The 72,089-nt window shown below is 45.5% G+C and overlaps 1 protein-coding gene across 1 annotated transcript; it reads right to left on the reverse strand.

The window, feature by feature from the left end:
- Positions 1–17,288: 17,288 nt before the first annotated feature.
- Positions 17,289–40,363, reverse strand: SP7 (Sp7 transcription factor). Its single transcript, XM_073546200.1, has 2 exons — positions 40,265–40,363; positions 17,289–21,052 (listed from the first exon to the last, which is right to left on the reverse strand). The coding sequence occupies exons 1-2, from the start codon at positions 40,283–40,285 to the stop codon at positions 19,790–19,792; spliced, it is 1,284 nt and encodes a 427-aa protein (XP_073402301.1). The 5' UTR covers positions 40,286–40,363; the 3' UTR covers positions 17,289–19,789.
- Positions 40,364–72,089: the final 31,726 nt, after the last annotated feature.

Raw genomic sequence — 72,089 nt, forward strand, 5'->3', positions numbered from 1 at the left:
TAAGTGTGGAGGACAGGATCTGCCCAGACCTCCAAAGATGTAGAGGCTAAAGAAATCAGTGCACCAATCTATAGAAGTCCAGGAAATATCCTTATTTAATGCCAATAGATGAAAAGGACAGTAAATTCTCCTCTGATCGCTAAAGGTATAACATTTTGAGCTATTCTTAATATATAGTTGAATTGGTCACAGATACTTTTGTGTTATACAGAGCTCCATATCTGCTAAATAGTCATAATGTTAAAGGGGTTATTTGGTACATTTTTTTTAGTGATGGCGTTAAGAACTTATCAATAGGTATTTGCTAACCACCTGCTTTTTGACAATCTGCTCCGCCTCAGAGCGATCATGGACCGCGATTATTTTTCTCCTCCTGCTGGTGTTACTGTAACAAGGTGGCATGGCGTGGTAGTCATGACCAAGTATATTAAAGCAACAGTCCATAAGCACCCTGGCCCCTTGCACATGAAAAAGACAGGTATGGTCCCAATCCTACAGCATAGTCAGTTACCTTCTTTCCACACTCACTGCAGCCACTGGGGATGAGGATCCAGGAAAACACCCCAGGCACAGTTCTGATCCAACAGGGAAAACTTTACTGTACATGAAACAATTGGGTCGCCCTCCCAGGGCTGTGGGGTACTCGTTACCGGGCCGGTGTCAGTGGGATGTGTCACAGCAGCGGTGACCCGGTCTGTGGCCCTGGGCGCCCAAGTAATGGGGGATGTAGTAATGAAGTGGAATAGTTTGTGACGCCACCTGTGGTGTTTGGCAAGCAAGATGTTAAGCCAATGCTGCGTGCAGATAATCTGGGGCTGATGGTGTGTTGCAGCATAGATGGTGTAGCTCCCCACAGGTGAAGCTGTGACCCCAGGGCAGTGTATGGGCGCAGGCGGTGTGAGGAATGTTGGTACCCAGATGTAGCAGTGCTGACGGTGTTGGCGCACAAATGAATGGAAGACACCAGGGCTTGCAGTTCCAAAGCTTTACTCACAGTTCGTGGTACCCACTGGTGCCTGCCTCCGTACCGTGTCCTCCGGGGTAGAGACTCAATCAACCTCCCGGGCAAGTCAGGATTCTCCTCTCCAACGCCCCGCCAACATGTACCTTTCCTGAACGACTCCTCTATTGCACCTTTTAGTGTGAAGAGCTCCAGTACCGTGGTACTCTGAAGTTCCTCCTGTCAGATGTTCCTAACAACTCTACTTGTATGACAGACAGCTGTAGCCTCTCTCGGGGACTCCTCTCTATTCAGTTGCTGTTGTGCCTCAAGTCTTGGATGGGAGTAGTGCATTTACAGCCAACTACTCCACCGGTGTCTGCTGCAGAACAATAAGTGTCCATACAACCTCGGGGACCGGGCCCCGGCCTTGCGCTGAGAATCTATAGGCAGGGTTCCTCTTCCAACCCACAACTCCTCTCTGTTGTTCTACTCCTTCATTCCGCGCTGTTCCTTTTCTCTCTTATGGAAGTTTAGGTTGCAGTTCTACATCTTTCTCCTTCTGTTCCTTTCCCGTGCCAGTTGGCTCAGGTCACTGAGGCAGCTGCAGCACTCCTTCCTCCATGCCTTCTTCCAGGGATCCGTCCTCGGTCTCTCCTGACTGACTGACCCTCTGTCCGACTAACCTCCAGACTGATCTGACCCCTAATTCTAAACTTTCCCACTCTTTTATATCCAACTCCACCCACCTCCCAGCACATCTCGTGTTACGAAGCAAGGAACCACGAAAGGTGCTCTGCTACCCTCTAAGCATGAAGCCGCAATGTGGTCAGTGCTGAACTATCCTGTGTGTGGTACGCAGGTGTTGGAGCGTGGAAAGGAGTTCCCAACTTACCTAGGTGGTGGGGCACTACACCTTAGGAGAAGTTCTTGCATGGTCAGCATACTAATTGGACATGTCACCCATTGAGCATGTTTGGGATGCTCTGGATCATTACCTCTGCTCTGCCACTATCCAGCAACTTTGCACAGCCATTGAAGAGGAGTGGAGCAACATTCCACCAGCACAATCAACACCCTGATCAACTCTAAGTGAAGGGGATGTGTTGCACTGCGTGTGGCAAATGGTGGTCACACCAGATACTGACTGGTTTTCTGAAACCTCTCCCTGGACCTCATCAATGCTGTAAGGGTATGTGCACATGTTGCGGATTTTGATGCATTTCCGCAGCGTTTTTGGATGCATGGAAATACATCAAATCCGCAGTGTAGAGTGCACACAATGTTAATCAATAGGAAATCCAAAAACGCTGTGCACATGCTGCGGAAAAAAATGTGCGGATTCACAGCGTTTTATTTTCCACAGCATGTCAATTCTTTGCGCGGATCTGCAGCGTTTTTGCACCCATTGACTTGCATTGAGTCAGGCACAGCCACAGCAAAACCGCAGATGTAAAAAAGATCTGCGGTTTTGCTGCGGATGTGGGTGTGAGAAACACTGCGTACCGGGAGGAGGGAAGTGTGTGTGCGGTGACTGTGTGTGTGTCTGTGTGCGGGCCGGGGTCTGCGTGTAGTGTGTGTGCCGGTGTCTGCGTGAATTTGTGTGTGGGTCTGCGGGGCTGTGTGCGGTGTCGGCGGGGGGTCTCGGGGGCTGTGTGCGGGGTCAGCGGGGCTGTGTACGGTGTCGACGGGGGTCTGCGGGGTCGTGTGCGGTGTCGGCAGGGGTCTGCGGGGCTGCGTGTGTGTGCATCAGTGTGTGTGCATGCATCATCCAATGGGACAACTAGTCCCATCCGGCTATGTCTGCCACAGTGACACATTACCCAATGATGGGACAGTAGTAGTCCCATCATCCTGCTAATGTGTTTCTGGCTATAAAATATAGGAGGACCCCACGTAATTTTTTTGGGGGGTCCCCCTATTTTAATAGCCAGTAAAGGCTATGCAGACAGCTGCGGGCTGATATTCATAGCCTGGGAAGGGGCAATGGGTATTACCACCTTCCCAGGCTACAAACATTGGCCCCCGGCCATCGGCTTTCCCTCTCTGATGCAGAAAATTGTGCGGGAGCCCACACCATTTTTTTCCCCATTTTTTCTTTTCAAAATTAAACATATTGTTAATTAATAAACATTATTATTTATTTATCTATCTATCTATATCTATCCATAGATATATCAAAATATATCTTGCAAGTGAGTATGAGCCCTAAAACTGCACATTGTAAAATGATCTGTTTTTGTGACCAGTCTAGGGCATATCTGTGCAATAAGCATTCTGTCTAATTGGTATAGATGAAATGAAGTGAGGGCTGTGCTGATGGGTGTAAAAAAATGAGAGAGGTGCTGTGCTGATGGGGGAATAAAATGAGATGAGGAGCTGTGGTGATGAGGGGGAATATTAATAGGGGCAGGTCACTAGTAGCAACAACATTTACAGGGCTAGGCCATGACCCTCTTACATACCCCCTTCCTAAAATCATTGTCGTCCCTGGCAATGTTAACATTTCTACACATTTTTTCTTTACTCAGATACTTCATACAAGAAAAACAATAAAGTGCATTTTTAATAAGAGGTAGAAAACTTGTAAAACAACGTCCACACATCAAAAATCTTCTTTTCTAAAAAAAGGTGCCTTCCCCCTTCCTTTGAGGGGAGCACAGCGTTTGTCCACGCTTCATTTCGAACAAACGGCAGAGACCAATTTTCCAGGAGTAGTCCTGCTACAGGGGCGCAACAGACGCCGTACAAAAACAATTTTCAGCAGGTCCCGTGGACCGGCTTCAACTCTCCATAGGAGCGTTGCAGGGTTCCCTACCCTGGGGAACACGGAACAGTCCCTGAGAGGTGCAAACGTGCACTAGAAGGGAAAAGTGTTGTGAGTTAATTCTCTGGTTCGGGAGGTGGTGCGGCTGGTTTGATCTGTGGAGATCTGCCACCTGAGAATGAGGATGACGATTGGATCTCAGGATTTTCAGATTGGATTTAAGACAGCCGACGCCCTATTCAGTTGCTGGTGATTCCTTCTGGCTTGTCAGCTCTTGGTTTTCAGCTCTGTTCCAGTCATCTAAAGCTAAGTTTTTCTGCTAATGTTCACACTTGATTTTGTTGGTCTATTCAGTTTCTTGTGTGGTCTGCCAGCCCCGGCTGGGGGCTGAGCTGAATTTCCACTCTTATTTATCAGTATTTTGCCAATTGGCTTTTTGTCCCTTACTAGTTCGGTCTCTTTTTGCTCTGTCTCAGAATATTCCAGAGTGCTGATATAGTGGGAGAAGTCTAGTGACTTCAGGGTTAATTTTGCTATCAGAAGTGTTGGACATTATTTTTGTAGGGTTTTTTGCAGGTTGCAGACAGTGACTTGCCTTTTCTTTCCTGTCTAGTTAGTTTGGGCCCCATCATTTGCTCAGCCTATTTTCCTGCCTGTGTTTGTGCCTTCATCTTTTTTCACCGTCAATACATGTGTGGGGGCTATCTATTCCTTTGGGGTCTGCTCTGGGGCAGTTAGTTTTCCCTTTTCTTGCTTTAGGCTTATGAAGTCCTCCGGCCGTGACGAGGCGTCTAGGAACATCGTAGGCACGCTCCACGGCTACTGCTAGTTGTCTGGTAAGATCAGGGATCTGCAATCTGCATAGTTACCAACTTCTATGGTTTTCTGTGGCTTAGCTTGTTTTGTTTTTTTTCTCCTCGGTGACCCATTCATAACAGAAAAGGGCCAAGGAGAGTTCAGCGGCGCGCATCCTGCACCGTATCTTCGCTGGAGGCCTGCGCCCTAACGCGGGCTGAAGTGGACTCTGCAGACGTAGAGTCTCCAAACTGAGGATCAGGGGCAGAGGCATCCTCAGTTGCCTCTGCACGTGGGTCCGCATCTTCTCTGGAGGGTTCGCTTTCTTCAGGGCACAAAATGACTGCCATGGCGTAGTAGCCTCAGGGGCAGTACTCTTTAAAGAAGGAGACCCAATCTGTCACTTGCAGGGCTCTTCCATGCTTGACGGAAGCGGCATTAACATAGACCTTGTTGCAGGTGTTGGCCTCCTCAATAAAACCGTAGCCAAGCTCAACGTTGGTGTTCACTAGCTGGCCTGTTGTGAATTCTCTTACTTCTGGGTCAGGGCTCCCTCTGGTGGTTACTATGGGTAGTGGAGCTGGCCGGATTGATAGAGGTCTGCCACCTGATGATGACGATTGGAGATCTGGGGTTACTGATTGGAGTATTTAAGTCAGCAGGCTTCCTTCAATCCCTGCTGATTAGTTTTCCTGTGCATTCTGAGGTCTATGTCTCCTGCCCTGATCCTGCATTTTTCAGTTAAGTTGTTCATTTGTTAATCCTTTGCATCTAATCTGGTTTTGCCTCTTTCTGCTTGTTGTGAGGGTTCAGCGTTCTCCCTGCTGGGGGCTGTGCTGGATCCCGCTCCATATGTTACAGCTTGTGTCAGTTTGTTCAATCCACTGTTATATTAGTCTCTTTTGCTTTGCTGCCAGTTCATACCAGAGTGCTGATATAGTGGGGGCGAGGTCGTGAGACCTCAGTATTTTTTGGTACATCAGTCTTGTTGGATTTTTTGGGGTTTTTGCATGATTGCAGACAGTGTCTTTCTTTTCCTATCCTATCTAGTCAGTTCGGGCCCCATCATTTGCTCAGTCTATTTTCTGCCTGCGTTTGTGTTTCATCTTGTCTCACTGACAATATATGTTTGGGGGCTAGCTATTTCTTTGGGGTTCTACTACGGGGCAGTTTAGATTTCACCTTTCTTGCTTTAGGCCTAGTTAGTTCTCCGGCTGTGTCGAGGCGTCTAGGGCATCGTAGGTACGCTCCACGGCTACTGTTAGTTGTGTTGTTAGGATTAGGGGTCTGCAATCTGCTAAGTTACCAACCTTTCTGGTTTCCTGGTGGCCTAGCCTATTCCTGCCTTCCTCCTCGGTGACCTGTTCATAACACTGGCCATAGGCGCGACGGGCAGGCATTGCGGCATCTCCGTTCTGATGGAGGAGCTCCCATATTTCCCGCTCTTTGGCCTTTTTCTGCGCAATAACATCTGAGATCCACACAGACGGGTACACAGATGACAGGGGCCCGGTGGTTTCTGGGGATGCCTGGTGGGAGTGCAGGGGCTCGGTGACGCGGACCTTGGGCCTGGTGTTGGTACAGGGTGACAGCGCAGGGGCTACACGGTCCGCCGCCGGCTGGGGTTGAGATTCACTTACCTTCATTGATTTGGCTACTCCGCTCAGGCTGGCTCTCAGCTCCCTCTGGAACTGGAGCATGCGGGAGGCCGGGGTCTCGCCGTCACTACCGGAACTAGCTTCTGGGGTGCGCGGGGGGTCTTCTTCCTGCTGTCCAGCAGGAACAACTTCCGGGCTCACTGGTCTCTCGGGGTGAGTAACCGGCGCTTCATCCCTCCTTGTCTCCAGCATGGCCTGTGCTGTGGGCGGACGCAACTCCGGTCTGTCATCTGGCTCCGGTTCAGCAGTCCAGCTGTCATGGGTTCCATCTCCTGCTGCGGGTTTTTGCCTCGAGTGAGTGCCTGGTACTCCTTCATCTGTTCCCAGTTGCGGGTAAGATGTCTGGCCACTCCGTTCGCCCGATGCCTCTGCACTGATACATCGTGTCCGACGTCCTATGTTTTACTGACGCCAGATAGCTGCACTCAGCACTTTCTGCAGGGCCAGTGCAATTCCAGGGTCGGGCTCTTTCCAGCCTCTCCACCCATTTTTGGGCAATAGGTGGGAAAGGGCGAAAGTCTGTCTGCACATACCACTCCTTCCAGGGGCAGACCCGACATTGTTGACAGCTCATGTTTGGCACCATCCAGACAGTGTCACGTCCAAGAAGCGCACCTTGTTGACACGGACACTCCTTTTTGGTGCCACAGCTCTCCATCTTGGGGGTTGTCATCTTGGAGTCCACAGATTCACTTTCCAGTTCTCCTTTAGTCAAATCCGGTATCTTAGTCACGTTCACTTTCCCATTGCCACAGTCTTCAAGTTGTACTCTACAGGGCACTGCCAACACTTTCACTTTTTCTTCTTTCTTCACCGCCGCTGCGGTTTCACACCATATGGGGCAGTGAGATCCTGCCGACTACGCCACTTGTAATAATATGGTCGCGGGGTAAACACATCAGCACACTCCGTACTCACTATGCTGACAGCTGCTTCTTCCCTGGTGTGTCCCACATTCTTCTTGGAGTTCACAGGACTGGAGGCAGAGCCTAGGATAACTTCAAACAGTAAAGATTGATTTTCTTCAGGACACAGCACATCCAATACATCTTTAGCACACTTGACAAGGTACCAGCAATACATCTTCTTCAGCTTTCCATAGCTTCTTCAGCTACACCAGAATGGACCACAAAGTCACTACGGGACGAGGAGCCCCGTGAAAACGGCACTTCGACATATCTCTCTGGAACCGACTTCAGTCCAGACACGGAAATACTCATTTACTAGGTTGTCCACCCTCTTTTGGTTAGCCTGTCCGAGCACGCGCCGGTGGCTCACTCGACTATTTCTTCAGCACCCTGACTTTTGCTGATGCTTCCTCAGTGACTTCCTCACTGGCTTCTTTACCACGTTGCTGCAGATACCATACTCCACTTCACACGTTTGTGTGGCAGCTAAATAGCTCAGGCACAGGAACATCTGAGCAGCACCAGGGGTTATACCCAAATGACTATATCCAGGAAAGACTCTAGCTAGTTCCCAGCTACCACTCCTACCATTAACCTCTAAAGTGTCCTACAACTGTGCTCTATTATGCAGTGTACTCAGTGCCCCCATCTAGTGTCCTTTCTACTAACTGCACTGTCCCTAACATATATCATACACAGATACGTACATACGTCACAATAATATATACAGGACACATACAAATATGGCAATCATACACAGGTCACTAGTAGCAACAACATTTACAGGGCTAGGACCTGACCCTCTTACATAATTATGGGGGTCTGTGGTGGTGCCCATACTATATATTGGGGTTGTGTGAGGGCATAGTGTGAAAAGGGGCACAGAATGGACATAGATTGGCATAGTGTGCAATGGAGGTACGTAGGGGTTAGCATGGCAGGGGGACAGTGTGGTGATATAGAGAGTGTAATGAAAAATTAGAGAGGGAACAGCCATGGTATAGGCCTTGGTTCATAAAGGCAGATAGTGTGGCGATTATACTGCAGCTAATAATGGTAGACTGGCCATATAACATGGGAGGCTTATTTACGGTCATAATATTAATACTGTCAGATATTTTTATACAGATGGCATTTGTGGAGAAACTGGGGTCAGTGAATGCTCTTGTCCTGAGACCGCATGGACCAGGACTCATCCCACTGAACGGCCACTCTCCTTTCCCATGGGCAGAATACTACTCAGACAACACATGAGGGTAAAACAGTGTGGAAATAATTTATTTAGCCACCAACAGCCACTAACAGATAGAACAGTCCCAGCATAGTACCCAAGATGGTCCAAAATTACAGAGTCTAACCTTCCGTTGACTCATCATTTGGGGCTTCTTGGGCCAACTACCCCCACCTTTGGCACCCCGCATTTGGTGAGCACCAACAGAGAGGCGATAACGACAAGCTTAGTAAGCCGATAGTCCAAAGCAGACATATGGATGACACACTGATGGTAAAACAGATCCATGGATGACACACTGATGGTAAAACAGATCCACGGATGACACACTGATGGTAAAACAGATCCACGGATGACACACTGATGGTAAAAACGGACCCACAAGTAGCACACTGATGGTAAAAACGGACACAAGAATGACAGAATGATGGTAAAAACAGACACACGGATGACACACTGATGGTAAAAACAGACCTATGGATGACAAAGTCATGGTAAAAATGGACACACGGATGACACACTGATGCTAAATATGGACCCACGAATAACACATTGATGGTAATAACGGACACATGGATGTCACAGTCATGGTAAAAACGGACACACGGATGACATATTGATGGTAAAAACAGACGCACGAATGACACACTGATGGTAAATACGGACACACGGATGACACACTGATGGCAAAAGCGGTCACATGGATGACACGATGATGATAAAAACGGACACACGGATGACACACTGATGGTGAAAATGGACACATGGATGACACACTGATGGTAAATACGGACACATGGATGACACAATGTTGCACAACGCTGATGACACCGACACCATTTTTTCACAGAAATGTTTAAACACAGATGTGTGTATGAGGCCTTAACGTGGTTGTGCAATCCACTGCATCTTCCTCCTGCTTGTTTGGCTCTGTCTTGATTGACAGCTGTGGCATTATAGATGCTATAGAAGGGTGTCGATAAATGGAAAACAAGTGAGAAGGGGCACTGATCACCTGTACTCGGTTTGTAACTTGTGCTAACAGATTGCCTTTATGTGCAGGTCAGGAGGCCCATGGTTTGTCCAGGCACTGCAGTCTGTGCACAGAGTACACCTAGGTGTGTGCTGTAATGCATGGTCAGAGAGTCAGTGCTGTTCTGAGGAGTAGGAGCTGCTGCTGAGGTGTTTGGCAGCTGATTGTGACAAATGCCAGTAAAGAGGTAGTAAAATATAAAGCAACTTTGTGTCGACAGCCCTTATGCAGACATATATGTGTATACGGTAACAGATTGCAAACAGTACTCCTATATGTGCCCTATTTTCTGCTTTGTATGTTGGGAAGATGTTGCTGAAGGACAGAACAAAGTATGATTGTAGGCCCAGTCTTCATAGGTTTTGGCTATAGTCTGATAATCTAAACATGCATAAGTCTACTCTGCACAGGAGCTGGTATTTACAATGTTTATATACAGGGAGGGCCATTTATATGGATACACCTAAATAAAATGGGAATGGTTGGTGATATCAACTTCCTTTTTGTGGCACATTAGTATATGGGAGGGGGAAAACTGTTCAAGATGGGTAGTGACCATGGCGGCCATTTTTAAGTCGGCCATTTTGGATCCAACTTTATTTTTTTCAATGGGAAGAGGGTCATGTGACACATCAAACTTATTGAGAATTTCACAAGAAAAACAATGGTGTGCTTGGTTTTAACATAACTTAATTCTTTCATAAGTTATTTACAAGTTTCTCTTTGTTTACAGCCATTGACATGTCGCCGAGGTTAACACGTGAGGAGCAGATAGAAATTGTGGTGATGTCTGGTGAACGCAGTACCCGGGTCATTGCAGTAGATTTCAATGCAATACACCCTATGCAAGAAAACTGTCACCATTCCCATTTTATTTAGGTGTATCCATATAAATGGTCCACCCCAAAAACTTTGCCTCATCACTGAATATAATGTTCTGTGTAAACTGAGGGTCCTGTTCCAATTTTTGTTTTGCCCATTCTGCAATTTCAAAACACCGATGTGGGTCACCAACCATTCCCATTTTATTTAGGTGTATTCATATAAATGGCCCACCCTGTATTTTAGTCACAATGCAGCATTAAAAAAAGTGGTTTCAATTGTAACAGGAGCAATAGGATTCTGAGATTTGTGCAAAATCTTGCAGCATTTGACGTAAACTATATCTAACAAGAAAATCCTAACACAAGTTTCAGAGAGGCGTATTTCATGGTCTGTATACAGACTAAAATGCCTGGACTAACAATGGGTCCCCTGACCAGAACTAAAAGCCTCTTAGGCATACATGAGGCGGTTAGTTCAGGTCAGGAGACCCCGTGGCCGGGCCATGCATTGCAGGAAATACTCTTGTCTGGAGCTGGCCTAAGATTTCATATTGATTAAGATTCTATACCTTTTTTTTCATTTGTATGTGGGTAAAAAAAGTGTATTTGTCATATGATGGTCATCCAAACTCATCCCCCCAGATTCCACTGGTTGTGCCATTAAAAAGGACTGCCACCTACAATTAAATACAGTTCCGGCCTGCTACAATAATGCTCTTATTATTACACCTACAGTTAGAAAACAAGTTTACCAAACTTTGTGTCATCTGCCGTATAGAATTACACCCTCATTCAGTAATGGAAAGCATTTCACACAAGAACATGAGACTGAATCTGCTTACATCCTCCAAAAGCGACTCGGGAAACCATAGGACTCCTGAATCACCTTTGACACATTCATGGAAATTCAATGTTGGGAAAGAAAAATGGTCAGCTGCAAAACACTATCCCTATTTAACCGGGTGTTAAACTACAGGGGAAAGGTATGGCATGTGTTCAAGGTGTTAAAAGGGTTGTTTGGTCTCAGAAAAAAAAAGTCTGCGATCAATAAAAAGCTACCGAATTGTGATGGTGTGTAATACGAACACTGTCACAATTTCCCATGCAGGTGGATGAGGAGTGCTCATGTGCCAACTAGACTCACCCGACTTCTCTCAGAATTGAGTGAAGTAGAATGAGACTTATCTGTATATGACAGTCAGTATGAAAATTTTATACACGTACTCACATGACCGCCCACCTGCACGTGGAATACAGGGGAATTGTAAGTGTGTGTATTGCACACTGTCAAGATGTAGCGCAGTAGATTGACAGTGAGTGTTTTTCACGGATACAACACATACTCCTTATAGTCTGTAGGGTTGTTCACATGTTCATGTTGTTCGGGGTCCATGTATTATGTCTGTTTTTCTCCAGTATCATGGATGAAAAGGGCCAATTCAACTCTGTGGGTCCATAAAATCACGTACAGTACACGAATGGCATTAGTGTGTTGTATGTATTTAACATTGCAAAGAATAGGTGAAGGTTCATGATTTATTTTTCCTTCTGTGGAAATCCCCGATGACACACTGATGGCAAATACGGAGACACAGACTGTATACTGATGACACACTGATCCAAAATACTGGTGGCACCAGCATGTTTGCTCAGGTTGACAGACAATGATCAGGACAGAATGATCACTAACATGTTCGGACTGGCCCATCAGGGAACAGGAGACTTCCCCGATGGGCCCCTGCACAGGGGCAGTGCTTGGCACAGTATGCGTCTTAGAGACAAAAGCAGCACCTCATCATTTATTTGACAAACTTCCCACTTTATTATATAGAACTAGAGGCAAAGGCGAGATTATAAATGAGGGTCAGGTAATATTTCATGCAGCTAAAGAGTGGGCTCCCCGTATCAGTGTTACTGGTAGTCACATGGCCTCCCAGTCAGACACTGATCATTCTGTCTCCATAAATTCTCAGGTTGTTTTTTTTTTCCTGCATAAGTGATTGGAGAAGCAGGAAGCTCATCTGTCGCCTTAAGCTGATCGATCGCTGGGACTTGACGGGTCTCGCTGTTTGAGGACATCGCAAAACCAGGGATTGGAGAAGCAGGAAGCTCATCTGCATATTTCCAGTGCATTCTGGGAAGAGGAGAAGTGTCGCCTTAAGCTGATCGATCACTGGGACTTGTCGGGTCTCGCTGTTTGAGGACATCACAAGTTTCCACCCATCATAGACTGCATCAGCAATAGCAATATGGAAGAGAAGAAAATCCACATGGTCACCTGCAACACATGCTACATGTTTACGGATCTTCCGGCCCAAAAACTCAACTTTACCTGTCAGAAGTGCAAACTTGTTGCCCTCTTAGAGGAAAAGGTGCAGGGACTGGAAGAAAGAATAGCAACATTGAAGGTAATTAAAGAACATGAGGACTTCTTGGATGAAGCAGAAGCAACCATTCAGGATTTGGAAAGTGAGAAAGCTTCAGAGCACATACAGAGGCTGAAAAGTGGAACCATGTGACGAAAAGAAGCAAACGGATCAAGTGGTCATCACCACCTACACAGCTTAGCAACCAATATGAAGCCCTCATGCTGGAGAACGAAAATGGCACAGCTCAGGATGATACCGTATCTACAAGAGAAGACACACTATCAACAAAAGAAGTTACTCTGTCAACAAAAGCGGAAACAAATGACACTCAAAAACACTCACGAGCAACAAGCTGTGCGTCCGGAAAGAAAAGAAGAGTGGTAGTTATGGGCGACTCACTACTAAGAGGCACGGAGGCAATTATCTGCAGGCCGGACATAACCGCACGAGAAGTATGCTGCCTCCCAGGAGCAAAAATCAAGGATGTGGCAAACAGGATACCAACTATCCTCAAATCCAAGGACGACTACCCTTTCCTACTGATACATGCATGCACAAACGACACGGCAAGAAATGACCTACCAACTCTCTCCGAAGACTTTTAAAATTTGGGGAAGAAAATAAAGGAACGGAACGTACAGGTTGTATTCTCATCAATCCTCCCAGTCGATGGTCATGGCATCAGAAGATGGAACAGGATACTAGAGGTGAACAACTGGCTACGACGGTGGTGCAGGCAGCAAGGATTTGGATTCTTGGACCATGGCGTGAATTACCTCTACGATGGACTTCTCGCAAGAGATGGGATGCACCTCACAAAACTTGGGAAACACACATTCGCCAGAAGACTTGCCACACTCATCAGGAGGGCTTTAAACTAGAAGAAGAGGGATGGGAGGAAAAACCGAAGACAAGAACATGCAGCAGAAGGACAAACTAATCAAGGATACTAGATGTGGTACAGAGGACCCAAGACAGGGTACTCAGAAGGAAGCTAAGAAAAACGAAGCAAAACTTCTTTCCTGCATGCTGACCAACGCAAGAAGCCTGACCAATAAGATTGAAGATCTGGAGTTGGTAATGTATGAGGAAAAATACGACAAAGTAGGAATAACTGAGACATGGTTAGACGACAGCTATGACTGGGTGGCTAATTTGCAAGGATATGATTTGTTTAGGAGGGATCGTAAAAAAAGGAAAGGGGGTGGAGTCTGTCTATATATAAAGTCCACTTTAAAGCCCACACTAAGAGAAGATATACAAGAGGGAAATGAAGAGGTGGAGTCTCTATGGGTGGAGATACAAGGAGGGAAAAGAAATAAAATCCTCATAGGGGTTTGTTATAAGCCACCAAATATAACAGAAACCACTGAAAATGTATTATTGAAACAAATAGACAAAGCAGCAAATCACAATGAGGTGATTATTATGGGGGACTTCAACTACCCCGACATAGACAGGGAAACTGAAACCTGCGTATCTCAGAAAGGAAACCAATTTCTGTCAGTAACCAAGGATAATTATCTGTCACAACTTGTGCAGGGCCCAACTAGAGGGACAGCCCTCCTGGATTTAATTTTAAGCAACAGGCCAGATAGAATAACAGAAGTACGAGTCGATGGGCACCTAGGGAACAGTGACCACAATATAATACAATTCCACTTGTCCTTCAGTAAGGTGCCCTGGAAGGGGGTTACGAAAACGCTGAATTTCAGGAAAGCAAAGTTTGATCAGCTTAGAGAGGACCTTCGCTGAATTGATTGGGACAATGTCCTCAAAAATAGGAGCACAGAAAATAAATGGGAAATATTTAAATCAGTTTTACACACCCACTGTGAGCTAGCCATACCGTACAGAAATAAAAGGGCTAGGAACAGGAGAACACCAATGTGGCTAAATAAGGATGTAAAAAGTGCAATAAATAACAAGAACAAGGCATTTAAGAAGCTAAAACAAGAAGGCAATGAAGAAGCATTAAAAAGTTATAGAGAAAAAAATAAAATGTGCAAAAAACAAATACATTTAGCAAAAGTGGAAACTGAGAGACTCATTGCTAAGGATAGTAAAACAAACCCCAAACTATTATTTAATTATATAAACAGTAAAAAGATTAAAATTGATGGTGTCGGCCCTTTAAAGAACAATGAGGGTGAAATCATAGAGAGCGATGTGGGAAAAGCAAATGTTTTAAATACTTTTTTCTCAACAGTGTTCACACAGGAAAAGGATTTGCCAGGGGAAATGCAGAGTGATAATGTAAACTCCCCTTTAAGTATTACCTGCCTAACCCAGGAAGAAGTGCAGAACCGCCTTAGTAAGATTAAATTTGACAAATCACCAGGCCCTGATGGCATTCACCCTTGGGTATTAAGGGAGTTAAGTAATGTGATACACTGGCCTCTATTCCTTATATTTAAAGACTCTATAGAAACAGGGTCTGTTCCTTTTGATTGGCGGCAAGCAAATGTGGTACCAATATTCAAAAAGGGGTGTAAAAGGGAACCTGGAAACTATAGGCCGGTAAGCTTAACATCTGTTGTGGGTAAAATTTTTGAAGGGTTTCTAAGGGATACCATTATGGAATATCTCAATGTTAATAAATGTTTAACTCCATATCAACATGGATTTATGAAGGATCGCTCCTGTCAAACTAACCTGATCAGCTTCTATGAGGATGTAGCTCTCAAATGGACCAAGGAGAATCATTGGATGTCATTTATCTCGACTTCTCTAAAGCATTTGACACTGTCCCACATAAAAGATTGGTAAGTAAGATGAGAAAGCTTGGGCTAGGGGAAAATGTGTGTAGAAGGGTAGGTAGCTGGCTTAGTGATAGAAAACAAAGAGTGGTTATTAATGGGGCATACTCAGATTGGGCCAGGGTTACTAGTGGGGTACCACAGTGTTCTGTATTGGGCCCCCTACTATCTAATATATTTATTAATGATTTTGTGGATGGCTTACACAGTAAAATATCAGTATTTGCAGATGATACAAAACTGTGTAAGGTAGTTAACACAAAGGAGGACAGTTTGCAACTACAGACAGATTTGAGTAAATTGGAGAATTGGGCTGAAAAATGGCAAATGAGGTTTAACACAGATAAGTGTAAGGTTATGCACATGGGAAGGAGAAACAGATGCTATAATTACTTACTAAATGGGAAACTGCTGGGGAAACCAGACAAGGAAAAAGACTTAGGCATCTTAGTCAATAAGAAGTTAAATTGGAGTGCCCAGTGTCAGGCAGCTGCCACCAAAGCAAATAGGGTCATGAGATGGATTAGAAGAGGTCTGGGGACACGAGATGAAAACATAATTCTCCCTCTGTACAAATCACTCGTCAGACCACACTTGGAGTATTGTGTGCAATTTTGGACGCCGGTGCTCAAGAAAGACATTACTGAACTCGAAAGGGTTCAAAGGCGGGCTACTAAAATGATAAATGGAGTTGGTTCACTGCAATACCCACACAGGTTATCAAAATTAGGTCTATTTACTCTAGAGAAGAGAAGACTTAGGGGAGACTTAATATATATGTACAAGTATATCAGAGGACAATACAGAGATATCTCCAATGAACTGTTTGTACCAACGACTGTGACAAGATCAAGGGGGCATTCGCTCCTTTTGGAGGAAAGACAATTTCTGCACCAGCATAGAAGAGGGTTCTTCATGGTAAGAGCAGTGAGGTTCTGGAATTCTCTTCCTGAGGAAGTGGTGATGGCCAACTCACTGAATGAATTTAAGAAAGGAATGGATGCTTTTCTTGTAACAGTATAGAAGGTTACAAATAACATAATATTACAGGTAGATGGTTGACCCAGCTTAGGGGAAGGAATTTTTTTCCCTATGGAGAAAATTGGCTTCTACTCTGTGGGTTTTCTGCCTTCCCCAGGATCAACAATGCAGAACAGTTGCACTAAAAATAGGCTGAACTAGATGGACATAAGGTCTTCCTTCAGCCTTCAAAACTATGTTACTATGTATGTTATGTTACCTCTGATCATCGGCATGTTTGCATGGGCAGATAATCAGGAATGAGCATGCAATTACCAGTTCGCTTTTCGCTACATTATCCATTACTTTAGCTCAAGTTAGCTGTTTTAAATGGGATTGTCCAATTCTTTAATAGACACAGGGTAATGTGGGTGGAAACACATGCACACACCCCTATCCGACCTCACAGTCCCTGGCACTTGTACTGTATTCCCAAACAGACTTCTGGTGTGAACACCTATCTGGGAGCCATTTGATGTGATCGCTGTAGCCAAAGGCCATTGGTTGCCTACAGCATCAACATTCAATCTGAACAGGGTTTTTTCCTGAGACACATTTATGGCTGTGACGAAATAAAACATAAAATCCAGTGCAGAATGCAGATCAGCCCCAATGGCAGATGATGGAGGTTGCATAGGTGCAAAATACCCCCATAAGAGTGGGGAGGTAGATGCTTAGTATTATGAATGCACACAGCTGAGGCTTGTATCCAGGTGACTGGCACCTTTTATATATGTTGTGCCCCATGTTGGCTAAAAAAGCCCATTGGTCACACCCTTACTATTAGATCACCCCCCCCATAAAGAACAAACACCCTATTTTCTTATATATGGCATACGCACATTATATACCAAAAATATGTATGACATTTTTGCCAATGTTCAAAGACTTTGAATTTTAAAAAAAATACATGATCCCGACTTTTATTTTTAACTTTATTGAAGCAAAAAATATAAAATCAAATAAATAAAATTCAGAAGCCATTTCAGTTCATTCAATAAAAACATATTTGCAATTTTATTGTCCAGTTTTATTTTATGCTTACATACTACAGAATGTTGTTGGCCCCTTTGGCTTTGGATACATGAGCAATATGGTTATAATGAGGGCATTTACCAATAAAAAATGTCCACAATGTACATCGAAGGCATCTCTGGCACGTTTAGGCCAAACAATACTGAGTGCAAATTTCAAAGATCTCACAAAGTGCATTTCAATAGCATATGAATCATTTATGGCCAAGAGGGGCCCTATATGGTGACAGCTCCACCACCTTTTACAGCTGAATTGCTTCATTTAGCTTCATGGTATATTCACTGTAAGGCACTTCAGACATGATCGGGTAAATGGAATTCAAAATGCACATTAGTTAAAACCTATTTACAAGTACAATTAACTTAAAAAAAGAACATTATATTAACATTAAATTAGGTCATTACTAATACAATACATTGCATTTGTTTCACAAGGCAACACTGTCTAGAAGAGAGTTCATAGGAAAAATTTTACAGAAAAAAAAGTTCATAATTAAAACACTTCTCCAGGAATAGAAAAATGTCGGTTGTCTTCTAAAAACAGCGCCACACCTGTATATAGGCTGTCCATGGTACTGCAGCTCAACTCAAAACTGGTGCAGTTGCTGTTTTTGGAATGGATTGTTATAAGCTGCACCAACTTGCAGATAAACTGCAATTTTACCTATAAAACTGCTCAGCCATTAACACTATGGGCCTGATTCATCAATGCCAGCATTATTCACATCGGTCTTGATGAAAGGGCATGTTGGAGTCAGACGTTTCTGATTCATGAAGAGGTTCATGCCTCTTCATGAACCTGGAGCCTCTAACGGGTGGGGTGTGCCTCCGTGCGCCACGCTAGAAATCTTGCTACGTTCGGGTACTGGAGTGAGATTTCTTTCTGGCATAGGGAATACTACAGCTCTTCATGAGTGAGATGAGCTTTGGTGTCCTGTCCTTGCCCCAAAATGGGCAGAACGAGGGGAAACTGACATGAAAACTATGTTGATGCATTTCTGAGTTGCACCTAAAGTTTGCGACTTCAAAGCTTTTATGCTAAAATTCGGGAGTGATAGCTTTAATGAATCGGGCCATATGGGTGGCCTTAATCAAAGGCTGGAAAAACACCTAATAGTCTGCTACATGTATATTAATTACAGCCAACATTTGCCATCTGTCTTACCAGGGACCATGAAAGAAATCATGAAGTAGCACCAAGTGATAAATATGATATTATTGCATTTGGATATTAACACAAATATATACCAGCTGCCGTGAAATACAGAAAAGTTTTATGCTATCCATTGTGAGCAATGTGATTTTAGGATATAGTGCAGTATAAATTAGTGGATTGGTTTATAAGGCATTAGGCAATATCTCAATTTTATTTGGCACTCATTTTCAGAAATATCAGTGTTCGGGTGAGGCTGCCCCTCTCTGAAGTCATTTGGAGAAATTAATTTTTTTTCAAAAAGTCACATTTTTCGGTCGTATAGCTAGGTCCTTTTTAATACATCTCAGTTTGGCATCTGAAAACCTAGGGGAACATTGATGCCCTGTATTATGCTTGTTGGCAGGTGGCCCACGACAAATGGAAGCAAAGCACACCAATGAGAATCCCGGCGGCACCAGAGAATATAGGGGTTAAAAAATGAACTGCTTAGAAACCTCCATGATCATCAAGAGGTAGACCAAAACCTTCTTCATTGAAAACATTTACAGAGGAACATGAGGTTAGAATATAATCTAAAAATATATAATCATTGTAACTGTTGAAATTTTATTTACCATTTATTTATGCGTGAAAAAGGCCTTTTGCTGGCCGAAACGTTGCCAAGACCATGATGGATTTTGGAATATAGGAATGAAACCACAGCTCTGGTGCCTTGGAAATACTCTATTTTATGGATGTTGAAAGGAACAGATAGATTCAAATTGTGATATATTTTTTGGATATTGAGTCACACCAACAATACTGAGGATTCACTTTGTTTTCTTACATTTTAAGCATGACTAAAAACATATTGGTAGTCACTTGGCTGCTTTAACATTGGTATGGCATATTGCTCCACAACAGGTTGTGAAGTCCTATTGCAAGTATAACTGTCAATTCTGGAGAACTTGCAGGCAAATATCTGTGTTTGCCTCTAGCTCCTCCCTCCTTCATAGAATTTTATAAGCACAAACTGTCATCACCTATCTCAGTAATGTGAAAATCTGTCGTCATTGAATACGGATTTTACCCCTGAATTGAGAGTGAAAAATCAATCCAGGAGGAGAAGGTGCAGATTTCTCTGACAAGATATATTTCATGGTTGCGTATTTTCATGTGTACTATTGATATCTGAAAAAAAAATTAAGATTACTCATTCATGGCTCTTTATTATGATAGAGCAGATTGTACTGTACAGGATCAACAGCTCATGGAATTTTTTTAAGCACCAGTTTCTTAAGAACCAATTCAGTTATTCATATTTCTAGTAATCCACCCTGCCCTGGACTACTAGATGCTCTTTCCTGGCTACCCCCAGCAGATGATGCTTCAGTTGCTCCTGATCTTTCCTCGCCAGGGGCGTCTACAGCTGCTCCTCCACCATCTCCATGAATGGTACCTTCTTTTGTGCCATTTTGCTCAACATGGCTGCGTTGGTGCTTACTCAGATGGTCACTGCGTGTGAATCTTTTCGCACAGAGAGGACATGTGAATTTCTTTTCACGAGTATGGGTACGTACATGGCGCTCAAGCTCATCACTGCGTGTGAATCGCTTACCACAGAACAGCCAGTTGCAGACAAATGGCCTCTCTCCTGTGTGCCACCGGAGGTGAGCCTTCAGATGTGATGCTTTACCATACACCTTACCACAGCCAGGAATATGGCAGCTGTGTACAGGCTTCCTCTTCAGGCTTGCTGCAGAAGCTCCTAACCTTTCAAGCTCCTGGCAGTTTGGACAGTCACATGATGGCCGTCCGGTATTCCCATATGATGATCTTTGGGGCTTTAATTGCCCTGGTGCTTCTAGCAATGGGCCACCTGTCAGAAGTTTTGGCTTATACATATCAGGAGCCAAGGAGTGTTGAGATGGTGAGAGCAGATGCGCAGATGGAGAAGGACTTGATGAAGGTGATATAGATGGAAATCCCACAGAAGGGTAGGATGCAGGTGTCAGAGTGGTATATTCAGAGCTATACTGATTGTTCATGCCTGTAGGACTTGTCACGGGTGGCACAGATGCAGTTAGCCCTTCGGTTTGCGATTGGTTGCCCAGCCAGTTACTATTCGGATGCATATCCCACCATGATCCTCCTGTGCCAGGTGGTGAACCGGAGATGGATGGGTGATGGATTCCAGTTTTATACCAAGAACTGTAAGGATGTCCTACATCTAGAGATGTGTACACACCTGGAACACAATCTGAGGTTGATAGACTTTTGGGCTCTTGACATCCTGTGGAAGTGGAAAAAGAATGGGGAAATGACCCGTAATCACTTGCGTAGCTTGAAGGAGCAGGCGGTGTCCCACATGGTGTCATCAAATTACTTCCTCCTAAGTATGTAGAAGAATATCCATCACCCATCAGTTTTGTGGCACTAAAGTCATTACTCGGACTGTAGGTCTTCTTTCCTCCTCCTTTTAATGATGGTGTAGGATCTCTTATGGGGCTTGAGCCTCCAAACTTGTTGCAGGCAGCAGTTAGCATCGCTAAGGGGCTAGAAACATATCGGGCTTCTTCCTAAAACAAAGAGCAAACCGATTACTCAATCATGAACATTCAAGAAATGCAAAGTGTGATAGAATATCGGTGAATTAATTATTTAGGTCGAGAGTTTTATATTGACAAATTTGTATTACAAATCTGTAGATGCCCTATGTGCCACAATATAGTGCCTCTATACAGCAGCGTATTCTGCCCTATAAGACAAGCATTGAAATGAGAATATTTACAGAATGTGAATGTCACACAAACCAGCAGAGTTCCAGCTTTGATCCTTAGGCCTCACACACAAAGCCATGGAACAAAGGGGGCCCACAAAAAAATAGATAAATAAAAATTGCCTATAGTATAGACCCCATGTAGCTTAGAGGGGTTTCTCCTACTTTTAAAATCTATTCTAAATGGGCTCAAAGTGAGACAAAGGAGGAAAAAAAATATATGTTCCTCCTGATCCAGCATTGCTCCTCTGTACTTGCTAGTATGTCCCTCACGGGTCTCGTGGTATCAAGAGACTGCTGCACCCAAGCGGCGGCCTACAGTCAGTTGTAGACTGCACATTCGGTCTGAGCTGGCTTCTTCTACTCCTAATGTGAAGACTGCAGTAGTCATGTGAAACCTCTTCAGGATGTGGATACCCCGAGATAAGCAGGTCACACGGTAGCAAGTTTGGAGAAGCAGTGCCGATCCAGTGGGCGAGTATAGCATAATATTATTACCCTACCATGAACTAATTCAGAATGGCTTTTAATATAGAGGAGAACCCTCAAGTTTCAAGTATGACCTGCTACGGTCTTAGTGGGCCAATTACATAAACAATTGCATAAAATAAATCCCCATGACCCCATCGTTATACTGATTTGACAGATTTTATATTGCTTCATGTCCCATTATTAGTAGCACCTATCCTGTATCCATGCTCTTCTCCATCCCCTATCATGTCAGGACAGAAATCAGAGAATATAACTTCTGTAAGTTACAATAACCTTACCAATAGAAGCCCCAGCTTTAGTTATGAAGTTTTTTGTTCCTATATCCATTTTTCCCTGATTACAATATATCTTGTACTAAGTTGCACAGCTCTCCTGGTTTTTGCCTCTCTTGGTTTTTAGCTTATTTCGCCGTTTTCATTATAACTCAGTTTATTGAACAATAAAGCTTTCGAACACAAATCAAATTTTATCCAAATGCATTTACTCGGCAGATTATGTAGGGCTGTAATGTCTCCGTGCAGTCAGCTGTGCTTTATTTGCACTTGTGTCTCATGGTCTCTGCCAAAAGGCGCTGTCCGTGTATATTTGTATGGTTACACCACACACAAGGCTGCCTCTGTTTACATAAATGCAAGATGTCTCAGGGGTGGCCAAAATCTGTCTCTCCACTTATTGCTACACTACTGCTACTACTTCTTCAATTTCCCACAATTCATTCTGCAAAACCGAGGGTCCTATAAATTGCATGGAGACTATTTTCATTATCCAAATAAGAGAGCGCCAAGACTGATGTGCATTTTTTTCTATGCCTACAGTGGAATATAAACTAAAGATTACGGAATATTTCCCTTTAAAATGTATTAAAAAATACATTATGTATACACAAACACAATGGAAATAAAGTCATGGACATTAAATATTTTATTCAAGTGTTCTGTAGATAAAGTATCTGGAAGTACTAACAACTAAAATGGCCACATCTGTAGACTCCATGGAAGTTATCGTCCAGCTTTCATAAGCTTCATAATAACAAGTCTGTTATGATTACTGTACATACTGTAGTAATATAGATCGCACTTCCATTATTTTGCAAAACTAGAAAAATCTACAGGAAACATCAAATTTCAAATACTGATGTTTTGCTGGCGTATACAAAAAACTTAATAAGTGGTCATAGCTGAGCTTTAAGGGGGAATTCTGAAGTGTGCACGTCAACTTCCTGATCGCTGGGGACGAGACCACTTTGACTAACTAAATTCGAAGAGTTTTGCTTTAATGGAGTGGTGGTAGATCATGCGCACCTCTGCTTCATTCATTTTTAATGGGACTAGTGAAAATAGCTGAGCACTGTGCTCGGCTGGTCTTCAGCCCCCTAAAAAATGAATGAAGCATCACTAAGCATGATCGGCCACCGCTCCATTCACATAGTGTGGGTCGCCCTCCCAGGACTGTGGGGTAGAGTTGAGCGATACCGTCCGATACTTCAAAGTATCGTATCGGATGGTATCGGCCGATCTTTAAAAAAAGTATCGGTATCGCCGATTCCGATACCGGAAGTCCCATTCAAGTCTATGGGACTTCCGGTATCGGAATAAGAAAAACCCTTTCCTGCCCTTGTACAGCCTCTCTGGGGTCTGTACGGGCCTTTCGGGGGGCTGTGCCGGCCTGCCAGGGGGTCTATGCAGGCTCCGGTGGTCTGTGCCGGCCTGCCGGTGGTCTGTGCAGGCTCCGGGGGGCTGTGCCGGCCTGCCGGGGGGCTGTGCCGGCCTGCCGGGGGGCTGTGCAGGCTCCGGGGGGCTGTGCCGGCCTGCCGGGGGGCTGTGCCGGCCTGCCGGGGGGCTGTGCCGGCCTGCCGGTGGTCTGTGCAGGCTCCGGGGGTCTGTGCAGGCATCGTCCGATGGGACTACAAGTCCCATCGGGCGATGCCTGCTACCATGACAGTGATTGACACATTAGCCAATGATGGGACAGTAGTAGTCCCATCATCCGGCTAATGTGTTAAATGTAAAAAAAAAAAAAATTACATGCTACATACATACAACATGCATACTACATACATGCTACATTCATACTACATACTACATACATGCTACATTCATACTACATAAATACTACATACATACTACATATATACTACATGCTACATACATACTACATGCTACATACATACCACATATATACTACATACATACTACATGCATGCTACATGCATGCTACATACATAACACATATATACTACATGCATGCTACATACATACTACATGCTACATACATACTACATATATACTACATGCATGCTACATACTACATGCTACATACATACTACATATATACTACATACATACTACATACATACTACATGCTACATACATACTACATGCTACATACATACTACATATATACTACATGCATGCTACATACTACATGCTACATTCATACTACATATATACTACATGCATGCTACATACATACTACATGCTACATACATACCACATACATACTACATACATGCTACATGCTACATACATACTACATACATACTACATGCATGCTACATACATACTACATGCATGCTACATACATACTACATGCATGCTACATACATACTACATGCTACATACATACCACATACATACTACATATATACTACATGCATGCTACATACATACTGCATGCTACATACATACTACATATATACTACATACATACTACATACATACTACATATATACTACATGCTACATACATACTACATGCTACATGCATGCTACATACATACTACATACATACTACATGCTACATACATACCACATATATACTACATACATACAATACATTCATACAATACATACATAGACATACAGTACATATAACATAGAGTAACATACTTACCAATACTTGTCACATTGTTCCCCGAAGCCATTGTCTTTTCCGGAATAAATATTAACATAACAAACCACAAAAATACTCACCCACGATCCGAAGCAGTCCACGAGTGTGTCCCACGACGATCTTGGGTAGAGAACGGCAGCATCAGATGATGCTGCCGTTCTCTACGGGCTGCAGGAATCCAATGACGGAAGGTAGGTATCCTTCCGCACTGTATTCCTCCGCCACTTAAAAAAAAAAAAGTCCCTAGTCTCACTTTATGCCATTGCTGCGTGGGAAATTCCCACACAGCAATGGCATAAAGTGAGACTAGGGACTTTTTTTTTTTTTAAGTGGCGGAGGAATACAGTGCGGAAGGATACCTACCTCCCGTCATTGGATTCCTGCAGCCCGTAGAGAACGGCAGCAACAGCTGATGCTGCAGTTCTCTACCCAAGATCGTCGTGGGACACACTCGTGGACTGCTTCGGATCGTGGGTGAGTATTTTTGTGGTTTGTTATGTTAATATTTATTCCGGAAAAGACAATGGCTTCGGGGAACAATGTGACAAGTATTGGTAAGTATGTTACTCTATGTTATATGTACTGTATGTCTATGTATGTATTGTATGAATGTATTGTATGTATGTAGTATATATGTGGTATGTATGTAGCATGTAGTATGTATGTAGTATGTATGTAGCATGCATGTAGCATGTAGTATGTATGTAGCATGCATGTAGTATATATGTAGTATGTATGTAGCATGCATGTAGTATATATGTAGCATGTATGTAGTATGTATGTGGTATGTATGTAGCATGTAGTATGTATGTAGCATGCATGTAGTATATATGTAGTATGTATGTAGCATGTAGTATGTATGTAGTATGTATGTAGTATGTATGTGGTATGTATGTGGCATGTAGTATGTATGTAGCATGCATGTAGTATGTATGTAGTATGTATGTGGTATGTATGTAGCATGTAGTATGTATGTAGCATGCATGTAGTATATATGTAGTATGTATGTAGCATGCATGTAGTATGTATGTAGTATGTATGTAGTATGTATGTAGCATGCATGTAGCATGCATGTAGTATGTATGTAGCATGCATGTAGTATGTATGTAGTATTTTTTTTTTTTTTTTTTTTTTAACATTTAACACATTAGCCGGATGATGGGACTACTACTGTCCCATCATTGGCTAATGTGTCAATCACTGTCATGGTAGCAGGCATCGCCCGATGGGACTTGTAGTCCCATCGGACAATGCTTGCACAGACCCCCGGACATCAGCACAGCCCCCCGGCAGGCCGGCACAGCCCCCCGGCAGGCCGGTACAGACCCCCACAGGGTGCACAGACCACCGGCAGGCCGGCACAGCCCCCCGGCAGGCCGGTACAGACCCCCACAGGGTGCACAGACCACCGGCAGGCCGGCACAGCCCCCCGGCAGGCCGGTACAGACCCCGGGCAGTCCACACAGCCCCCCGGCAGGCCGGCACAGCCCCCCGGCAGGCCGGTACAGACCCCGGGCAGTCCACACAGCCCCCCGGCAGGCCGGCACAGCCCCCCGGCAGGCCGGCAGAGACCCCCGGAAGGCCCGAAATGACGGCGCATCATGATGCGCACACACCGCGCATCATGATGACGTCAGTCTGTCAATCAACTTTGAACTTCCGATTCCGATGCCGAATTCCGATATTGAAAAAATATCGGAAGTCGGTATCGGAATTCCGATACAGCAAGTATCGGCCGATACCCGATACTTGCGGTATCGGAATGCTCAACACTACTGTGGGGTACTCGGTACCGGGCCCGATGGGCTTCAGTGGGAGATGTCACGGCAGCCATGCTCCAGGTGAGGTAGTCCTTATTCCAAAAAGGGCTATGTAAAACCAAGAAAGGGCACCTAAAGAGGTGCAACTATATACATTACAGTTCTGGATCATTCAGTGTCTATGATCTCCACAGTTCAGTAAGAATAACGCTGCCAATAAAACTGAGCAACAAAACTGGAATCAACAGGGAAACATCATGATAACAAAAAAAATAGAAAAAACAGGCACAATGGTGCAAATACCCTATCTTTAGTGTTGGTGGTCCCCTCCTGGGGTACTGGAAGCTGAGGACTTGGGCTGCTTCCAGGGAAGAACTTGGGAACATCCTCTTCCCGCTTGCTGGCCACAAATTGCAGATACTCCTTCTCTCCAGGAGTGAGGTTGGCATCTGCCTGTATAGGTAGCACATCAACTGCTGCTGGTGATATCTCTGCTGCCTGTACTTCTGCAGAAATTGCAGCTGGTACCAATGGATGTTGTTTCTCAATTTCAGGTGGTACTGCAGTTGGCGGCACTACTATCTGTGGCTGCCGGTATAGCGCCATTTGGGTGCTGTCGCCTAATGCCTGAGCAATCACTGGACCGTTTCTGTCCACAGGCATCGTCCCTAACACCAGGATCATGGTCGGGGCAGTGACCGTGCCTGGTGCTTCTCGATGAAGCTCCGGTTCCTGCGTGGGTACAGGGTGGCGAACGATGACAGCCATAACCCCTGAGGCTGCCTGGTAGACGGACGGCAGCTGGGTCTGTACTGGGGCCGGGTTGACGTCCGCCAAGACCTTCGGGGTGGACATGCGCGGCCGCGACAGGTCCAGATAGGGCCTCAACCCCTGCTCCACCGCTTGCTCCGGGACTCGCATGTATCTCCTTCTGGCAGGCCGCATCCAGTGGCAGCACTGGTTTGAAGGTGGAGGTGGGCGCTGTAGATGGTATCGCAGCGGTCGTATGCCCCGCTGGGGCTGCCTGGGAGAAAACGGTTTTTCTCCATCGCGTTCTCCTGGCCTCCGCCAGTCCTCCATGATGGCGTTCTCTCTTCTTCTTCCAGTCTCGACTCTTTTCCCGCCACCGGCCCTCGCTCCTCCTTCTGAGGGCGGCATCTTCTTCCTACTCCTCCATACCAGGCCAGTATACGAACCCCTCGGGGGGTGGGCCATGTTGCAGTTGCATAGAAGTTCAGAAAGGGGAGGCCCAGGATAGTTTGTGGTCTTTTGTTAGGACCACCCATATTGTCACGCCCTTCTTCTCCGCGCCGGCGGCCATTTTTAGAGTCCATTTTACAGTCTGTTAATTTGGTTATTCTGCACATTCTCAGCAATGTTTAAGTCCAATAAAACTCAGGCACACAGAACCTGGTGGCACCGGGCTTCATCATCCTGTTCGTGACGCCAAGTTGGGTCGCCCTCCCAGGGCTGTGGGGTACTCAGTAACGGGCCCGATGAGCTTCAATGGGAGACGTCACGACAGCTGGGACCCGGCCTATGAACTCTACTTGTACGGCAGACAGCTGTAGCCTGCTTCGGGGACTCCCTGCTACCTAGTCCCGGCTCACTATCGTTGCTGTTGTGCCCCCAAGTCTGTTGTGTGAATAAAGCGGTGACAACTTCTATTTCTCAGGTGTCTGCTGCAGGACCATTAGTATCCATACAACCTCGGGGACCGGACCCCGGCCTTGCGCTTAGAACTTGGGAAGGGTTCTCCTCTAACCCTAATCCTTAGTTCTCTTCTTCTTCTCACGTTCCGTACTAATCCTTTCCTTCTTATGGAGAGTCAGGCTTTCTATCAAAGTTCCTTTCCTGTGCCAGCGGACCCAGGTCACTGAGGTCGGCTGCAGCACTTCCTTGATCCATCCCACTCCGGGGATCTTCACTCTTCCTCTGACTCTGTCAGACTGACCAAATCCTAAACTCTTCCTGCTCTTTTGATGCAAACTAAACTCCACCCGCCTCCCAGCACGCTTCGTGTTTCAAGCAAGGAGCCACCAAAGGGTGCTTTGCTACACTACTATGTTGTGTGGGATGCAGGTGTTGGAGCGTGGTCAGGTGTCTCCACCTTACCTGGATGGTGGGGCACCACACCTCAGGAGGAGGTGCAGTACCTCTGTGGCGACTGAACCCTCAGGGGCGCCACAAGTGCTCTTCAGAACCCCCGATTTTCAAGATCAATTGTAGTCCCATAGAGTGATTGGGTAGTTTTTTTTCTTATAAAGTTTGTAAGCACTGTATCTAGCTAGGATTGCTGAAGGAATAGTAACTTTCAACCAGGATTGGACTGGCCCACCGAAGAACCGGAGGAACCTTAGGATTCTCTGATAGGCCCAGGCACTGACATCCCAGAGGACCCCAGCCAGTGGTGTGTCGCTAATAGCGGCACACTATACAGCTACTATGGGGCCCATGAGTCAAGGGGGGCTCACCCGGCGCCAGCGGAGCAGCAGATGACAGGAGGCAGAAGCCATCTGCTGCAGCTAAAGCCTGTGCCTGCTGTTAAAGAGAAATGAATATTCACTGCTCCCCACACCCATGGAAGTGGAGAGCAGTGAATATCCATTCCCTTTAGTAGTGGGCACATGTGATCGCCCTGCTTCTGCGGCTAATACTGCCCGCTATCAGGGCCGGGATCAGCGGGGGAACGAAGTGGAGAGGTCATTTTTGGTTGTGGATTTTTTGTGAGTGAGTACTGGTGGTCATTATACTGAGGGGCTAAATTATATTCTATGGAGGGGGCTACATTATACTATATGAGGTGGCTGAATTACATCCTATGGAGAGCTGCAATACACCCTAAGGGGGCTGCATTATACCCTATGTGGGACTGCATTGTACCCTATGAAGTGGCTACATTATATTCTATGGGGGGTTGCATTATACTATATGACGGCTGCATTATATTCTATGAGGGGGCTACCCCAACACCTGCTATATCATTAATACGTGTACTACCTTATATTATACCCTGATATTAGCGTGTTTTACTGCACAATTGGTGGTCTTGTATTTATTTCTGTGTAGCTACATAGTGGGCCCCAAGAATAATTTTCCCTGGTGGGCCCAAGGTGCAGCAGTCCGACGCTGCTTTTAACCCTAGCCAACCTCTTAAGCATCACTGTGTTTTCGATCTTGACGAGGCGGCAAGTCTGCATCATTTAGCATCATCAGGAAAGCACAGAACAGAGTAAGGCCAGGGTCACACTTGTGAGTGCAATGTGAGAACCTCGCGCCTCAATACCCGGCACTGCCGCCGACACTCGGGACCGGAGTGTGCGGCTGCATGTCTTTCTATGCAGCTGAATGCTTCGGTCTGAACCGCTTGCAGCAGTGCCAGGTATTGATGCGCAAGTTTCTCACATTACAGTTGCAAGTGTGACCCCAGCCTAACAATGCAGCTCTCCTGAACGGTCACTTAAGCAGGATCACCCAGAAATCGGTGTCAGGTAGCTGGGGAGCTCTTGCTTGAGGAGGATGAGACCAACCCTTAATTCTTCTTTATTCACTTAAATGGATGTGATATTGGGCATGTTGCAGTAGTTTTTTTTTTTGCTTCCCTACTAAATATGTGCACATTTGACCAAGCCAAGCATGTGCCTAAGTGGGGTTTTAGAATTGATCAGAAAAAAATAGCCATCTAAGAGGTGGGAGATGGTTGGATATATGCACGAGATGAAGCTCCAGAGAGTCGGCGTGAAATTTAGCCTTCTCAGCTTAGCGACGTGTTTAACAAGTAGTCTTACATAATACAGCATAAAACCTGTAGGAACCAAATAGTCAACACGAAAAACAGTTAATTGTAGGTTCAGTAAAAGTTAAAAACTTGGCTTAAATCTATGAATAAAACTCCATACCCCGATCACCACAGGCCAAGCTTTCACATAAACACACAGTGTGAGGATGCCTTCAGCAGGCAAACCTGGTGGAAGAACATCTGACTGTCCCATCAGGTTACATTACAAGGTGTTTACAAGTAGAATAATACCAACCTATATATAGGGCTTCCACAAATAATCTCTGGGCTTTACAGACCTCAAAGCTCCGGCTAATATTTGCTAAGCCAGCGTCTGAGGCTGCTCATTATCCACAGAATTTGAGGCATGTTTCTGCTGGGTTTATACAATTTATTTTTAATATTTTATGATCCCACCCAAAAGTATCTCCACCTTAGTCTGAAAATGTGGATTTAAAAATATTCCCTAAACAAACTGAATTTAGGTCCCCATTAACTATTGGTGTGCTGTGTGCAAATATTTAGTTACAGTCACTATTGTAATCTACATTTACATTCACACAGTTAGCAGCTTAACTGGTAAATAAATGTTTAACATATTTTTCCGTATTTTTCAGCCACTTTAATTGCATCGGTGGGGTACTGACTCAAGAGATCAAAAAGTGCTCTGCTTAGGAGGCAGGTGCACACAGCTCCAGCCCGAGCGAACACACACGGAGGATGAGGGATGCAATAGACAGTCATAGGCTTTCTACTCCATCCATACTCCAGAGTCTGTCCAAGCCGAAGCAGGAGCTCTGCTCTCATGAAGTGAGCACTTCTCAGATATCTTTTGAGTGATCGGTGGGAGGTCTCTTGATCTGGATCCGCAAAGTTCTGCATGCAATTACAATAGCTGAAAAATATTGAAGGAAAAATATAAAAAAAATGTTTGCCAAGAAGTGTTTATTTTAGGAGTCTATGACTTTCCATTGCATCACTACTCCTTCATATGTGCTCTCTCAGGCTGGAGTTGTGCACGCCCGTCTCCTGAGCGTAGCACTTTACAGTTATCTTTTAATTTGGACCCCCCACCTCTGACCCAAATGCAATTGAAATGGGTGGAAAAAAAATAATGTAGTAATCCAATGTGCCAATTCCTTGGACTAATTGTTCCATTAATCATGTAGTCATGCCCCTTTGGGTTGGAATTACTTCAAACAAAAATGGCAAAATGCTCATAAATGGCCCCCATCTTTTGAGCCTTCCCATTGACTTCTTTTATAAGGTACTAGCTGAAGAGCCTGGTGCTGCCCGGGCATAGCAACTAACTACGGTTAGTTATAACAAATTATAATGATTATATCTATATATATATATAAAGCTGAGTGTAGAGCCCCACTCATTCCGCATAGCCACATTCACTATAACATCCCACATCATCCCGTCAGCCAGAGCTACCGGACTACTACCCCTAATATCCCACATCATCCCATCACCCAGAGCCACCGGACTACTACCCCTAATATCCCACATCATCCCATCAAAGCCACCTGACTACTACCCCTAAGATCCCATATCATCCCGTCAGCCAGAGCCACCGGACAACTACCACTAATATCCCACATCATCCCGTCACAGCCGCCGGACTACTACCCCAAATATCCCACATCATCCCATCAGAGCCACCGGACTACTACCCCTAATATCGCACATCATCCCATCAGCCAGAGCCACCGGACTACTACCCCTAATATCCCACTTCATCCCGTCAGCCTGGGGTCAGAACCAGAGCGCTGGGTGGAATGATCATAACTTCCATACCAATGATCCCTTTAATAGAAGCCTGGGGTGAGAATCAGAGCTCTGAGGGATTTACCCTAACTTCCATACCGGAGATCCCTTTAAGAGAGGCCTGGGGTCAGTACCAAAGTACAGAGTGGATTTGCCCTCACTTCCATACCGGGGATCCCTTTAATAGGGGCCTTGGGTCAGAACCAGAGCGCTGAGTGGATTTGCCCTCTCTTCCATACCGGGAATCCCTTTAAGAGGGGCATGGGATCAGAACCAGAGCGCTGAGTGGATTTGCCCTGACTTGCATACTAATGATCCCTTTAATAGAACCCTGGGGTCAGAATCAGAGTGCTGAGGGATTTGCCCTAACTTCCATACAGGAGATCCCTTTAAGAGAGCCTGGGGTCAGTACCACAGCATTTGAAGGCAATTGTCCTGACTTCCATACCAGGGATCCCTTCAAGAGAGGCCTGGGGTCAAAACCAAAGCGCTGGATGGATTGCCCTGACTTCCATACCGGAGATCCCTTTAAGAGGGAAGATGTGCCTATGGGATGGACGATGTGTATATGGCCACGGGAGGGGGAATTCATTTCTGTCATGTGCTCTCTGCTCCTTTATGGGGGCAGACAATGGCTGGGAGCTTATGTTCCCGGGGATGCTAGATTTCTCCCACCACGTCAGTGTCTGCTGAGATGTTGTCAAGTGGGAAAACTTGCTCATAGCAACCAATCACAGCTCAGCTTCTTTTAACAAGCTCTGGTGAAATGAGAGATGCTTAGTGATTGGTTGCAAGGAAAACTGTTGCTCATAGCAACCAGTCACAGCTCAGCTTCTTTTGAACAGCTGTGGTGAAATGAAAGATGCTTCGTGATTGGTTGGTGATACACACACATACATACATTCAGTTTTATATATAGAGATAGAGGGTCTTCAGAGCAGATGACACTAGATGAACGGTAAGGTCACTTCTTTTAGCCACTTGGTGTCTTTGGAAAGATGAAGTGGTAAAAAGCCCCTCAAATGTCTGAACATATGAACAACAAGTGGTTTTTACACAGAAACGCGCATGCTGATCCTGTTGTATGTTTAGTTACATTTTACATTTTTGCAACATGTGAACACAGTAAATCATTCTATGAGCAGAAAGAGATTGCTTACATGATTGTTGTGATGATACAACACCTCCTGAAGAAGCAGAACAAAATGCGCATCGGGGTAGAGAGACATCACAGCATTCACTGGGATTGTGCAATACAGGTATATATTATCTTTCTCTGCTACTCCTGCATTAGATCACCCAGCAAACCATGGCACTAGACTTATGTTTGTGGGTAGCAGAGATTCAGCCCTAGCTTTACTAATAAACAACAAAGTCAGAACAGAATACATAATAACATCCTAGGAATCATAGGTCCTCAGCCTTATCAGTAGGACCAAGGAAAATCCCCAATGGACCCTCCTAACTAAACTTGCAAACAATTCCCCCCGAAGAAGCCAACGCGAAACGCGCGTTGGGGCTGATATTCTCGTGGGTTCCTGACTGAGGCACTATAGGTAAGAGCAGTATCTGTGGCACATGTCTTATTGTGACTTTATGAGTATATAGTTGTGGGTTGCTCTCTTTGGGTACTGTAGAGGATGATTGCGCCTCTGGTATTACTATAGTCTGTTTGACCCGATTTTCTGAGCACTCTAAGCACTTTATTTATTTTTGTATATATTGTGAATGTTTGGATTAACTGCTCCCCCACCTCATTTTATTATGTCAGGACTTACTTGATTTTGTGTGTGACCTGTATCCCTCTATCATTAAGATTCTTGTCGGAATAGTGATTTTGCTTATGTGTACTGATTTGCCTTATATGCAATAAAATGATTATACTTTTGTACTTCAATCTTTTTGGGCTCAGACTCAGTGTATGAATTGTTTGCTAGCTTTACTAATAGGCTGATGCACAAAATGTTCCACCCAGGCATACTTAAATAGCAGCCATTTCACATATACTTTCTACTTTATTTTCCTCAGGGATATTACATTGATATTGCATATGCACCTTACACAATCAAATCTGTTCTGCCTGTTATTTGATTTATGTTTTGGTATTACTTGTAGGCATAGTGTTAGATCAATTATATATTATCACTAAGGTATGCTGTGTTAAGCCCCCGTTACACAGTGCGATATCGCTAGCGCTGACGTTGCAGCGATATTGCTAGCGATATCGCTGCATGTGATACTTACCTCCGACCGGCTCCCCCGCTGGTAATCGCTGATCGCGCGAGAAGCTGCTGGATCGTTCCTCGTCGGTCACTTCCTGCGGCGCTTCCTGCTGTGACGACGAGCGATGCGTGGACGCGGGCGGGAGGACGCAGGATCGCCGCGTCTGACAGGTAAGTAGCGATCCCCGTCCCCTGCGATGTCGCTAGTGAGATCTGCCTGAGTGGCAGCTCACTAGCGACCACCTAGCGATGCACCAGCGATCCTGACTGCGTCATATCGCTAGTCGGGATCGCTGGTGCATCGCTAGGTGTAACGGTACCCTTAGTGGCCTTTTGCTACATTCCCAGTAGAGTTCAGTCTGCCTATTTACCCTTAACCCACTCCCTTGCAAGTGTTGACAGTCAATTTTGATCGGCAAAATATAATAATTGTTCGTTTGTTTCCCGTGACATGTTGTGAATAGAATCCCTCTTTTTATCCAGCGCCTTTTCTTTGCTATTTACCTTTTACATAAATTTTAACACTATTATCAATAAAATATTATATTTTGCTTGAATTTAATGGACTTCCTTCTTTACCTGGGTAATTTTACTGTGGTAAATTTGGTGATGGTTAATTACTCTATTGGCATTACATCATCGGTTTACACAGGAATGTGCTGCTTATAATATCGATTTTTAAGGCCGGTGAAAATTTTTGCACCTATTAACGAGTTTAGTGCTAGTTCAATTGGTGATTTCCAGCCTTCTTAGACTTGTTCCCATGATGAGAATTTGGCCAGGGTCGCATTAGGTTATATGACATCCGATGAGAGAGTATTGGATACGATATACCAATGACACTTGGCTCAAACTCTCCTGTGAGCTGGATCCGAGTGTCAGTGCTACTGTACTTCAATGCTCTCGCATAAGGAGATCGTTGCACAGCTGCGGAGGAGATACAGAAAGTAATTTCTCCATCTCCTCCATTGTCGACATCTACAGTAATCGAATCGGCATCAGAAAATAATCGAAGATCTGTGCTGCCACATAGTATAACACTGGTCTGAGTGCTATGCGATGTTTTATTGTATAGAACTCGGCCATGTTACTGCACCAGTTAGCTAAATTAGATAACTTGCATTTTTCTTATACAAGTGTTTTTTTGTCTCTCTCGTATGTCATGTTTTAAAGAGGGTTTTTCACCACAATTTTTAATTTTAAACTAGACACACTATATATTATTGGTAAAAAAAATTTTCATTTAATTTACACTCTCCATCTCGGAGATATTAGCACTCAAATTATTTGGCACCTAGAGAGTTAACTTTTTAAAAGTCCAGGCGGGTGTTATCAGCGGGTGTTATCAGGGGGGCGTGTACTTCTTCTCCCTGTGTATTGCTGACCAATCATAAGCAGGCAACAATACTCAAAATGAAAGTAGTACCCACCCCAAAATAACTCAGAGCAGATTTCTGTGTGTGAAATGTAATGATACAGCCCTCATCTCCTGGTCTAACCTCCTGCATGATTAGAAAGCACAGAGGACTATCACCTTTCAGGTAGGGGCAGGGGAGAGAGAGGAGCAGCACAGTGGAGTTTAGCTGTGTCACATTACAAACTCTATCAGCATTCCTCCTTTTACAGCCCCTCCCCTCAAACTGTCTGTCCAGAGATGTGTCAGTGATCACACTTATGTTCGTTGTGCTTAACTTGTACTTGTTTTGCAGTGAGAACAGATCAGGAAGTCATTATATATCTCACACTGTAGTAGCCTAGAAAAGAGATATAATGACAATGCCGATCTCACAGCAGAGCAATTACAAGTTGCTTGAGCACATCATACATAAATGTGATACTCAGTAATCAGGAGAGCCAATAGAAGGATTTGTAATGTGGCACAGCTAAACTCAGCTGCACTGCCCCTCCCCCCACACTGACTCTTGCAGGGGGCTAGACCAGGAGATCAGAGCTGTGTCATTACATTTCACACCCTGAGAAATCTGTTTTAAGCTATTGTGGCGGGGTGTTCTTTCCTTTGAGTTTTGCTTCTGGCTTATGATTGGTTAGCATTATACAGGGGTGAGGAAGTACACCCCCCCAGTGAAAGCTGTCTGATGAAAAAGCTATGTCCAAGTAGGGGTTAGCTTATTAAGTACCCAATACTTTGATTGCTTAAGTCTCTGCTATTGAGAAGTGAAGTTAAGAAAATAAATACAATTGTTATAGTCCGCTCTACATCCACTCATTTAATGATTGGCACAGATGTACTACAGAGCAATCAAAGGTGCTGGGAAATGATTACAGCCACCGCTCTCAATATAGTAAGAGGTGACTCTCAAAGCGAGCAGCTCCTGAAAGTAAATAAGGTAATTTACTCACAATAGCCATGCTTTGACTAAGTTGACCAAAGAACAGTTTAACGCTATTTACTGTAGCTGCAGACTATCCCTATATGTGCAGGTAATAGTGTTTTTTTACAGATTACATTTACAGGGAACCTGTCATTAGATTCATAAACCACAGATCGCACAGATCGCATGAATCAGTGCCTGGCTGTATGACTACAGCCAGGTATGTCATTCTCTGAAACAATTTGGCATTTCAGAGGAAACATGGTTTGAAAAGTCTGTCAGGGACAAAAACCAGAGATGAGACTAGTTTGGTATGGCCCTCTGGAAGCATCTAATCGCACAGCTCCAGTAGATTAATAGGTCTCTCCATATGTGGACACAAGAGGGAGACCTGTCCATCAATGGAAGTGGGGTGAGGAGACTTAGGGTGTGTGCACACGCTGCGGATTCTGCTGCGGAATTTTACCCTTAGGGGCATCACCAGACTAGTCAGGTCCCTCCCTATGATCCTCATCTGGTTTCTCAAACTATGCTTTCTCTGAAACATTGCATACTTTGGTTTAATTGTGCAGCCAGGCTTTAATGTATGTCGCCCGTGGTTCGGGCAGCATGAATCTAATGACAGGTTCCCAACACAGTGACTCATGCTGGATAATTTGCTGCTTTTTTAATTTTATTAATCACCTTCCTAATTTACCAGCTAAGGCCTCTTTCACACTTCAGTTTTTTGCATCAGTTTAAATCCGCCAAAAAGTCAGACAAGCGGATCCGTTTTTAACTGATGTGAACGGAAGGCACAGGATCCGTTTTCAGACGGATCCTGAAAATGAGGAAATTTAAAGGAACCGCTGGGAGAGAGAGAGAGAGAGAGATTTTTTTTTTTTGTCCGGCACCCAGAAAGAATTTCGGGTTAAATGAGCGTCTGGAGGATCCGCCAGAGAAAAAAACGTTGCAAGCTCCGTTTTGAAATCTTTGAGGATGGAGACGGACAGCAACTTTTGGCGGATCCACAAAAAAAACGGATGCAACGGACAGCAATCCATCGCAATCCGCCATTAATGGAAGTCAATGGGGAAAAAAAACGGATCCTCAAAAGAAAATTGAGGATCCGTTTTTTTCAAAACCTGGCGGATTGTGACTGATTGTAAAAAACTGAAGTGTGAAAGAGGCCTAAGTCTTACATACGGATGGTCAGATAATTTGTCCAAGTTATTACTGGCCGCATTATGGTTCTCAATATTATGTTAATGTGCTGCTTGTTCCTACAGTGGAGAGTATCACCTGGGCTTGCCATTTTTAAGACTTCAGGGGATCACCGCGATAATTCATCTACATGATCTAAATATAGTGATAAGTCTTAGCCATCTCATGATGACCACCACCTCCAATAGTGATGACAACAATCTGCTATTGATTGCACCACTGAATGTGGAAGGGACCCTTGAGGTCCTGTCCAACTCTAACATTCTATGATTCTATACAGACATCTGAACAGACATCTGTCTGAGAAGGTTTAGTGAATCCTGCATTGAGCAGGGGGTTGGACACGATGACCCTGGAGGTCCTTTCCAAAGCTAACATTCTATGATCTACAGAACGTTCCACAGCTACAGCACCTGAACCTCCGTAGAGTGTACTGATTAACTTCTAGATGTGACAAATTAATAAAACACTATTACTGAAACTAAATCAAAGTGTATCCAAAGCCGAGGAAGCTAAGAAACACCAAGCGAGACAAAATAAACAAATAGCTCCGATTTGTGGTCAGAACTTTGTAACAGAAATCCTGGCAAGTATCTGATTGTGGCATGCTGAAATTAGAAATGAGAGTGGTTAATTCAGCACGGCTCATCCCTGGGAACATTTGGGTTAAACTGGCTTCTTCCTTGTGCTTCCCTTTGAATATGCTCCTAACCACAGTTAGGAATATATATTCCCCTTGGAGGATTTGGGGAGAAAAAAAAAATAAAATAAACTTTGTTGTTTCCGGACCCAAACTCCCATTCTGGTTAAATCCGCAAACTGAGTCCTCATTTCTGGTTGAGAGGAGAGACAGGATTCTCAGATGGTGAGTTCTTTGATACATTAACCCTATGGCAGTTGGGTCCAGAAATCAGTCATTTCTAGTACTTTGGGAGCACGTTTTGTATATGTAACGAAAGGTGTAGTAAGGAGGACACATCCTACAGTAACGTATATGATGGTGTATGAATGATGACATGTTATGAATGATAATATAGTTATGATATAGCATTTAAAATAGCATGGTAATATGGATGATCCAATAGTAGTGGGACTGATAGTATAATGAAAAAAAGAAAGGAATCACCCTGCACCAATAGCACAAATATGCTGAGGTTTCCACCACTACCTGATGGCTAATTATGGCTGATGGCTGTAATTGTTCCATTAGAAACTAGTTTTATGGACATATTGCATAAATATATTGCACACATACGATAAATCTTTTGCTTAAGTCATTGTCACAAATACTAATTTTTGTTATTATTTATTTAGGATGATTTATATGAAGTAGAAAAAAAATAAAGGCCAAGCTTGGCGCAGTATTAGGGCGCCTGCAGATGAGCGTATGAGAAATTCATCCAGAAAACTCATCCATGTGCCATCCTTGTATCCGTGTTTTTAAGTCCGAGTGTCTGGGGTATTTTTACGTCCCGTTGACATCTGTGTGCGACCCGCTGTCACACAACTACATTAAAGCGTACATGATCATTTCCTTTTTCCTAGGTTTATAATAGAAATCTGTAATAATCGGATGTCACGCTGATGGTCTGTGTGGGATCCGATTTTTTTTTCCGCTCGCACCCATAGACTGGAATGTGTGAGTTTCATCCGAGACTTGGACGAAAGTAGTGCGTGCTGCGATTTTTTTTCCTCCCACACTCTCGGACCAAGAAAAAAGAAATCATTCATCTGATAACATGGGTCAGTGCGCCATTTGATCTCGGATAACATGCGCCCAATTTATCATGTACCCGATTTACACGCTCATCTGCATGAGCCCTTAACCATACAGGAGGGAGTGACAATAGACACATACAAAAGTGGGTCCTGTTATCACTGTTCTTTATAACGAGACACACATAACACAACACAAACTATATGTGAGCATGGGGAAAGGTCATTACCCCTACCGAGATCAACTTCATTCTAAAATAGAAAATTGGTGCCGCCCTGGTATAGTAGGAATTTCTGGTATAGTAGTAATTCCTGGTATAGTAGGAATTTCCATCTCAAATTTGTCTGAATGGGAGAGATTTTTCACTAGTCACAATTCAGCTTTGGGAATTAAAATAAGTTGTATAATATTTTATACTATTTTAGTGGCCCAGAAATACAAGTTTATATTCCAAAATGAACTGATTCACATACCGTAATTCTAACCTATGCCTTTTCCTAAAATTAGAAGCTAGCATTGTCTACATCACATATACTATTGCTAACCTGCAGATCCTATTCACCTGCCGTCTATGCAACTTCATCCTGACACGTAAAACATCGCATATCTGTGCGACATTAGGTAAAGCTCATCCAAAAGAAAAGGAAAATATTACGATTTGAGAGTCCTCAGTGGTTGATACCTTTTAATGGCTAACTGAAAAGATGGTAACAAATTGCAAGCTTTCCAGACTACTCAGGTCTCTTCATTAGGCATAGTATCAAAAGAAATGAAAAGGCAAGCAGCAAAGAATGTTATTACATTGTTACATGCGGGTTATAACAGCCAGGGAGAAGTATTTACCTCTAACATAGGTGATGCCATGCCCCTTCTCCAGCACCAAGTGTCGCAGCTCCCGGAGCTCTGGCTGTCTGCAGCTCTTGTGGTCCTGACTCCGGAGAGGAGCTACTGATCCACCCACTGCCCCAAGGCTTATTCAGCTGCACCTCTCCTGCCCATTTGTGTTTATTAAATGCCCCTCCCCCGTGAAACCAGTAAAGGGGTAGGGTGTGTGTCTAGTTAGTGTAAGGTTATTAACCAACCTAGAGCCACGCTCCATATATGTACCGTATATGTGAATGCTATAAACTTACCAGGGGCTGTCCGCTATCTGTGTAATGCCAGCATTCCTGGTGGCACTGCAAGAATGTGAGGTGACCTAACTCATCAGCTCTTGTAGTATATTCTGCGTATCAATGCAATATATATTGCTAACTGCTCACATTACCCTAGTTTTTTCCATGCAGTGTGGAGTGAAATCCATACATGCAGAACACAGCAAGGGATACTAAATTTGAACATAGATCGGGGGCAAGTATGCCAGTCATGCAGTGTTGGTGTCTATTTATTGGCGATATTTCCAAAAGCTTTAATAGATTGGCCACAAGTGTAATAGATGGGGGAAGGTTACGCATGAGGTCTGAAAGCAAGTTCTTTCTATGAAGGTGAATCTAGGTTTTTCCTCCACCCCGGGCAAAAATTCAGTTTGGTGCCCCCTCCTATTCCCAGTTTAAGTGGTTTGATTATTCGTCGTGTAATATGCAATTTGCATACTTCCAGTCACTTGTCTACTAGCTGTTCTTCCTAATTCTCTCAATGTTCAGTGAAAAACTTCAGCCCCTGCTTCACCAAGAGAAGCAGGAAGAGAGGTTAGTTGGCACGTGACCGTAAGTATGCAAATCGCATATGAGTAATCAAATGATGACCCCCTGAAGTCAGCAATCAGAGCCGAATCCTGGCAGTCAATGTATTCTACACTGTTAGGATTTGTCATGCAACAGTGCTTAAGTTTATAATTAACGCTCTTAACTTAATTACAAATATAGTAATCATTGGCTTACTTTTCTGAAAACTTATAGATTGCTACATGTGTGCAGAGTCATAACCAATAACAGTATAGGAATACATTCTCAGAACCACCAAACCACCATCAGAACACAACTACAGATCTGAACCACCATCAGTACATGAATGCAACACCAGGACCACCATCAGTACATGAATACATCGCAAAGCTTAGTACAGCCATCAATTGCAATGTCAGGACAGTCCCATATAGAATTGTGTTGCACACCTTTCAGTATGTTCTTAACAATGGAAGGAGATACTGAGATTTACATCTAGGTGCCTTATAGGTGACATCTTCTCTGATTGAAGTTGGAGTCGTTCTCTTTATTTTCATCTTCATCTCATCCAGACACCACAATGACTTTTTCACATCCACAACTCGTCTCAGGAGACTTCCATCTTCTCCAGTCTTCTTTAGCACACTTCGACAAGGTGCCCTTAAAAATAGCAGCATCTTTACAATGTCCCTAAATAAAAATATCTGCCCTATGCTGTGCCCCATGTATAATTGCCCTTCACCGTACTATTTGCACATAATAAGATAATCCTTTAATCGTCCCACCATGGGGAAATTCAGAGCATTACAGCAGCAAGGCAGGAACAAGTACAGATACAGATGCATAAAGGCATTACATTGACAGTAGGTAGGTACATATACGAAAAAAAAAGATATAACCGAACTATCACAACTTTGAATCTATAAATTCACTGTTAGGGTCGTTCTCCGTTTTGGACAGTGCTGGTTATACAGCCTAACTGCAGCAGGAAGGAAGGACTTTCGATAGCGCTCCCTCTCACATTTAGGATGAAGTAGCCGGTCACTGACAGTACTGCACATCTTTGTCACGGTCTCATGCATGGGTTGGGAATCATTCTGCACCATGTAGCTCACCTTGGCCAGTATCCTCCTGTCGCCTACCTCCTGAACTGTATCAAGGGGGGTATCCCAGGACAGAGCTGGCCCTTCTAATCAGTTTGTCCAGCCTATTCCTGTCCCTGGTTGATATGCCACTACCCCAGCACGCCACACCAAAGAAGATGACTGATGCCACAACAGGGTTGAAGAAGGATGCAAGGAGTGCCCCCATAACTCCGAAGGCTCTCAGCCTTCTGAGCAGATAAAGCCTACTGTGGCCCTTCCTGTACACTGCATCCAAGTGATGGGCCCAGTCAATCTTATTATTGAGGATCACACCAAGGTACGTATAGGTGTCGACTATCTCAATGTCATTTCCCTGAATGTTCACCACTATTGGTGGATTTTTTCAATGGCGAAAGTCCACCATCAATTCCTTGGGCTTCCCGGAATTAATCCTAAGGTGGTTCCTCTGACACCACTCCACAAAAGCTTGGTTAGTATCTCTGTACTCTCTTTCATCTCCTCCTGTGATGAGGCCTACTATTGCAGAGTCATCAGAATACTTCTGCAAGTAGCAGCTAGATGAGTTGCACTTAAAATCCGCAGTGTACAGTGTGAAGAGAAAAGGGGCAAGAACTGACCTCCATACTGTTATTATTATGGTACAGTGTCCTCTCCTACAGAATATTGCTTCCAATCTCTTTTTATGAACTGTTATGGCCACATTGTCTGCACTTCAAAACGATAACTACCATACTGTATGCCCTTATTAACTATAACCGCCACACTATCTAACCTTATTAGCTATAACTGCCACACTGTTCTGACCATAAGATTTCACGCCAAGCTTCTCCCATTCCATACTGGGCCTCCTTTTCAGACTGTCTCCTCACGCTGTGTATCTCTATACAGTGCTCATTCCTCACACTTACCCCCTCTGCATACTGTCTCCTCCATACTGTGCCCTCACACTGTCCCTCCACGCTGCTCTTCCTCTATACTATCTCCCACACACAGGCCTATCTCTGTAGAATACCTCCTTACACTTTGCCCCATACTTTCCCCTTACTTTATTTATCCCTCCCCCCAGTAAAATTCCCTGGGATTCACCTTGGACTGCTGCATGAGGCAGCCCGATGGTGCCCCCTGATGGCTACACCCAGGGCACATGACTCTCATACTTTTCCCTTGTAGCATCCCTGTTTTCTATTGCAATTCCAATAGGAAGTTGGCCCAAAAGAGTCACATCAATTGATTAATCTAAAAAATAGTAATATTTGCTTCTATTCCTCATGAAATAACAATGTGGGAGCATATTTTCTTAGAACTCTGTTAGTGACATTCCTCTGTTATTCCTCCTGGAAATGTGTAACTAAACTGACACTGGAGCTTACTATTTTCTGTCTAAGTTGGTGTGTGTCCTTACACAGTCTGGCACTATCCAATCAGTTCTGACACTGTCAGACTTTGTAGGGCGAAACCCTATTGGCAGGTTGAATAATAACGTCAAATTCTTTAGTCATATATTTCCAGGATAAGTAACAAAGGAATGAAAAGATGCATAGTACTAAGACTAGGTTTACATCACGCATGAGCCCACATATGAGACTCCATCGGGGGCATTTGTCTGAAGCCACAAAAAATGAGATTCTAACAAAGCCCATGACAGATCCATTCACTATAATGAGGCACGGTGTCATTTTGTACTCTAGCGGGCCTCTATTCTGGCAGTATCTGTCTTTTTTAGGAAGACCCAAAAGTGTAGCAGGCAGTGAAAATGGCCAGAGACTATAACAGAGACTATATTGTGTATGCTATGTGTCAAAAGAAAAATGGATAGCACATGTAAGCGAAACACGGATATATAGATGAGCCCTAAAGAAGCTAAAGTACACCATGGATGGTAGCTGCATGCTGTCCTTTCACATCACCGACCCATGACTGAAATGTGTAAGTTTGGTCCTGATTGTTTTTGTAGACCAAAACGGCTGTAGAGTAGAATAAAATGTGCCAGTGTATCTATTAAAAAGCAGATAGCACGCTTATTTGAAATACAGGCGTGTGACTGAGCCCTTGGGCAAATGTTTCCTGTGGTGCTCATCCAGAGGCAATGCATGAACTCTGGCTACCTACACAACAGTGCTCAAACCTGGAAATAAGTGGTGGTCCCAAGCAGGGAACCCACTTCTACGATGTCCATATCCTTTAAGGGGGCATATGGGTAGAATCCTGAGGCCACCCCTTTTACTGTTGACATCCTACTAACATAATTACATACATAGAAGGGGCTTGGCCATGCTCTTGAGTTCTGAAAATAGCATCAGCTCCAGAACTATTGCAGTCAGTTAAGAGTTTTGGTGTAAAGAATCACATGAAAGGGTCTCATTTTTTTATTTGGATCTACAGACACCACTAAAAAAGCTTAAAAGGGTCTTCTTATCTTAAACATTTATTAATTTATGTATTTTACTCACTTATATAGCGCCATTAATTCCACAGTGCTTTACAGACATTAGCGGTACTTCTACTTTCCTGTCCCACCACCGGGACCCTCACCAATCTCACCTCACCCTGATACAAACAAAAGCCGACAAACCTCGTAAAATATTATGGGGTCCGTCAGGGTTCTATTATGTGTCTTTTTTTAGAACTAAAGAAAATCATATCATGCAAAACCCAAATGGGATTTCATAATAATCCATGTAGTCCTGCAGGTTATGTTTGCATCAGTTATGCGGGGGATTATTTTTGGACATTGTTTGCATTTGTTATGCGGGGGATTATTTTTGGACATTATTTGCATTTGTCTGTCCCTAAAAATGGAAGGTTAAAACGCAGGTGCGTACACAGCCTTTCTCACGCGACACCAAGAGCTTGGCCACATATGGCTTGCAGATGGATTTTATGAGATATATATTGGAATGAAATACAACTTCACTCACTCTACCATATTTTGGTTCTATACAATCGTTGAGTTGACAGAGACATAATATAACACCTATAAATACCTATGGAGTCCTACTGTACCTCACTATGCCTCTGATTTTATAGACTTTTTTGGCATGCTCCCATGAATATGACATTATGGCGGTATTCTCCCTGGAATTATCGCTTCTAAGGTAGTAAGGAACCCCCATACACATTAGATCGTTTGGCTGATCACTATCTCTCCCAATTCCTCCATGTGTTCTCTATGAGGGGGCAGGGTCTCTGGTAGGGGCTTTTCTCAATGCTGAAAGTGATTATCTGTCGGGGGAGAGTCAGTTGATTCTGCCGATATCGGCGGCTTTGGACGACTTCAGTCTAATGTTCATGGGGGGCTTTAAATTGCATTGAGCTACAATGAACTCCATGTGTCTCTGCCCAGACTTTCTCCTAATCCAGTGTAAAAACCAGGAGGATTGCATGCAGAGAATTGACGTCTTTGGCAGGAAATTAAAATAAAGGTGTTATATTATTTTATTCTCATGTATCTCACAGTAACTTTGTGATTTCATCTAGGCTTGGAGAGTCCAGCTATTTGATGCACGGTATCGACAATGAAGTTCAATTAGGAGCAAAAATGTGATTGAAGCGGCAAGGAAGTTATTTTACACATTCACTACACTAGTTGCAAACTTAATGGAATAGGAAGAATGTGTCTGGATGTCTCATAGACCAATGCTGCACATTCCCCTGATTCAGGCCTTTGTGAGGAGCAATAGTAATATGGGCAATGGGTCTTTTTTTGAGGAGCTTGTTTTTCCAGCATGGGAGTCATCCCCAAGAAACAGCAGGGGGCTAAATAGTTTAGAAAGAGTCTTTGATGTTTGAAAAGAAAACTAATAAACTGCAGAACAAGAGAGGATAATTGGACTCAGCAGTGAAGTTCCAGGTGGGAATCTGCCCCATGGCATTCTGGACAATATAAAGTGAATTTTAGGTCTACCTGTAATGAGGAGTGCTACTTATTTGTGGGAATTTCTACGCACAGGGAGTATGGCTCTTTTTTGTCTGGGGAAGACAATTGCAACATAGTGTACTGGTATTTCATACTCCTACAGCGTGCTGAGCTTTTCATACACTTTTTAAGTAGACCACACTATGGAGCATAAGGGAAATACATAAGGAGAGCGCACAGCATTGCTTTATAGCATCAGTAAATTTGTGACTATAAAATGTGAACTCAAAATTATAATAGTAAATAGATACAAGGGGTAGATTCAGCACCAAAAGGGTTAAATTCTATACAAATTGGCAGAGCCACGATAGAATAAATCCTAATACATTAAGAGCACATACAGACACAATAAGATATATCTTTAATGAATATCAAAGTTAAAATAATAGAAACAATCAAAAACAACCAAGAGAACTAGGACATAAGATGCTACTGTCATTAGGACAGCAATATATATATAAGGAGGCCACAGCTTCTTCACATCCTCTGAAGAAACCAGGCTGCTTTATTTTTCACTGATTCATTGCTTTCTATGAGTGAACAAACGCTGTAAACAAATCCGCAAAATCCATACTGGAATCCGTAGCGTGTGCACATACCTTTAAAGATCTGTCCGGGAACGATAGCAGGAGATGAAATTTGTCAGGCTCAACCTGCAGCGACCCCAACCTGTCAATCACCTGGAGTGGTGCTGGTGGAGCCAGCTGAGAGCGGCACCGGACTGACCTTTGGTTTTGGTCCCTGTTTGGATCGTTAGGCCGAGGTCACACTAGAGAGAAATACGGATGAGTGAGAGGCGATAAAAGCACGCATTACACACGGACAAATGATTCTCTATGGGGCAGCTCCCAACAGCCGTATAATTCTCGTTCGTATTCTACGGTCCGTGCCAATCGCAAGTCAATGGGTGCGCAAAAAATACGGATTACACACGGACCACACGTGTGACTTGCGAGAAATACGCAGGTCTTTGGGCAGGTGACAGGAAATGGGCCAATCCATCATCAGGAAGCTTAGACATGCTAATTAGCTCAAAAAGCTCTCCAGACATCCAGGAAGTACGCCTCCACGGAGTCCTGCAGCGTCATGGCGCCATATTTCCTCAATGTGGAGATGCTTATTGTCTTAGTGCAGGAGAAGCCAGAAATCTGGGACCAATGTGATGCCCATTATGCCAACCGGGCAAGAAAGGAGGCGTCATGGAGGCGCATATGTCGCCAGATGTTCCACGATTTTGCTGATCGGCCACGTGAGGAGCAGCAGCAACTGAGTAAGTGCAACCCAAAAACAGTTTAAAATTACCTCACATCAAAAAAGGCATTTAGAATCAGCCCCCCCCTTCCTCTACTTTTTGCCTCATGAGGCGGGTAGATTTTTATATGACCCATGGTTTTACACTGCCATAATTTGGCCCAAGCCACAAGCTCCTCATCCTCCTAGCCAACCAAGTTATTAAGTGTAGTTACTTGATACCTGAACTATTGTGACCCTGTGTCTCTGGCCTGGATGCCCCAATTACATATGCCACTCTGGGTAGAAAGCACACCCTAGAAGGCCACATGCCTAGGCTACTGGTAGCAAATTTGACCTAGCAAATATGTGAAATTGAGAATATTTCCTGTCACATTGCAGTGGAAGATGTGATGAGACGCTGGCGCAGCATCCGTGACCAATACAGGCGGGAACGTCAGCAGCGGGCCAGGAGTGGTGATGCGGGCCACACAAAGCGAAAATATATTTATTATGATCGCCTCTCCTTCCTCGCTCCTATTCTGGATCTGAGACCGTAAGTAGATACCCCACACCACATTACACAGATAATTTACATGGCCAAAAAAATTGATTTATTTTTGGCTCTGTTCTATTTCATAACAGAACTCAGTCCAACCTTACGGAGAGAGGAACTGGCTCAGATACCGAGCCCATCATAGATCCTGGGTCTGTAGGGGATGAGGTGGCTGGCCCATCTTCTCCCCCTCCAAGAAGCATGGGTGAAGATTCCCAGGGCCGGCCCAAGAGATTACGGCGCCCTAGGCGAAACTATTTTGTTGCGCCCCTACTATTCTTGACAGTAGATGAAAATTTGGGATATAAATTTAGGAGCAAAATAAACCACAACAACAATGATTAATTAACTCTCTCCTAACTCTTTAATCATCTGAGAAGTTGTATAGGACAAATATATACAAAGTAATCAATAACACAAAACAAAAACGACCATAGGTAATTAAAATTTTTGTTTCCTTGCCTTTTTTTTAAAAGGATGACACTAAGTCACCGAGATTAATTTGTTTAGCAACTTCAGATTCTATCGAAATTGTTGCCAACCCAACCAACCTCTCTTGCGTCATATTTGCCCTTATATATGTTTTAATTAGCTTTAGTTTTGAGAAGCTTCTCTCTCCTGAGGCCACGGACACAGGCAGAGTCAAAAGAATTCTCAACTGTTTTTCTTTTAAATTTATGGTAAAAAAATTTATGTACACTTTTCTTTCCATCCCTAAAACTTTTTGCCTTTTGAAAAGATTTTTTATAATTTTTTTCTATTTTTGCTCTGGCGCTCCCTTTGGATCGGCGCCCTAGGCGGCCGCCTAGTTCGCCTATACGTTCGGGCCGGCCCTGAAGATTCCTCTCAGGAAAACCTAGTGCCTGCACCACAAACTGCACCACCAGGACCACATCCACAAGCAGGACCATCTGCTGCTGCACCATCAGCCATACAGGAGGAGCAGGGCAACATCAGCAGCAGCCCAACTGCCCAGATCCGGGGCTTCCCACAGCCTGCTGGACCATCTCGGCGAGGAAGAAGAAGGCGCCATATCCCTACCCAAGATACTCGTACCAATGTTGACTCAGGGGTACTGAACTATTTGGCTAGAGTCAATAATGATGATAGCAAGGAGGCATACTCACGCAGCCTGGCCCTTTATCTTCGTGCCCTTTCCCGTGAGGTGAGGCTACGCATTTGAGGATGTTTTCAGATCCTGCTTGATGCAAGCACACACCCCAATACCCCATATGAGTTATTTGAATATCTGGAGAGGTGGCAGCTTTCACCCAGAAATCTGATGCGCCTTAGACACCCCACACACATGCTTGCTCAAGCAGGCTCTGAGGTTCCTCAAATACGTGGGCCTACACCTCACCCCCTTCCTCCCCCTACCCAACCTTTCCAACAGCAGCCACATATGTCTGGCTCTAGCCAACCTCACCAATATGCCCACTTGTTCCCACCCAGTGTTGGAGGCTGGTCCCAACCTGGTTGGGGACGACATGGCTATTTTGGTGGGTATGAGACACGGGCCTACCAGCCCCAACAAAAGGCCCCTGTCCAGTATCACTCTGGCCAGTACCAACCACAATCCCAGGAGGCAGTACACTACCCACATCATGGGCAACAGTATGCCCCCACACACGGCGATGGCCAAGTTGGGCAAAGTAGCCAGCAGCAAACACAGGCTAGTCTTCCGCCTTCTCCTCCCCCGACCTACCAAAATTTATAATGTTGCCATTTTGGTATTGCCTAATGGTTTTGTGGTTGTTTTGTATGTCAGAAAATGTTATTTGTACCCAATTTTCACATCTGCACAAAGGCCAATTTGGCCTATTGCCACATTGATCATACGGGAATAATATGTTTTTCTTAAAAAAAAAGGCAAAAGTAAACTTTTGTCTACTACATTTTACGTCTCTGTCTCAATTCTAAAAAAAGGTGTCAGCATACTAACATACGCTTACCAATGCAATTAAACAGTCATAGAATCATAAGGGGTTTAAATATATATATTGACACAGACATAAACCAAAAAATTATAACATAGACACAGCATGCTCTTGCCAAGAAGTTTCCCCCTCAGGTGACATAGTAATTTGTGAAAATATCACGCACTTTGAGCCCAGAGAGCGGTCTACGTTGAGGGTTGATAGGTGGTCTCGCCCTACGCACATTGTCCAACCCACGCACAACACCAGCAGAGGAGGAACAATCATGTATCCTGGTGAAGTTATGAAGAACCACACAGGCTTTAACAACTTCATTAACATTTTGTTCACTCAGCTGAATGGCAGACTGGAGTACCCACCATTTGGCACAAAGAATGCCAAAGGAACACTCCACCAGTGATAGGCGCAAGTTAAAAATTCTGCGCCGGTGGTCCAGGTTGCGCCGGGGATATGGCCTCATGACACTGCGCGTTAACTGAAACGCCTCATCTGCCACAAGGACATAAGGGACTGATTCATGAGTGGAGCCTGGTAGCTGGCGTGGTGGTGGTAGATCCAACTGGTTGGTGCGCAGCTGCCGACCCATAATGGAAGTATTGAAAACTCGAGAGTCTCCTGTCCTTCCGTAGGCCCCAATGTCAACAATTATAAACTTGTATTGAGGGTCGGCCAGAGCCAACAATACAACGGAAAAGTATTGTTTATAATTGAAGAATTGGGAGCCAGAGTTCGGCGGCTTACGCACCCCGATATGTTTGCCATCAAGGGCCCCAATACAATTAGGAAACTGGCATGCCTCCTTAAAGTCCCTTGATATCCTCAACCAGTCTTCCATCCTGGGCTCGGGCATGACGACTTGATGTAGTCTTGACCATATTTCACTACATGTCGACCTGACTATGCCAGAAATGGTAGATCTTCCAATGAGAAACTCATGGTGGGGTGGAGGGCGGCATAAGACAGGCCACTAGAGTTGAGCGAAACAGGTCGAACAATTTCAAAAGTCGCTGACTTTTGGCAAAGTCGGGTTTCATGAAACGAAACCCGACCCTAGGATGAGGTCGGCCACGAGGTCGGCGACTTACGCACCAAAGTCGCGTTTCAAAAGTTTGTTTTGCGCTCTTTTTCAGCCAATCAGGATCCACGGACACTGTGGGCAACGTGATGACATAGGCAGGGGTCACCACCATCTTTCAGAAGGGCATGCAAGTGATTGGCTTGCTTTGGTGGGCGTCACAGGGGGTATAAAAGGGCGTGCACGCCGACCGCCATTTAACTTCTGCCGATCTCAGTATAGAGAGAGGTTGCTGATTCTGTAGGGAGAGCGTTAGGCAGGGAAGAAGACAAAAAAACTGCTTCTGCTGCTAGCGATTTGGCCTGCACAACACACCAGTCACTGTGTGTGCAGTGCAAGGGGAGGCTATATAGTGGTGTATCAGTGGTGTTGGTTGTTGGGCTGCCTTCTAAGGCTTCCTGACATTCCTGCATTGCTGTTTACCCACTGCTCCGCAAACTGCTATTTTAAAAGCAATCCAATCTCCCTTATCCTCTAGTCACTTTTGTCACAGCTGTGCCATCGAGCCTGTGACATCGCGCTCAGATATCAGTGGGCCTCACACAATCCAAAAGTGTCCAGTGTCCAAAGGTGTGTGCAGAGATTCAAAATCTCCCTTATCCTCTAGTCACTTTGGTCACAGCTGTGCCATCGAGCCTGTCACATAGCGCTCAGATATTCATTGGGCCTCACACAATCCAAAAGTGTCCAGTGTCCAAAAGTGTGTGCAGAGATTCAAAATCTCCCTTATCCCCTAGTCACTTTGGTCACAGCTGTGCCATCGAGCCTGTCACATAGCGCTCAGATATTCATTGGGCCTCACACAATCCAAAAGTGTCCAGTGTCCAAAAGTGTGTGCAGAGATTCAAAATCTCCCTTATCCTCTAGTCACTTTGGTCACAGCTGTGCCATCGAGCCTGTCACATAGCGCTCAGATATCAGTGGGCCTCACACAATCCAAAAGTGTCCAGTGTCCAAAAGTGTGTGCAGAGATTCAAAATCTCCCTTATCCTCTAGTCACTTTGGTCACAGCTGTGCCATCGAGCCTGTCACATAGCGCTCAGATATTCATTGGGCCTCACACAATCCAAAAGTGTCCAGTGTCCAAAAGTGTGTGCAGAGATTCAAAATCTCCCTTATCCTCTAGTCACTTTGGTCACAGCTGTGCCATCGAGCCTGTCACATAGCGCTCAGATATTCATTGGGCCTCACACAATCCAAAAGTGTCCAGTGTCCAAAAGTGTGTGCAGAGATTCAAAATCTCCCTTATCCTCTAGTCACTTTGGTCACAGCTGTGCCATCAAGCCTGTCACATAGCGCTCAGATATTCATTGGGCCTCACACAATCCAAAAGTGTCCAGTGTCCAAAAGTGTGTGCAGAGATTCAAAATCTCCCTTATCCTCTAGTCACTTTGGTCACAGCTGTGCCATCGAACCTGTCACATAGCGCTCAGATATTCATTGGGCCTCACACAATCCAAAAGTGTCCAGTGTCCAAAAGTGTGTGCAGAGATTCAAAATCTCCCTTATCCTCTAGTCACTTTGGTCACAGCTGTGCCATCGAGCCTGTCACATAGCGCTCAGATATCAGTGGGCCTCACACAATCCAAAAGTGTCCAGTGTCCAAAAGTGTGTGCAGAGATTCAAAATCTCCCTTATCCTCTAGTCACTTTGGTCACAGCTGTGCCATCGAGCCTGTCACATAGCGCTCAGATATTCATTCGGCCTCACACAATCCAAAAGTGTCCAGTGTTCAAAAGTGTGTGCAGAGATTCAAAATCTCCATTATCCTCTAGTCACTTTGGTCACAGCTGTGACATCGAGCCTGTCACATAGCGCTCAGATATTCATTGGGCCTCACACAATCCAAAAGTGTCCAGTGTCCAAAAGTGTGTGCAGAGATTCAAAATCTCCCTTATCCTCTAGTCACTTTGGTCACAGCTGTGCCATCAAGCCTGTCACATAGCGCTCAGATATTCATTGGGCCTCACACAATCCAAAAGTGTCCAGTGTCCAAAAGTGTGTGCAGAGATTCAAAATCTCCCTTATCCTCTAGTCACTTTGGTCACAGCTGTGCCATCGAACCTGTCACATAGCGCTCAGATATTCATTGGGCCTCACACAATCCAAAAGTGTCCAGTGTCCAAAAGTGTGTGCAGAGATTCAAAATCTCCCTTATCCTCTAGTCACTTTGGTCACAGCTGTGCCATCGAGCCTGTCACATAGCGCTCAGATATCAGTGGGCCTCACACAATCCAAAAGTGTCCAGTGTCCAAAAGTGTGTGCAGAGATTCAAAATCTCCCTTATCCTCTAGTCACTTTGGTCACAGCTGTGCCATCGAGCCTGTCACATAGCGCTCAGATATTCATTCGGCCTCACACAATCCAAAAGTGTCCAGTGTCCAAAAGTGTGTGCAGAGATTCAAAATCTCCATTATCCTCTAGTCACTTTGGTCACAGCTGTGACATCGAGCCTGTCACATAGCGCTCAGATATTCATTGGGCCTCACACAATCCAAAAGTGTCCAGTGTCCAAAAGTGTGTGCAGAGATTCAAAATCTCCCTTATCCTCTAGTCACTTTGGTCACAGCTGTGCCATCAAGCCTGTCACATAGCGCTCAGATATTCATTGGGCCTCACACAATCCAAAAGTGTCCAGTGTCCAAAATTGTGTGCAGAGATTCAAAATCTCCCTTATCCTCTAGTCACTTTGGTCACAGCTGTGCCATCGAGCCTGTCACATAGCGCTCAGATATTCATTGGGCCTCACACAATCCAAAAGTGTCCAGTGTCCAAAAGTGTGTGCAGAGATTCAAAATCTCCCTTATCCTCTAGTCACTTTGGTCACAGCTGTGCCATTGAGCCTGTGACATAGCGCTCAGATATCAGTGGGCCTCACACAATCCAAAAGTGTCCAGTGTCCAAAAGTGTGTGCAGAGATTCAAAATCTCCCTTATCCTCTAGTCACTTTGGTCACAGCTGTGCCATCGAGCCTGTGACATAGCGCTCAGATATCAGTGGGCCTCACACAATCCAAAAGTGTCCAGTGTCCAAAAGTGTGTGCAGAGATTCAAAATCTCCCTTATCCTCTAGTCACTTTGGTCACAGCTGTGCCATCGAGCCTGTCACATAGCGCTCAGATATTCATTGGGCCTCACACAATCCAAAAGTGTCCAGTGTCCAAAAGTGTGTGCAGAGATTCAAAATCTCCCTTATCCTCTAGTCACTTTGGTCACAGCTGTGCCATCGAGCCTGTCACATAGCGCTCAGATATTCATTGGGCCTCACACAATCCAAAAGTGTCCAGTGTCCAAAAGTGTGTGCAGAGATTCAAAATCTCCCTTATCCTCTAGTCACTTTGGTCACAGCTGTGCCATCAAGCCTGTCACATAGCGCTCAGATATTCATTGGGCCTCACACAATCCAAAAGTGTCCAGTGTCCAAAAGTGTGTGCAGAGATTCAAAATCTCCCTTATCCTCTAGTCACTTTGGTCACAGCTGTGCCATCGAGCCTGTCACATAGCGCTCAGATATTCATTGGGCCTCACACAATCCAAAAGTGTCCAGTGTCCAAAAGTGTGTGCAGAGATTCAAAATCTCCCTTATCCTCTAGTCACTTTGGTCACAGCTGTGCCATCGAGCCTGTCACATAGCGCTCAGATATCAGTGGGCCTCACACAATCCAAAAGTGTCCAGTGTCCAAAAGTGTGTGCAGAGATTCAAAATCTCCCTTATCCTCTAGTCACTTTGGTCACAGCTGTGCCATCGAGCCTGTCACATAGCGCTCAGATATTCATTCGGCCTCACACAATCCAAAAGTGTCCAGTGTCCAAAAGTGTGTGCAGAGATTCAAAATCTCCCTTATCCTCTAGTCACTTTGGTCACAGCTGTGACATCGAGCCTGTCACATAGCGCTCAGATATTCATTGGGCCTCACTCAATCCAAAAGTGTCCAGTGTCCAAAAGTGTGTGCAGAGATTCAAAATCTCCCTTATCCTCTAGTCACTTTGGTCACAGCTGTGCCATCAAGCCTGTCACATAGCGCTCAGATATTCATTGGGCCTCACACAATCCAAAAGTGTCCAGTGTCCAAAAGTGTGTGCAGAGATTCAAAATCTCCCTTATCCTCTAGTCACTTTGGTCACAGCTGTGCCATCGAGCCTGTCACATAGCGCTCAGATATTCATTGGGCCTCACACAATCCAAAAGTGTCCAGTGTCCAAAAGTGTGTGCAGAGATTCAAAATCTCCCTTATCCTCTAGTCACTTTGGTCACAGCTGTGCCATTGAGCCTGTGACATAGCGCTCAGATATCAGTGGGCCTCACACAATCCAAAAGTGTCCAGTGTCCAAAAGTGTGTGCAGAGATTCAAAATCTCCCTTATCCTCTAGTCACTTTGGTCACAGCTGTGCCATCGAGCCTGTGACATAGCGCTCAGATATCAGTGGGCCTCACACAATCCAAAAGTGTCCAGTGTCCAAAAGTGTGTGCAGAGATTCAAAATCTCCCTTATCCTCTAGTCACTTTGGTCACAGCTGTGCCATCGAGCCTGTCACATAGCGCTCAGATATTCATTGGGCCTCACACAATCCAAAAGTGTCCAGTGTCCAAAAGTGTGTGCAGAGATTCAAAATCTCCCTTATCCTCTAGTCACTTTGGTCACAGCTGTGCCATCGAGCCTGTCACATAGCGCTCAGATATTCATTGGGCCTCACACAATCCAAAAGTGTCCAGTGTCCAAAAGTGTGTGCAGAGATTCAAAATCTCCCTTATCCTCTAGTCACTTTGGTCACAGCTGTGCCATCGAGCCTGTCACATAGCGCTCAGATATCAGTGGGCCTCACACAATCCAAAAGTGTCCAGTGTCCAAAAGTGTGTGCAGAGATTCAAAATCTCCCTTATCCTCTAGTCACTTTGGTCACAGCTGTGCCATCGAGCCTGTCACATAGCGCTCAGATATTCATTGGGCCTCACACAATCCAAAAGTGTCCAGTGTCCAAAAGTGTGTGCAGAGATTCAAAATCTCCCTTATCCTCTAGTCACTTTGGTCACAGCTGTGCCATCGAGCCTGTCACATAGCGCTCAGATATTCATTGGGCCTCACACAATCCAAAAGTGTCCAGTGTCCAAAAGTGTGTGCAGAGATTCAAAATCTCCCTTATCCTCTTGGCACTTTGGTCACAGCTGTGCCATCGAGCCTGTCACATAGCGCTCAGATATCAGTGGGCCTCACACAATCCAAAAGTGTCCAGTGTCCAAAAGTGTGTGCAGAGATTCAAAATCTCCCTTATCCTCTAGTCACTTTGGTCACAGCTGTGCCATCGAGCCTGTGACATAGCGCTCAGATATCAGTGGGCCTCACACAATCCAAAAGTGTCCAGTGTCCAAAAGTGTGTGCAGAGATTCAAAATCTCCCTTATCCTCTAGTCACTTTGGTCACAGCTGTGCCATCGAGCCTGTCACATAGCGCTCAGATATCAGTGGGCCTCACACAATCCAAAAGTGTCCAGTGTCCAAAAGTGTGTGCAGAGATTCAAAATCTCCCTTATCCTCTAGTCACTTTGGTCACAGCTGTGCCATCGAGCCTGTCACATAGCGCTCAGATATTCATTGGGCCTCACACAATCCAAAAGTGTCCAGTGTCCAAAAGTGTGTGCAGAGATTCAAAATCTCCCTTATCCTCTAGTCACTTTGGTCACAGCTGTGCCATCGAGCCTGTCACATAGCGCTCAGATATTCATTGGGCCTCACACAATCCAAAAGTGTCCAGTGTCCAAAAGTGTGTGCAGAGATTCAAAATCTCCTTTATCCTCTAGTCACTTTGGTCACAGCTGTGCCATCGAGCCTGTGACATAGCGCTCAGATATTCATTGGGCCTCACACAATCCAAAAGTGTCCAGTGTCCAAAAGTGTGTGCAGAGATTCAAAATCTCCCTTATCCTCTAGTCACTTTGGTCACAGCTGTGCCATCGAGCCTGTCACATAGCGCTCAGATATTCATTGGACCTCACACAATCCAAAAGTGTCCAGTGTCCAAAAGTGTGTGCAGAGATTCAAAATCTCCCTTATCCTCTAGTCACTTTGGTCACAGCTGTGCCATCGAGCCTGTCACATAGCGCTCAGATATCAGTGGGCCTCACACAATCCAAAAGTGTCCAGTGTCCAAAAGTGTGTGCAGAAATTCAAAATCTCCCTTATCCTCTAGTCACTTTGGTCACAGCTGTGCCATCGAGCCTGTGACATAGCGCTCAGATATCAGTGGGCCTCACACAATCCAAAAGTGTCCAGTGTCCAAAAGTGTGTGCAGAGATTCAAAATCTCCCTTATCCTCTAGTCACTTTGGTCACAGCTGTGCCATCGAGCCTGTGACATAGCGCTCAGATATCAGTGGGCCTCACACAATCCAAAAGTGTCCAGTGCCCAAAAGTGTGTGCAGAGATTCAAAATCTCCCTTATCCTCTAGTCACTTTGGTCACAGCTGTGCCATCGAGCCTGTCACATAGCGCTCAGATATTCATTGGGCCTCACACAATCCAAAAGTGTCCAGTGTCCAAAAGTGTGTGCAGAGATTCAAAATCTCCCTTATCCTCTAGTCACTTTGGTCACAGCTGTGCCATCGAGCCTGTCACATAGCGCTCAGATATTCATTGGGCCTCACACAATCCAAAAGTGTCCAGTGTCCAAAAGTGTGTGCAGAGATTCAAAATCTCCCTTATCCTCTAGTCACTTTGGTCACAGCTGTGCCATCGAGCCTGTCACATAGCGCTCAGATATCAGTGGGCCTCACACAATCCAAAAGTGTCCAGTGTCCAAAAGTGTGTGCAGAGATTCAAAATCTCCCTTATCCTCTAGTCACTTTGGTCACAGCTGTGCCATCGAGCCTGTCACATAGCGCTCAGATATTCATTGGGCCTCACACAATCCAAAAGTGTCCAGTGTCCAAAAGTGTGTGCAGAGATTCAAAATCTCCCTTATCCTCTAGTCACTTTGGTCACAGCTGTGCCATCGAGCCTGTGACATAGCGCTCAGATATCAGTGGGCCTCACACAATCCAAAAGTGTCCAGTGTCCAAAAGTGTGTGCAGAGATTCAAAATCTCCCTTATCCTCTAGTCACTTTGGTCACAGCTGTGCCATCGAGCCTGTCACATAGCGCTCAGATATTCATTGGGCCTCACACAATCCAAAAGTGTCCAGTGTCCAAAAGTGTGTGCAGAGATTCAAAATCTCCCTTATCCTCTAGTCACTTTGGTCACAGCTGTGCCATCGATCCTGTCACATAGCGCTCAGATATCAGTGGGCCTCACACAATCCAAAAGTGTCCAGTGTCCAAAAGTGTGTGCAGAGATTCAAAATCTCCCTTATCCTCTAGTCACTTTGGTCACAGCTGTGCCATCGAGCCTGTGACATAGCGCTCAGATATCAGTGGGCCTCACACAATCCAAAAGTGTCCAGTGTCCAAAAGTGTGTGCAGAGATTCAAAATCTCCCTTATCCTCTAGTCACTTTGGTCACAGCTGTGCCATCGAGCCTGTCACATAGCGCTCAGATATTCATTTGGCCTCACACAATCCAAAAGTGTCCAGTGCCCAAAAGTGTGTGCAGAGATTCAAAATCTCCCTTATCCTCTAGTCACTTTGGTCACAGCTGTGCCATCGAGCCTGTCACATAGCGCTCAGATATCAGTGGGCCTCACACAATCCAAAAGTGTCCAGTGTCCAAAAGTGTGTGCAGAGATTCAAAATCTCCCTTATCCTCTAGTCACTTTGGTCACAGCTGTGCCATCGAGCCTGTCACATAGCGCTCAGATTTTCATTGGGCCTCACACAATCCAAAAGTGTCCAGTGTCCAAAAGTGTGTGCAGAGATTCAAAATCTCCCTTATCCTCTAGTCACTTTGGTCACAGCTGTGCCATCGAGCCTGTCACATAGCGCTCAGATATTCATTGGGCCTCACACAATCCAAAAGTGTCCAGTGTCCAAAAGTGTGTGCAGAGATTCAAAATCTCCCTTATCCTCTAGTCACTTTGGTCACAGCTGTGCCATCGAGCCTGTCACATAGCGCTCAGATATCAGTGGGCCTCACACAATCCAAAAGTGTCCAGTGTCCACAAGTGTCTGCAGAAATTCAAAATCTCCCCTGTCCTATAGACACCTTGTACCTTGTTTTACATTACTATATAGTTTGTTGGATTTTGTCTACATTTCTACCAAAAATGAGGAAGGCTGGTGGAAGAGGCCGTGGAATTGGGCGGGGGTTGGCAGCTGGTAATGATGGTGTTGGTGGTGGATCTGATGGTAGTGGCAAGAGCAAAATAGGACCGAATGCAGGAGGTGTTGAGCCTGCGTCATCGTCTGGCTACATAAGGCCTCGAACGCTTAGTTTTCTAGGAGTTGGCAAACCGCTTTTAAAGACAGAGCATCAGGAAAAAGTTTTGTCTAACATTGCTGACTCAGCCTCCAGCTCTATCGCCTCCTCTTCTTCAGTTGTAAAAAGTAAAGCCTTACCTTGTGTCCTTCACCCCAACCAAGATTGAAGGATGACGCAGGCCATACTACTGATTACTCCATGGAGCTGTTTTCACATACCATGCCTGGATTATCAAGTCAAATGGTGAATTACCCAGGCCAAGATGAATCTGACATGGAGTGCACTGATGCACAGCCGCTGATGGATGATTCTGCTGGTACATTCACTCAGAGCACTACATTGTCCTCGCAGTGTACAGAGCCAGATTTTGACCCTGATGAGACTCAGGTGCCCCTTCCCGCACACTATACCACCATACACGGTGACACAGAGGAAGGTGCACATGACATAGAAGAGGAGGTGATGGATGACCCAGTTGTTGACCCAGATTGGCATCCATTGGGGGAAGAGGGTGCTGCTTCCAATAGCTCAGATGAGGAGCATCCACAGCAGACATCAACATTGCAACAGCTGTTATCTGGCAGGCCCGTAGCACTCCAAAGACAGGTTCCAAACATCAAAAGAGTTGCTGGACAGCTTGTCCAGAGGGTCAAAAGATCACAGCGTGCTAGGCCGCAAAATGTCTGCCAAAGTAGGAAGAGTGCAGTGTGGCACTTTTTTGAACAAAATCCTCATGATCAGGCCAAGGTTATCTGTAAGAAGTGCGCAAAGACCTTTAGCCGAGGGAAAAATCTGAAAAATTTGAATACCAGTTGCATGCTTAGACATTTAACCAGCATGCACTTGCAAGCGTGGACACAACACCAAACCTCAAGTGCCACATGTGCAACTGATCACAACGAAGGTAGTCAGCAACGCTACATTGTTTCCCCCACTGTAAGCCCACCGGTTAGCACAGCAGCAAATGTTGAGGTGTCGTTGCAAGGCCACAGCAGTCAGGGAATCCCACTGTTATATCAACGAAAGACTGATTCTAGGCCATCAGAAAGAACACCAACTCCATCAACATCATCAACCCTCTCTCAGTCCGCCCTGTCCACCGCTACTTCCACCATATGCAGCTCTCAAGTCCAGCTCACCCTCCCAGACACTATGAGTAGGTCAAGAAAGTACTCAGTCTCTCATCCGCGTACGCTGGGTTTGAACGCCCACATTGCCAAACTAATCTCGTTTGAGATGATGCCCTTTCGGTTGGTGGAAAGCACAGCTTTCCGCGAACTCATGGCCTATGCAGTACCACGCTATGACCTACCCAGTCGCCACTTCTTCTCTCGCAAAGCCATCCCAGCCCTCCACCATCATGTGAAAGACCGCATTGTCCATGCACTCAAGCAGTCAGTGAGCGGAAAGGTGCACCTCACAACTGATGCATGGTCCAGTCGGCATGGCCAGGGCCGTTACGTGTCCATCACTGCGCACTGGGTTAATGTGGTGGATGCAGGGTCCACAGGGGACAGCGGTGGTGGGACAGTGCTGCCTAGCCCACGGTATAGGAAACAGTTGGCTGTAGGCGTTCGACCCTCCTCCTCCTCCTCCAGAAGCGAAAGCTCGTCCACAGAGCGCAGTCGTACGAACACTCCATCTGCTGCTGCCACTGTTGCACACGATGTGTCCCCCTATCGAGCAGCTAGTGGAAAGCGTCAGCAGGCTGTGTTGTAGATGATGTGTTTGGGCAACAGACACACCGCCGAGGTGCTGGCCGAGTACTTGAAGCGACAAACTGAGTCATGGCTGGGCAGTGTACATCTTGAGGCAGGCAAGGTAGTTAGTGATAACGGCCGTAATTTTGTGGCAGCCATAGCCCTTTCAAAACTCAGCCACATACCTTGCTTGGCTCACACCTTGAACCTGGTGGTGCAGTGCTTCCTCAAAAATTATCCGGAGTTAACAGCCCTGCTCCAGAAGGTGCGAAGACTGTGCGCGCACATCCGCCGGTCACCTGTACACTCCGTTCGTATGCAGAAGCTGCAGCGATTGCTCCACCTTCCCAACCACCGCCTCATTATCGACATTGCAACAAGGTGGAACTCCACCCTGCACATGGTGGAGCGGCTGTGCGAGCAGAGGCAGGCCATAATGCATTTGTGGGAGGATACACGGCCAGGCACTTTGAGAGCAGACATGGAGTTGACAGGTGTGCAGTGGTCGAAGCTGAAAGACCTCTGTAAAGTCCTTCAGTGTTTTGAGGAATGCACACGGCTGGTAAGCGCAGACGACGCCATCCTAAGCATGAGCATCCCACTTATGCGTCTGCTCATGCAAACTTTGACGCACCTTAAGGAGCAGGCGTCTGCAGCCAATGTTGATGAGGAGGAAGAGGAGGAGGGAATCCTTGATGACATTCAGCCACTGTCTGCTCAGGGACCTCTCCTGGACGAGGTGGAGGAAGAAGAGGAGGAGGAGGATGATGATGGGGATGATTACTTAGGGGAGGAGGATGCATCTCGTGGGGCAAGTGAAAATGTTGGCGTGGCAAGGTCTGGTACAGGGTTTGTGCGTGACTGGAGGGATGTGGATTTGCCAGAAAGTGCTCCTCCACCCAGCACTCGCAGTGCATCATTGACACCGGGAACATTGGCCCACATGTCAGATTATGCATTGCAGATTCTAAAAAGGGACCCACGCATTGCCAAAATGATGAACGATGACGACTACTGGTTGGCCAGCATCCTGGATCCACGCTATAAAGGCAAATTACAAAACATCATGCCACAGGAGAACCTTGACCTAATATTGGCTAATAAACAAGCAACTCTGGTAAATCGGTTGCTTGAGGCATTCCCAGCACACAGCAGCGGTGATGGTTCTCACACGAGCCGTACGGGCCGGGGGCAGCTTGGCAGAGGTGTTCGTGGTGCACACAGCAGAAGTGGCGTTGGAGACAGGGGTTTCATGACAATGTTGTGGACTGATTTTTCAAATACCGCTCACACAACTGGTAATACTGCATCGATGGAAAGTGACAGGAGACAGCAGTTGTCAACTATGGTTACAAACTACTTTTCCTCCCATATCGATGTTCTCCCACACAGGTCATTCCCCTTTGACTATTGGGCCGCTAAACTGGACACCTGGCCTGAATTGGCCCAATATGCCTTACAGGAACTCGCTTGCCCAGCTGCAAGTGTGCTATCGGAAAGAGTCTTCAGTGCAGCTGGATCAATCCTGACAGAAAAAAGGACCCGTCTGTCAACCCAAAATGTGGATGATCTAACCTTCATTAAAATGAACCATGCATGGGTTTCCAAGGATTTTGTCCCACCTTCCCCTGATGACACATAGGGTGACAGAAAAATGGCTTGCTTTGGTCCACCTCTTCCTGGGACTTCACCTATTTCGCCTTTTGCATCAGCTGAATGTCCAACATCAACATATGCCACTTTCTAAAACTCCCTAACTGTGCTGCCTCCCCCCCCATGGCCGGGGTCACCACCTAGCGCACGACACCGTGCGAGTGCCGTTGCCCTGGACAGGTGGGTAGGCCGACTCTTGGGCGCGGGCACTGGCACAGGGTCCCTCATAGTGCAATCAAGTGTCTCTGACGGTGGTGGTGCACACCTGCCGTCAGACACACCGCTGTACTATGAGGGGCCCAGTGCCAGTACCGACGCCCACGAGTGGGCCCCCCTTACTTGGGCAGGGCCCCAGCATTTGCAATCTTTACCTCTCCCTGCTCCTCCGCTGTGTAATCTGGGCCGTCAAATCCATACTGTGCCTGACACCGTCTGAGCCTGCCTCCTGATGTATAGACATATATTTTGAATGTGTACGCTATCCATACATGTTATCTGGGGATACGGTACCCTTTCTAACCTTTGTGCAATCACGTGCAATCCATACTGGGCCTAACACCGTCTGAGCCTGCCTCCTGAGACATATATTTTGAATGTGTACGCTATCCATACATGTTATCCGGGGATACGGTACCCTTTCTAACCTTTGTGCAATCACGTGCAATCCATACTGGGCCTAACACCGTCTGAGCCTGCCTCCTGAGACATATATTTTGAATGTGTACGCTATCCATACATGTTATCCGGGGATACGGTACCCTTTCTCACCTTTGTGCAATCACGTGTAATCCATACTGGGCGTGAGAACGGCTGGCGAGCTGTTAAGCAAGCTACAGCACCTGTGGTTTGCACACGTAAGTTTTTCATTTTTTCAGGAATGACAGTTAGGCCTAATTCCGGAACTGCGGTTGACCTGCACTTACTGGGAAATCATTGTTCGCGGGTAATAATTGTAATCAGTGATCCCCATCACTAACGTTGTTCAGCGGGTTATCTGCACCTGTAAGCGACAAACGCTGGCCTTTTCAGTGTAGCGCACATGCAGCCACGGACATGTAAGGGCATGACACACCAGTTATTGGCCAATCTCATGTGCCAGAGCCTCACGTGTCCCTCTAGTAAGCCGGACTCGGACCGCGGGGCATGACGGAGTCTCGTTCGTTAACGGAATTAAGCTTGCAATGTGTGCATCTGTTCTGTAGCTGGCATGGTTGAGGTTTCCCAGGTGGAGTCGAATTTAACCGTAGGCTCCACTCCTGGTGGTGCCATTCTGGACATTCCTTTAAGGTTCAGCTTTGCAACCATACTGCCCACGTAAAACAAACACTTTGCCTTCATGAACGCTGTTTGGAGGGTCATGACTCGTGGGAATAACGCCGCCCAATCAGTTAACCTGCTAGAGAGATCCTTCGTTGCTCCCAAGCATGACATCACACTACCTAGGAAGAAGGTAATGCCACTGTGGCGACCGTACTCCTGGGGGCGACACAAGTGCACTGATGCCCAGCCACTGCTCGATGAATCTGCTGGTACATTGACCCAGACCACTACATTCCCCTCGCACGCTACCCGGCCTGAATCTGACCCTGATGAAACTCAGGTTACCCTTCCCATATACAGTTCCATCTTACACGGTGACAAAGAGGAAGCTGCAGATGAAAGTGCAGGTTCGGCCCACCCGCCATCAGACACACCACCGTACTATCAGGGGCCCTGTGCCAGTGCCGTCGCCAACGAGTGGGCCCCCCCTGCTTGCCCAGGATCACAGCACTTGCAAAGTTGAAATACTGTGCAGTGAGATGGAAGATGGGGACGACGAGGAGTCTAGACTAGTACAGGGATTCCCTAGCGAGGAGACTTATTTGATTGTTTTCAATGTTGGGACAGCAATTTTTGGGGAGCACTATACTCTGGAGAATGATAGATGGGGCCCACCATACACTGGAACATTCCAAAGGTGGACATCAGACACTGGAGCAGCATTTACAGGGCCCATTATACACTAGAGCATTAGAAATGGGGCCCATTATGTTTGGAGCATTATTTGGGCCCATAAGACAGTGGAGCTTCATCCATGGGGACCAACATATACTGTAGCATTATGTGGAGCTCATCATATACTGTTTCAAACATTATATGGGACCAATGATTCTGTATGGAGAAATAGATGGGCCTCGTCATGAGATGTAAAAAGTGAGGTATTTTTCATTGTACTATACGGCTATTTATCTGCCGTATCGGAGCATGATGAGTTGTGGTATGTGTTAAAGGGGCGCTCTTTCGCCCAGGGCACATGAAAACCTGCAGCCAGCCCTCCCGCCCCACAACTTTAGCCAAATAACCCCCATTTTTCAGTGCGTAACTTGTATTATGAAGTTAATTAAGGTTGACAAGCTTAAGTAAGAAAAATTGATGCTTTTGGCATTCAAATGGGCACTGTAGGTGTGTTTCCTGTCCTCCTCTCACTGCCGACTTTTATTCCCCATTGACTTACATTGGGTTTCGTGTTTCGGGACGACCCCGACTTTTCCCTATAATCGGACGATCTTGCTCGACCCGACTTTTGGAAAAGTCGGGTTTCACGAAACGAAACACGACCCTAAAAAACCAAAAGTCGCTCAACTCTACAGGCCAGTGGACAGGAAGCTGAAGAAGAATAGAAAAGGAACATTTTAGAATGCACAAATTAACAAAAGACCAGGTACATACATACCAAACTTGTTAGTGATTCAGATCTACTAACACACACATATTTGGTTGCACAATGACTAAGTGATATTCAGTACATATTTCACATAACATTCTGGTCTGTAAGTTTAAACATATCTGGAATAAGATGAGGGCATTAAACTTAGTCCAAGAAGCAAAAAATACATACTTTGGGCAACACATCATGAACATAGAGATTGTGGTTGTGTAGTACATACCGTAATGTGAGTAGAAGTCGCTCCTCTGCAGATATAGCTTTGCGCATCCTTGTGTCCTGAAAGGTTATCCCAGGATCCCAGGGCGCACTGTCTCCAAGAGTCGATCAAATGTTGCAAAGCTCATGTGACAGTATTGGTAAAATTTTTCCGGATGATCCTGCAGCGAAGAATAGAGGCGGTGAAAATGACCTCTTGTGAGTCGTTGCCTCAAAAGTGGATGTACCCACATGCGTCTCCTCCTCTGCGGATCCACTATCACTGGGTATGGTTGACCAAAGCGGCGTGATAAAAGCCAGTTGAAGAGAACCTGCTCAGTTGTGTTGAAACTCAGACTGTCTGCCATGTTGCACAAACAACACCAACACACCTAGTGAAGGCAAGGTGACAAATGGACAGAATGGAGGCAGCCACCTGTTCCTGAGGCAATAAATAGAGTGCAGGCTAATGATTTAAATAGTTAGCAGGCCTCAAAACCGTTAAATGTCCATTTTGCAAGCCTGCGAGAAAATCTCGCCATACGGATGCCATACGGATTACATACGGATTACATACGGATGCTGACATGCGCAAAATACGCGGCCACACCTTGCTTACGGGTGACATACGGAGCACTATTTAGGGGTCATTCATCCGTATTACGCATGTAAAATACGGACCGTATTTTGCGTCGGTTAGTGTGACCCCTGCCTTAGGCTACGTTTCCACCATGACTTTGTGGTGAGCCTTTGCTGCAGATTTTCTCCACCTATTCACTGCATTACTTGAGGTTTTTTTTGCAAACTATTGTATCCTGTTTTTGACTTTTTGGTATGTCATGTTTAAAATTGAGAAGCTTTATTTTTGATACCTCTTGGTATTTGACTTTGACAAAACTTTATTGGTACAGTCATGTATGGGTTACATACGTATTTAGTGCATTTCCACAGCATCTAATGCAATTCTATCGAGAAATTCCCAATATAAATCTCAGCGTACCCGCAAGAAAAATTTCACATGCTGCAGATTTCAAAAACATATCGCAGGTCACTTCACGCAGCATAGGATAAAGCACAGTGGGTATGAATGTAAATATCATCCACTGCACTGTGCTGGAACTGTAAGACACTTCATTTTTTTTGTAAAGCAAAATACGCAGAATGAAAAACTCACTAAAAACCTAACCTCAAAGTATATTCTACTTTAAATGATATTATATATTGAATTATATATTAAATAATACTGGTAGCAATTATGCAGTCTGCTCTGAATCACGCTGCCCGCAGTTTGAGCAGCATGAAACAGGTGATAGGTTTCCTTTAAAGTGCTACCGTATAAGTTCCATCAGATGCAATGTGGACATAGGTTTGATCATACAGGAAGCAACAAAATACCGTGGTTTTGAAGCTGAAAATCTCTACGTGAAACTTACAGGAAAATATAGACACATATAGTGAAAAAGATGGATCATTGGCTTGGTTGTTTGTATGTCCATATAGATTGGATAAAGGGCAGGATAAAAGATAGGCAGAGTGGGCAGTGGCATAGGGCTCCAGTATTGAGCAGGACAATACTTATACATTTGTGTGATCTGATCCTCTTGGATGAGAGAGTTGTAGCGCAGGTGAGACGAAGGAGAACTCAATTTCTTCATCCTCTGCATTGTTTGAATACAAGGATGTCAGACTGCACTCGGATGACAGTCGAGTGCAGTCCGATGTTTTACACGCACTCATAGACTTGAATGGGCATGTGTCATTCGGTTTTGCAGAGCAATTGCAGCATTCTGCAATTTTTTTATTTATTTTTTTCCACAGACCGATTTGGTCTGCGAAAAAAACCACACCTTGTGAGCGAGACCTCAGAAGAGGTCCGCCAACAGAGTTAATGTTGCCCCTGGTAATGATTCCATATGGCTGTGACCATGATGCCTCATCATTTTGCACAATTCTCTTGCAGTGAATCGAGCACCATTACAGTGAGGTGAATATGTAGAGGAAACAGTAGGCCTTTCTTGGTGTACAATGGAAACCTTGCTTGACCCAGACGGTACGTATAGATGTCATGAGATTTGCCCTCAGCACCCTGATAGAAATGCTCATGTTTTGTTTGTCAGCTTCCGCCTGTTGCTTTGGTTACCTAGCAGCCATTCTGTAGTCAGTGATTAATGAGGCTGTCTGACAGGTAGTGGACACCAGCACAAGGTGTGCACTCCTGTTGTCATGCTGGGGTCTTCTGCTCATTGTTTGTGCTCCTTTCTTCCTGCAGTTCACCCCTGCAGCAAAACAGCTATTCACAGGTGTGAGGAACCGCCTGGGGTCCTACAGGTTAAACCTTAGTGAACTACGGAGAACTGATTCTTTCATTGTTGTAATGGGAATTAGCTTCTTTACTTTTGTACTTTTGAGTCAAATTTCCATTGTCTATTTGTTTAGTGTTTCAGGTTTCTGTCAAACCCTAATATGGCCAGCTGACATATCCGTATGACACTCCTACCAAGCATGGGCTCTGTTCACATTATTTCTCTGTTCCGATTTTTGGAAAATAGATCTGTTATAAAATGGAAGCTGATTACTCATAAGAACCCCATTGACTGCCGGCCAGTCCATGCATTGAGGTCCAATCTAGGTCCGATTTATATAGCGCCGTCTGAGTGCGCCCTTGAGTTCCCACAATGAATGTTTTGTGAGTTTGTGATGCTGCCTATCCTTACCAAGTCATAAATATGGCATCCTACTGTTACAGCAAAGTGGATGGGATTTATAGAAATCTCATATTCTCTGAGCTTTTTTCTGCTGCGTAAACTGATCTGTGGTACGTGTTAGAAATCTGTAACATGTCAATTCCTCTTTTGTGTATAGGAATCAAGCAGGAACGCGGGATGCAGTAACGGACTGGAGGCAGAGCAAGGGTTAAATGGGGTTTAATAATACAGCGGATACTCCACGCAGGGAGAAATGGGGGAAAGGGCCTACTTCAGCGGGGATGTTATAACTAGGGAAAACATGTCTAGGCAAATAAGGCAAGAAGTTCAGAGGTGTTAAACTTATCAAACCAGTGACTTTATCATTTGGAGTCCTGGGTGTAAACGTTGACGCAAAGGCTGTGGCGCGTATGGGGTTCGGTGTGGTCCAGCAGAAGATGGCATCCTGGATCCTGGCGACGGTGATGATTCCTCGTGGTCCTGGTGATGGTCTTGGGTCCGGAAGATGAGGGAACAGAGAGGATAAAGTCTCTATCACGGGCAGTGTTTATCATTGCGTGGCGACTATATGCGGACTTATCAAGGTACAGTTCAAAACGGGTCAACCGGCTTTCCTGCCGGGACGAACGAGCATCTACGTTCCTCCCACGGGCCTTATGACTCACTATCTAATGTGTCAGCGACGTCGCGGGTGTCAGCAGTGGCAGCAGAGTCTGTGATGTCAGTGGTAACAGCGGAGTCAGTGCAAACGAGGCAAGTGTTATGAATGGGTCACAGAGGAGGATGGCAGGAACAGACTAAGCCACCAGAAGACCAGAGAGGTTGGTAACTAAGCGGATTGCAGACCCCTGATCCTATCCACACAACTAGCAGTAGCCGTGGAGAGTTCCTACGATGCCCTAGACGCTTCATCACAGCCGGAGGACTAACTAAGCCTAAAGACAGAAAGATGAAACTAAACTGCCCCGGAGCAGATCCCCAAAGGAATAGATAGCCCCCAAACATATATTTACTGTCAGGTCGGTACCAGTGCCGCCTGTCAGGTCGGGGCCAGCGTCACCTGTCTTGCTGGGCCCCGCTCTGCCGGCTCCTGCTCCCTGGGTCTCCCCCCGGCTCACCGCTCCAACCGGCGCGCGGTACCCCCGGTCTTCCGTCCTGCAGCGCTGCACAGGGCTTCCTCCTCTTCCTCTGCTCCTGTCCCGGGCATGCGCCTTAGGCCACGGGCGCGCGCTCTTCCCCTTTCTTAACCCCTTCTGCACCTTCCCTGTGGAGCACTTGCCAATCAAGCTCCAGCACATGGTATATCAGGTGGCTCCTCCCTCATGGAGGCGCCTGATTATCGTGTGCCTTCCATATGGTACTCTGGCCCCATCTGGTCACTCCTGTCTCCAGTCGCTCCTGACTCCGGTCACTTCTGACTCCAGTTACTCCTGTCTCCAGTCGCTCCTGACTCCGGTCACTTCTGACTTCTGTCACTCCTGACTCCGGTTACTCCTGACTCCGGTCTCTCCTGACTCCAGTCACTTCTGACTCCTGTCACTCCTGACTCTGGTTACTCCTGTCTCCAGTCGCTCCTGACTCCAGTCATTTCTGACTCCTGTCACTCCTGACTCCGGTTACTCCTGACTCCAGTCGCTCCTGACTCCTGTTGCTCCTGACCCCTGCTGCTCCTGACTCCGGTCACTCCTGACTCCAGTTACTCCTGACTCCAGTCGCTCCTGACTCCAGTTGCTCCTGATTCCGGTTACTCCTGTCTCCAGTCGCTCCTGACTCCTGTCACTCCTGACTCCGGTTACTCCTGACTCCTGTCGCTCCTGACTCCAGTCGCTCCTGACCCCTGCTGCTCCTGACTCCGGTCGCTCCTGACTCCGGTCACTCCTGACTCCGGTCACTCCTGACTCCAGTCGCTCCTGACACTCTGTCTTGTCTGTCTCACCCGCACCTGAGCCACCCCTCTTGGTATCAGCTTTCACTGTATTCGACTCTGTTGTGAGTTCATTTTCCCCTCCGTCACTGAGGCCTGGTGAACTCCCTATTCTAGTGAAGGAAGGTAGTGAGCCTGATTATCAGGCACCTGGGACAAATGAAGACGATTGGCTGAGTGGAGTCACTGACTGGATTTAAGGCAGCCTACACCCTTTCTGCCCTGCGGGTGATTTCTCTGTGGACTCTTGGACACCAGTCTGATTCCTGCTCTCCTAAAGCTAAGTTTTCTGTTTTGCCTTTTTTGCATCTAAGATTTGTTTTTGTTTTTCTTGCTTTTTGATTCTGCCACTCCCTGCTGGAGTGTGCAGTGTTCCTTGAGCTCTGTCTTCTGAAAGTACCTGAGTGCTGATTTAGTTTTTGAAGCTTAGTTGCTTCAGGGCCATTTTTATATCAGCTTGTTGGCTTTTGTCTCTGATAGGGTTTTGGCATATTGCAGACAGCAGCCTTCCTATCCGTTCCTATCTAGGTAGTTTTTGGGCCCCGTCTTTGCTCAGCCTGTCTTTCTGTCTGTGTAAGTGTTTTCATCTTGCTTCACCGTCATTATATGTGGGGGGCTGCCTATTGCTTTGGGGTCTGCTCTGGGGCAGTTAGATTTCCCCTTTCCTTCTTTAGGCCTATGTATCTCTCCGGCTGTGATCGAGGGGTCTAGGTCATCGAAGGAACCCCCCACGGCTACTGCTAGTTGTGTTGATAGGTTCAGGGGTCTGCAATCTGATAGTTGCCAACTTCTCTGGTTTTCAGGACTTAGCTAGCATTTCTGTTTTTGCCTCCTACGGTGACTCAATCATAACACGACTCCTTCGGGCCTGCTCCTAACGGTCCCTGTATAGGGGTCGGCACCACCTGGCCAGCTCGCCCCAGGGATCCCGGTACCGTGACCCAGAGGGTCCACTCTTGCTACTCATAACAGTATAATCAGGCCATGGACCCCGCTGGTGCCTCGGCAGCCACCTAAAAGGAACTTCTCTTTTTGCGGGAGAACCAAACCCGGATAATGGCTTTTATGAAGTCTATGGACACTTGGTTGTCTGCCATTCAAACCTCCGATCCAGGGAGCGGCCCTCTGCTGGCGGGACTCCAGCAGGAGCTCGCGCAGCAACGTGATACTCAGTCCCATATTCTAAATTAAATGGCGTCTGTTGATGACCGTTTGCAGTCCCTGCAGTCCGCAGCGGCCTCTGCCCTGCCCCGCGACACTGCACCTCACCCACCGCCACGTTTGGGGAAGCCTCCTAGGTATAGCTGGGATCCCAAATTATGCAGGGGGTTTCTTAACCAGTGCTGCCTACATTTCGAGCTGTTGCCCCAGCAATACCCGTCTGATAGGGCTAAGGTGGCATTTATCGTGTCCCATCTCGAGGGAGAGGCCTTGGCATGGGTAAACCCCCTGTGGGAGCGGGATGATCCGGTGGTATCCAGCCTACACGACTTCCTGGATACTTTCCGCCGGGTCTGACGAGTGCGGGCGTCTGGCCCCCACCACAGAGTCCCTTTTCAATCTCCGACAGGGAACTCTTACTGTGGAACAGTACGCTATCCGCTTCCGGACCCTGGCCTCAGAGCTTGGGTGGAATAATGAGGCATTAGTAGGGGCCTTTTGGAGGGGCTTTCGGGGAAATTCTAGGACGAGCTTGCTGGTCGGGACAACCCCACCTCTTTAGAGGACCTTATATCCCTGGCTACTCGTATTGACTTGCGGTTCCAGGAATGCTCCCACGAGACAGTCAGAGAGAGAGGCCCGTCTAAGTTGAACCCTGCCCCCAGTCCTCATTCGTTCAAGCCTGCCAGTAGTTCTGCCCCGGAGCCCATGCAGGTGGATCGCGCTAAGCTATCAGAGCTGCGGCGCAGGGAAAGGTTAAAGCAAGGTTTATGCCTCTATTGTGGTGGAACCA

The sequence above is a fragment of the Dendrobates tinctorius genome, unplaced genomic scaffold, assembly GCF_039654945.1.
Source record: "Dendrobates tinctorius isolate UK_male_01 unplaced genomic scaffold, ASM3965494v1 ptg000145l, whole genome shotgun sequence".
Lineage (NCBI taxonomy): Eukaryota > Metazoa > Chordata > Amphibia > Anura > Dendrobatidae > Dendrobates > Dendrobates tinctorius.

What these genes read in the sequence shown, in the direction of transcription:
- SP7 (XM_073546200.1), bottom strand. Translation starts at nt 40,285, where the DNA reads ATGGCATCACCTATGTTAGAG. An exon ending in TGGCATCACCTATGTTAGAG is followed by an intron (nt 21,053 to 40,264) that starts GTAAATACTTCT and finishes TCTTTGTTTTAG; the next exon opens with GAAGAAGCCCGATATGTTTC.